General features: G+C 45.5%; 1 long non-coding RNA gene across 1 annotated transcript; it reads left to right on the plus strand.

Annotated features, from left to right (window-relative positions):
- Nucleotides 1-29,203: 29,203 nt before the first annotated feature.
- Nucleotides 29,204-29,600, plus strand: LOC137423741 (uncharacterized). Its single transcript, XR_010983781.2, has 2 exons — nucleotides 29,204-29,331; nucleotides 29,435-29,600. It is a non-coding gene; the product is annotated as an uncharacterized LOC137423741 (long non-coding RNA).
- Nucleotides 29,601-72,089: the final 42,489 nt, after the last annotated feature.

The following is a 72,089-nucleotide window of genomic DNA, read 5'->3' on the forward strand; positions in this document are numbered from 1 at the left end:
GTAACCTCTTCCCCCTTTGGTCTTTGCCCCAATTTGACCCATTGGAACACCGGCCCCAGAACAGGATCCTCCTGCTGGGCCGTGCTCCAAGCCAACTCTCCAAATTCCTCGTCCGCGGTTAGTGGCAAAATTGGCCCTCTCACCCGGGTTGCCCGGACGACGAGAATCGGGGTGGAATCGCCCAATTGCTCCCTCTCCTCGTGTCTCGCACAAAATTTACAGTTTTCCCCCAGACAAGGACGCCGAGAGAGTGCGTCCGCATTACCATGGGCCTTCCCGGCCCTATGGGCCACATCAAAATCGTACTGCTGCAACTTTTCCAACCACCTTGCAATTTGGCCCTCCGGTTCCTTGAACCGAAGGAGCCATTGCAAGGAGGAATGGTCAGTTCTAACCAAAAATTTCCGCCCGTACAAGTACGGGTGGAAATGGTTCATGGCAGCCAGCATAGCCAATAACTCTTTGCGAGTGACGCAATAATTTCTCTCGGGCCTACTTAAGGCCCGACTATAATAACCAATCACTCTCTCCACGCCCTCCTGTGTCTGAGACAAAACTGCGCCCAATCCTTCCTGGCTCGCATCCGTGTCCAGGGTAAATGTCCCGTCACTAGTGGGGTAAGCTAGAAGGGGTGCGGATGTTAGACACCCCTTCAATTTTTGGAAGGCCTCGTGGCACTCCCGTGTCCAATTAAATCGCGTCCCCTTCTCCGTAAGCCGGTGGAGGGGACGGGCCAACTCCGCAAATTTCGCCACAAAGCGCCGGTAGTAGGAGCAGAGTCCCAAAAATCCCCGCACCTCTTTGATGGTACGTGGTGCGGGCCACTCCTCTACCGCTTTAATTTTGTCTGGGTCTGTTTTTACCCCCTCGCGGCCAATCACGTGACCTAGATAGGCCACCTCTCTTGCAAACAAAGTGCACTTACTCGGGTTCAGCTTCAACCCTGCCTGTCTGAGGCACCCGAACACCTGGTCCAAATTAGCTAGTGCCTGGGGGAACGTTTGGGCATGTACCAGGACGTCATCCAGGTACACCAGGCATGATTGCCATGGCATGCCGCCTAGTACATGCTCCATCAATCTCTCAAAGGTGGCGGGGGCGTTACACAAACCAAACGGCATCACAGTAAACTGATACAGTCCCTTACCTGTGGAAAATGCCGTTTTCTCCTTCCCTGCCCTATCCATCTCCACCTGCCAATACCCACTCTTGAGGTCCAAAGTTGTGAACCAATTTGAGCCCGCAACGGCATCGAGGGTGTCATCAATCCTTGGCAGGGGATATGAGTCCTTGAGTGTCACGTTGTTTAGCTGGCGATAGTCCACGCAGAACCGCGTGGTCCCATCCTTCTTTTTGACCAGCACAACAGGTGACATCCAAGGACTTCCCGAGGGCTCGATCACACCTGCGTCGAGCATTTTTGCAACCTGCTCGTCAGCTTCCGCCCTCTTGCTCCAAGGGAGCCGTCGGGCGGCCTGACGAATAGGCCGGGCCTCACCGGTGTGGATCTGATGTTTCACCAGGCCCGTACGTCCAATATCCTCGGTGGACAGGGAGAAGAGGTCCAAATGGGACCCAACCAGTTTGTGTAAGGCCTCCCTCTGGGTACCTCCCAACTCTACGCTACTACGATTTACCATCTCGCAAATGGGATCGGGCCAATTCCTACTTGTTATTGAAGGCTCCCCCCGGGGTCGGCTCGGCTGGACGTTCTCGCCCCTCACTGTCGCGACTTCCTCAACTGGGGTGCAGCCAGCTACCCTCGTGCCCCTTACTATAGTGCGTGGTTCTGTACTCACATTTACTACTCGGACGGCCACTACCGGTCCGTCCGTTTTTACAAGGGTGCGGCCCACGATTAAACCCGGTATGGACTGCGCTGCCACCGGTTCGACCAGGCCGCAGGACTCCTGCCATGTTGGGCGAGCTGCCCACCGGGCCGGCACTATCGCCTCGGCCCTTGGGGGGATGGTCACGGCCTCGGAAGCCTCCAGCTCCGCTCTCTCGGCCGTGCTCACTCCCCCTAACGGCAGCTCTTCTACTCCCACCTGCAGGATCCCCCGGCACAAGTCGATTTTACAACCGCTGGCAGTCAACAGGTCCAACCCTATTAAACATGGGTCGCACACCTCCGCCACCCAAACATCTATCTCCCTCCTTACCGACCCTAACTTGAGGGTCACAGAACCACGCCCTATGATCGGGGCCGTTACCCCGGTAGCAAGCTGCAAACTATAATTTTGCAGGCGCTGGATCTTATCCCAGCCACCTGCGCTCGAATCAAGGACCACAGGGCTGATGATCGTGGCGCTAGCTCCTGTGTCCACTACGGCGTCTACCCCCACGCCGGCAATTTTGCATCTAATTGTCAGGCTACCGGTTCCAATTTGGCCACAATAAATGACCTGTCGCGTCAATGAGGGCTCTCCTCCATCCTCTGCTGCCGAACACCGCCCTACGTGCCCGACACCTTCTAGTTTCCCGGGGTCTGGCGGGGGGGTGTCTGGGGTCGGCTAACCCGCTCCCCCCTGGGCGGAGTTGAGGACCTCAACCGCCGGGGATCATCCCGGCGCGCGTTTCGACAGTGCCGCGCCAGGTGACCCAGGCGGTTGCAGGTATAGCACCTCACCTGATAAGGTGCTTGCCTCCGGAATTCCAAATTCCCCCCCCTGTAGGTCCGAATTGGATTACCCGCTCGTGGTCCACCGCGGGCCACCTCCGTGGCCGCCTGCCATGGTCCAGGTCCCGCCAGGCGCTGGTCCACCAGCCTCCGGACCATGCCCGCCAGGTCAGGACCCACGTCGGGGGCGGGTCCCCTAAGGGGTCCGCCCTCCATCGGGGGTCCCACCTGGCGGACCGCCATTGCGAGACGCTCGCCCCCTCGGGCCAGGGGCCTCGCTGCTTCCCAACGGGCCGCAGCGTCAGCCGCCTGGCTCAGAGTCTGCGGGCGCCACATGGCGAGCTGTTGCCGGAGCTCAATATCCGGGAGGGCCTGGATAAAATGGTCCAGCGCCAGGCTTTCCCGGGAATCCGCTGCCATGCTAGCATGTGCGATCCCCACTGCGCGGCGAATGTCGTGGGCAAGTTCCCCGATGGCTTCCTGGGGCTTGCGTTTTCGCAGCGCGAGCTGAGCTTTAACAAGCTCGCTCTGCTGTTCTATGCCGAATCGATTAATTAGGGCGTCGCGGAGGGCTGGCAGGGTGAGAGCACCCGCTGGTAATGCCGTCAGCACCTCCGCCGCCGCGCCGCGCAATGCGGCCACCAGGTGTACTCCACCTTCGTCCTCACCCCAACCGTTGCCCTTACACACACAGTCGAACTGCGCCAGGTACGCGCGTAGATCACTCTTGCCGTCATACGGCGCGAGTGGGACCTTGTGGGACCACCTCGTATGTGAGTCGTTGCCCGCCTGCCGGACCCCGTGCGTCGCCCCTTGCGGGGTCAGCGCGGGGCCGAACCGGCCGGGCCCCCACAGTACACTACCCCCAAGGGGCTCTCGTGCCTCCCCGGTCCCTCCAACAACTACCCCTGTTGGTGTCGATGCATGGGTCACACCTCCGCAACCCGCTACCCATTCCATACCACCACCACCACAACCTTGCTCACCCACACCTCGCACCTCTCGTTCCATACCCTCCGGACCAGCCATACACCTCACTCTTGGCCTCTCACGAACATCCGGGTCTATCTCGACCCCCAAGCTTATTAAATCACCTGGCGCATCATACGCACGACCATATTGGTCACCACTTACACCGGGTCCTCTTTCTCTTCGCTTCTCCTCCATCACCTGCGAATCCCTCATCCGGTTAATGAGCACATCATCACGATCCGAACACAGACTCTGGACCAATTCTTTTACCTCCTCTTTTATCTCTTTCTTATCCTCTCTCCGTCGCTTTTTAATTTCGCTCACCCCTTCTTCCACTTCTTCTAATTTTTGCTTCATCTCCTTCATCTCTTCGTGCGCCCCTTTAAGTTCTTCCTCTAACTCCACTTTATTTTTTTCTATGTGCTCCCGCACCTCCCGCTCTTTAACCTCCATTACCTCTACCACCTTGTCCATTTTCCTCGTCAGGTCCTCATGTACCGTCTGACACTCTTTTTTAATTACCCCTACGTCCTTTTTCATCTCCTTCTGTGTCGATTTTAAACCCTCTATTACCGCTGTGTTCTTCTTTACCTGGTCCCCCAACTCCTTTTGTCCCACTGTCAGTTGTTCTACTCCCAGCGTCAACTCCTCTATACCACCTTGCAATTTTACAGTCCCCTTTCTCACCTCTTTCTCCATGCGCTCCTTACAGTGCCTCACCTCCTCGCGCACTCCTCCGACTTCCTCACTCACTCCTCTTCTGATCTCCTCTCCCATCACTTGCATCTCCTGCCCAGATGCCACCCTCATCTGCTCCATTTCCTCCCTGTGAGCATCCAGTTTGGTTTCTACCCCCATTCTGACCCCCTCTATCTGCTGCTCCATTTGTTTAACTTCCCTTTCCGCTTGGTCCCTCATGTCCCTCAATTTGCCTTCCATACTGTTTTCTAACCCCTCTAACCCATTTTTCACTCCCTCTATTTGATTCTCTTGAGCGGCCATTCTGTTTTCTACCCCCGTTAACCCATTTTTCACTTCTTTTATCCCGTTGTCTAACCCCTCAAAATTATTGTCTAACTTCCCAATTTTCTTGTCTAACTCCTCAAAATTATTGTCTAACTTCTCACCGGTACCCCTCGCTTCGTCCCTCATTACCCCCATTTGGTTTCCCATTACCCCCATTTGGTTTCCCATTACCCCCATTTGGCCCTCCAATCGCTCACCCTGAGCATCCATCCGGTTCCCCAATTGGTTACTCTGCAGTTTGAGGGACGCCTGCATTTGCGCCATAAATTGCTCCATGAGGACCTGCATCTGGGCCATCCCTCCCACTTGTGCAGCGGGTGCGGCCGCCGTAGCTATGTGCGAGGCGCCGTTTCGCGCGTCTGCTACCCCCGCTGTTTCGCTCTCCTCACGTGTCTCAATTTGGTCCTGGACCGACCCTGCTTCACTCTCCCCTACCGGACCCCAGCCGTCTTGATCCGCCATAGCGCGACTTGCAAAATTCGAGTTTCGTAAAACAAAACAAATTTCGGCCGCTCCAAATTTTGACCAAATTTTTTTTTTCCTCTATTCGTTTTTTTTTTTCCAAAATTTGGTCGGGCCTCGAATCTCACTCCCGACACCAATTGTTACAGATACGACTTTGATGGTATGGTGGGCCGAGCGGGATGGCCGCCGTATCCGTACAAGTTACCCGATTATACTCGAACGTCGACGAAGCCGCGCTATGCTGGCTCAATAGGAAAGAAAAAGAAGACACACGGCTGGATTACAATCACACAATACGACACCAGGGGTTCAGTTCTCAAGACCTCCGGAGGAGGTTATATTAAGGCGGAAAAGGTTAGATTACAGGGACAAGAGGGAAACATAGGAAGGTGGGCACTTAAACACACTCTTATATTAACCCTAGACAGACCACAGATAAACGGGACAAGGCTCACTCACACGGGGTTTGATGGCCAGGAAAGCGGCAGTCGATGGCTCAGGTGCACCTGGCTCAGGGACAGAATCGCGTACGGTGGTGTCCAGCAGATGCGGGGAGGTCGCTCAGCGCTCGTGGGTCGCGACTTTGGTGGAGATGCCGGGGAGGTCGCTCAGCGCTCGGGAGGGTGGCGTCTTGTCGTCTCAAGCTCGGGGCGCATCTGACGTCACGTCCGGCGCGGGGCCGCGTATATCCGGCGGGGAGTCACGCCCTCGCTCGTTAGCTCCGCCCCATATGGCATCGGCCCATGGCTTCTCATTGGGTGCGGGGGTTACCGGCTCCGCCCTTGACGAGGGGCCGACAGGGAGCCCCCTTCTGGGTAACCCCGTCGAGCACATGTTCAATGGCGGCCAACCGAGCCGGAGTGAGGACGCAAAGCCGCTGTTGTTGTGGTTGTTGTTGGAGCTTGAGATGATGGGAAGAGATGCGGGGAGGTATGGGAAGGTCCTAAACTCCTACTGGTGCCATATCATCACATTCTGGTGCAACGAAGAGTCATAATTAATGGAAACAAGTCCTTAACTGACATAGATTAAGAATAACTAGCAAGATGTCCTATAATTGTCTACGTGTGGTGCGGGGGACCTGGGCACGACATTTAATGGGGGAATGAAGGGGAAGATCGGCTCTAATGGGTGTTGTTTACAGACAATGGGACTAGGGAATGGGGTAAGGGGAGAGTTGGGGAGTATCGGAGAAGATAGGGGAATATTTACAAGCGGATATGGAGGTCAAATTCCATATTCGCAACAATATATATAATAACATTGCAATGTAGTATGTGGTTTGCTTATTTGACCTGACAATACAAATACTGCATGTTTTTTAAATGTTGTTTTTCACTAATTCACACCATTGTCTCCCAGTTCCTCCTTGGTTTTATTGGTTTCCTTTTGTCAGAAGAAATCTTGTTTAGTTAGCTTCATGTGTGGGCAAATCAAAATTAGTTCAACTGGTGCAACTGATAAGGGAAGAATATTATGTCAGCTGCAAGTGTTTTTAGACCACAGTTATCCCTGAAATCTTTGGCATGATATCATGTTGTGTGCTGTCTTTGCTAGACACCAGCTGTATGAGCTCAGCTTTGTAATGGCAGGAGAAAATATTTTCGCAGGTCCACTACAGGAATCACACACAAAAAGAGCACTCCTTAATTCCTATGTAAAAAAAGTGATCTTGTTTTGCAAGTACATCAGTATTTGCACATGGGATGATGGTTGACTTATCGGTTTCGAGAGTGTTTGAGTCATCAGTCGCCACTAGGTTGGTTGTGTCGCAAAATCGCAAAATCTACCACCAAGGCTTATTCGAGTCAATGTATTCGTCTTCTATTTTTTTTCACTTGGCAATATTTAGCTAAAAGATGTAAAATGTCATGTAAAATGACCAAATTTTACAACAAATCTAAACACTGTGTGTCAGGAATTAACACAGAGCTAGAGGAGAAAAGTAACGTGGCTTGGATTAATTGCTGCGCAAAAGAAAAAAATGCGTATGATTGTCCATTGTCCAATGAGATCTCACACAACGATCATGTGACGGACTAGAATGGCACTCGGTAGGGAGCACACCTCCACCAGGTTGAAGAGTTTATGTTTTGTATCCCACTGATAAACCAGATCTGGATTCGGACCTGAACCAAAATCTAATCGGCTTCTCATTGTCACCTCACCAACTCATCCACCAGGTTTAGTTATAAAACGTCCACAACTTTTTGAGATATCTTGCTATATATCGTTTTTTTAGCCCTATCACTCAATGGTGAATAATCAGTTCTAAAATTAAATAACTATCGTATCTGGATCCTGATCCGGATCTTCACCAAAATCGAATCGATTTGTCCTTGTCACAAACCCAACCTGGCCACTAAGTTTCGGCCGAATCAGTCCACAACTCTAACAGACTCACACCCACAACTACCCGAGTATTTCCGGAATTTCAAACTAAACACATAGCCGGTGGGCAGCATTCTTATCTATCTATAATTCCACTAATCTCTGTCTGTGTGTGTGTGTGTGTATGCGACCGCTGTTTCTCGACAACTACCGGTCCGATATACTTGAAACTTGCCAGGTATATTGCTGGGGACCCGAGGATGTGCCTTTTCAAGGTTTCATATTAATCGGACAAGTAGTTACCGAGCTATGTCCAAAAAACGATTCAACCAATCAGAGAGCAGCGAGCTATCACGTGTGCCGAACGTGCCGAACAGACTCTGCCTCGGACGGCACATTTGAGAGCGTATTCATTTATTTCACGTTGGCAAACTATGTTGGCGTTAAACTATGTTTTAAAACTAATTAAAACTACTTTGCGATTCATCGTAACTGCGATTCGTAACTGCCGTTCGCTTTGGCTTTGCGAATGGACCAAACCATTTCATGTAAATAGAAGGGGGGGGGGGGATTGTCACCGTACTCGCAAGCCGTTCGCTTTGGACCAAACCATTTCATGTAAATAGAGGGGGGGGGATATAATTTTAGATATAGATATAGTACGGGCATGCCCTAGTATTTATAATGCACAGAACGTAACTTTATTTACAATTCTATGACCCAGGACCTGCACTTTGAAAAAGAGAATTGGAGGGGAAAGAAACAACACTCAATGTGGCACTTGCTGCTTGCATCTTGCATCTTGCATCTTCTGTGTGCGGCTAACAAAACCGGCTGGCCCTGACTGGCATACATGCCATATGAAGCATCAGGGCCATCTAAGCTTCTACATCTTCACTCCTAGCACACAATAGTAAACAATTGCACACACTTTCTCTTTATTGGCCAGCAGGGCCACTCTCCTGTGGTCCAACTGTGTGGCATCAGTGGCACTCAACAAGTGGTCCGAAGGTGCAAGATGATTTTGCAGCAAGATGCTGCACAGCAGAGGTGCGAGCCACAAGTCTTGTGGTCCATAAGTGTGACAAGGGTGCAGCAAGGTGGGTTCGGCAGCAGAGTGCTGCACAGTTCGGCTGCACAGGTGTAGCAAGGGTGCAGCAAGGTGGGTTCGGCAGCAAAGTGCCGCACAGTTCGGCTGCACCGGTGCGACACGGCGCAGAATGGATGCTGCACAGTTCAGCCTCCAAAATGGACCTGGGGCGGGGAGGGAAGACGAAGCACAACAAGCGAAACGGAAAGGACACAGTGGCACACAAAAAACAAGGTGACTAGGCACCACCATGCCTAGTGCGGTGCGAGGGATGCGGTAGAGCGAGCAGAGCAAGCTCGTCCCTAATCGTCCGTACCCCCCACCGTTGGCTACACTACCCTAGCCCCCCTTGTATTTACAATCCGTCTCTATGCCTTGTCTCCCATATCCCCCTCTATACCAAATTCATCCCCAAATCCCTCCCAGGAAGGAAGGGATGGAACACAACAATGTCTCACCTACGTCATGATGCGTCTCACTACTCAATCAGCTCACAGAGCCCTGGTGTGGAGCTCGTCCTCCTCGGTGACTGGCTGTGTATGGTGCGAAGGGATTTCTCATCCTAACTACACTAATAACATTACTCATTTAAACTACCCGGGTCATACCCTGCCAATCAGCCTCTTTAAACTATGTGGTTCTAAGAACCCGAATTCCCATTGACCACACTGTGGTGCCCTCCTGAATTTGGGTCTCACCCCGTAAATTTTCACACTGTGCCCTCGCACAATTTCGGGGCTGGGTCGTGCAGCTCCACCAGCAGGCCTACCTACCTGCGCACCTCCGCCACTGAAGCCGCCTCGCGAGCTTGCCTGCTCCTGCGACTACCTAACCGGGGAAGGACTTTCCTGGCACTTACCCCCTCTATGCCCACCTTGGCATCGGGCAACCCGGGTCCTCTCCTGGGATCCTCGGGCCCCACTCAACTCTAACCTAACCGGCTCCCAGAGCCTACCTGCGGCCTCACCTGGCCGACAAACGACCAGTGGCGGAGTGCCCCAATAACCATACGCACCAATTAAGCCACACGCCCAGCCATTTCACTGTCTCCTGCACCCTCCAAAACACTACTTGCTACTACCCACACCACAGGTGTCAATATCCATACAATTTACCTATCCCCTCTACCTGGCTTTACACTACCCCCCCCCCCCCGGGCTTTTGCAAATGGGTTCCACTTCCCCCCATTCACTCCTTTGCACCATGCATTCCACACCACTTACTTCCACACCAATACTTTCACACACCATTGCACAATTCCATCCACACTACTACACAACTCCGTTTATTCTCAACACAATTCCTCACTCACACAGCATCATCTATCTAACTAATTTCCCCGACACTCGTCCTTCCCCGTCGTCCCTTTAAACTAAGCACACCCTTTTCTTTATCATCCACCTAAACTTTCTACATCCCCTCTATAGTTCAGGTGTCACTACTTAAATCTCTATCTCTACTGTCTTCTAAATCCCTAACAATTATCCTAGCCCTCCCTCGGATAGCTTCGGTGCCCCATGGAGGCAACCATTGCTGGCCCCTCCATGTGCCTAACATTGCCATCCCCCTAAACTAATGCTCATGGGCCCCCCCTTGGTGAGGAATGGTCAGTACCATTCCCCCACGTGGGGTACACTACTCTCCAGTCCTCTAGACTATTAGCCCCCATTCATGGAGGTACATTGTCACGGCTCGGCCTCGAAGGGCCGAGCTATCCATGCGGGTGGTTGGTCGCCTGTATGGGGTGTCCATCTGGCATTTTCGATCCAAGGGGGGAGGAATTGATGGCCCCAGGTGCCGGGCTCCATCCCTGCGTGGGGCCTCGCGGTCCCACGCACGGTGACCCAACCGGCCACGGTCAGAGCACCGCACCCGATAGGGTGCATGGCTCTGAAAACTCCTACCTCCCCTTGAACCCGGCTGATCGGCCTTGCCGCCATACGGCACCAACCATACAGTGCGGGGGCCGGAGGCACGAATCGTGCATGCCGGTCCTTGCGAGACCGACGCAGCACCGATCCCCTCCGGTCCCTGCAGCACACAACTCACCGGGGGCTCGCGTGCGCTACTCGTCCCACTACGCACTACCCCGGTCTGTGTTGATGCATGAGCTGCGTCCTCCCCACGTGCGGCCCACTCCACACTCGCACACCCAGGCGCCCATGCGCCTCCCACACACTCCGTTATCGCACAACCAGGTGCACATGCGCCCCCCACACACTCCGTTGTGCATTCTTCTTTGCACTCCAGTGCACACCACCCAGGCGCACATGCACCTTTCACACTCAGTTCTCGCACACTCCGGTGCACACTCTTTTTCACACTCCGGTGTGCATTCTTCTTTTACACACTCCGGTGCACACTCCTCCACACACTCTGGTGCACACTCCTCCACACACTCCGGTGTGCACTCCTCCACACACTCCAGTGTGCACTCTCGCTCACACTCCGTAACACACTCTCGCTCCACGCACTCCCTCTCACACCGCACAATGGGCCCTTCGCAAATCGTACCACCCTCACTCGTGCACCGCACAATGGGCCCTACGCGAACGCCCGGTTCTCGCCTTTCTCTGAAGCGCGCCGAGCACACGTTCGCGCCAAACACATTCGCGCCATTTTTACTCCCCTCGGGGCTCTCCTTCCTGGCTTCTCCGCCAGCACCTGCAAACCTTTTATGGGGTTAGCAAGCACGGCATCACGGTGCAAACATGAACTTTGCGCGGATTCCATCACCTCCTCCCGTGATCTATTCACTTTCTCTTCCGTCTCTTCAACCCCAATTATCTCTTCTAACATGACGATCATCGGCACCCCTAAAATTTCTTTTTCCAATTCAGCCATCGCCGGCGCCCCCAAAATTTTCTTGTCCAATTCGACGATCATCGGCTCCTCTACACCCCGCATCACTACTCCCATTGCCCCAGTCAACTTGGCTGTCCTCCGCTCTAACCCGCTCTCCACGCGTTCTCCGCACCGTGTCACCTCGTCGCGTACCACCGTGACCTTCCCGCTCAACCTGCACCCAATGTCCTCCCCCATTTTTTTCTATCCCTCTTTGCCACTGCTTTCATTTTTTCCAGGTCACACCTGGATTCCTCCCTCTGGATATCCATTTTGTTTTTGCATTTCTTTCATTTCCCTGGTGGATTTGTCCCCCAATGTGTCCATTCGATTAGCCATTTGACCACCCATTTTGTTCATTTCCCTGGTGGATTTGTCACTCATTTCTTTCATGTACGCCATCATTTGCGCCACGAGTAGCGGCATGTCCAAACCCGCTGGCACCGCGGGCTCGGTTTCCACCGCCACGTGCGAGGCGCCGCCATTTTCTTCCCCTGCTGCCGCACCCTCATCTCCTTCCTCCACTACCAACTGTCCCTGCTGGTCCTGGGCCATTAATTCCACCTCATCTAATATTCCCACCGGCATTTGACCGTCTTGGCCAGCCATCGTATGAATATAAATTTGATTTCACAAAAACTAAATTTCGTCCACTCGTACTTTTTGAGTGCGTGAAGCGCACTCTAGGTCCAATTATCCCACTCCCGGACACCAATTTGTTGCAGATCTCTCGAAGCCCGTCAACGTACAGAGGGGGTTATTCCCTTTTCCTGCTCGGGCCTTCGAGTCCACGAGGCCGAGCCGCCACGAGAACGGGGACTGGACCTCGCACAAGCCACGCTAATCGAATACACCCGAGCGGTTTGCGTATCACGTGACTCGTGCCGTTACTTTTATTGAACCGGATTCGAGCGGTTTTATTCGTAAAGTGCTAGGCCAATAGATGTAAATGACGGGAACGATCACATGGAAGAAAGAACACAGGTTTATTTACAATTATACAGGGCGAAGAGACACAGAGCTGATACTTATTCAGTCTTACTTAATCCCCGGACAAGGGCCCACTCACTCACGCAGGGAAAAGAAGGAAGGACAAGTTCGCACTACAAACGCGCCTTGGCGCCGTTCACTCCAGACAGCTCGCCGGGCGTGGCCCTCGGATGTTCGCGGCACGTGTGCTGGGAGCGCAGGCAGGCAGATCGTGCGTCTGTGGCCCCGGAATGGATCGTCTTCACGAGCGCGTTATTCACAGCCACAGAGTGCAGGGCACAGGGATAGTTCGTGCAAAGAGAGGGCTTATAACAAGCAACTGAATTCACTCGTGGCTACAACGTCTCTTTCTCACTGGGACTTGGTCACTGCTGCACTCGTAGACTGAGGGGCTGGGCGACTGGCGACTGGCAACCACACCTCTCACTCACTCTCTCTCCCTCTCACACCGCTCTCTGGGGCACTCTGCACTGGTAGACTGTGGGGCTGGGCAACTGGCAACTGGCAACCACACCTCTCACTCACTCTCTCTCGCTCTCACTGGGGCGGGGGGCCCGGGGCAGGGTTTTATAGCCCGCCCCCGAGCCTTACCCGAATGTTCCAAGCCCCTCCTCCCACTGCCGTTGTGAGCCACTCCTCTTGAGCTCCGATTGGCTGCTCGCCGCCTACCGGCCACTCCCCTGCAGCTCCTCCCTTCGGCCTTGCCAGACTTGTTCTCGGCCTGGCACGTGGCATTCCAGCCCAAAGAACACCTAACTTACTGGCCTGCTCAACGCATACTAACACAGGAAAGGAGACTACGCTTACATTTAATAAGAAATAACTGAACTAAAGCGAGGCTACATGTTGTGGTGCAACTACCTACGAGGGGGGTCATTCTTTATTCTGAAAACCGCAACAATATAATTAGGGTGCATCAAAATACACATTTCCAGCACATTTTCTGTCTGGGTATTAAAAGTGTTCCATTTCATGTTGTTACAGCACATGCAACATATTTTTGCAATCCGTGGTGATCTAGAGGTGCAACGGCACATCAGCTTTTATGACTGAAGGGGGTTACCAGCAGTGTCGTGTAATCCGTGTATGCCAAGGTGGGTAGCCGACGAGCCACGGTTTACTTTCAATTAGTATGTCATACATACTAACATACTAATTGAAAGTAAACTGTGGCTCGTCGGCTATCCATCTTGGCATACACGGAGTGTAAGTCTCCGCATACACGGAGTCTAGATCACCACAGATTGCAAAAATATTTTGCATGTGTTGTAACAACATGAAATGGAAAACGTTTAGCACCCAGACAGAAAATGTGCTGGAAATGTGTATTTTGATGCACCCTAATATTATATATATATATATATATATATATATATATATATATATATATATATATATATATATATATATATATTGTTGCGGATTTGAGAATCCTGTGTTGTACATATCACCCTAGTAAATAGTTCTTGTAAATACCTCAATTTGTGGTAAAGGTCAAAGGTCGTCCTCTTAGTTAGTCCATCGCACACACGTAGAGAACCATAGAACCTTTCTATAGTTATTTCTTTATTATGTGTATTAGTTAAGGCTCTGTTTCCCATTAGTTGACTCTGCATTGCACCAAATGAAATAAGATAGGTCCCCTTCAAGGATTGCATTTCCCAGCCAAACTCTCCCTCTCTGTGCAAAACCGCTTGACAAGCGTGGGGTGCGCGTCCTCTCAACTGGCCCTGGTATGGAACGGCGTTCGCTGCTATGGTGAATATGTGCTCCGTGCTCTGTTTGGACAAGAAGGGTGGGGTCGCCGAGAAGAGACAAGCCCATGGCGCACCACGGGGGAGGGGCTGTCAGCTCCATACCCAAATAAGGTAATAAGACCGTGGCATTGCCATATAAGGCCACCAAAAGCCCATGGCGTGCCATGGGGGCGGGCTGTTCAGCTCCATGCCCAAGTAAGGCTACAAGCCCGTGGCTCGCCACGGGGGGCGGGGCTGTTCAGCTCCATACCCAAATAAGGCAACAAGACCGTGGCATGGCCATATAAGGCCACAAAACAGAGCACGGGGCCGGGACCCAAACGGCCGAGGGCGTGTCACGCCCCCGCTTGATATATGCGTGCGACAATCGCGCAAGGTAAGGAACATGCTACTGGGCTGGTACGAGAGGCTGGTACGAGAAGCTGTGCATGCTGCTGAGCTGGGTTCGAGGCTGGAGCTGGGTTCGAGGTACTGGAGAGGAGAATCCCAGGGTTACCGACAGAGAGAGAGAGAGAGTCGTGGGTCGGAACGGAACCTCGTCAGATGAACGAACCCCCTGCCATTCCTGTCATCATCCCCGTGTAAGTCTGACTGTCGTCTGTCTGTCTGTGTTGTCCGGGGTATAAGTTAAGCCTGTATAGATAAGCTAGAAATTGCTCTTTGTCCTTCTGCTCCTTCCATTTTCTGTGTATTACTTTGCTTTTCTTCCTTTAGTCTTGTGTAAATAATAATAAATCCTGTTATTTCCTACCTTCGTCTTCTTCTTCATGCTCGTCCGATCGTCTTTGTGATTTCCCCTATTGAATACCTGTGGCACGATTTGGCCGACGCATATGAATCGGGTTTAGTATTTGTTAATGGTTCGAACCGCGGGCTGCTAAAAACCGCTCGGCAAAGAACATCTTGCCCGTGGTCTCGAGCGAAGTTGCCCACCTGCCCCGTGGAGGGATTGTCGGAGGCGTACGGGAATCCCTTGACCAATCGCTTCGGGCAATCCCACCCCACAAGGGAGCGGGGTAGCTTCAGGAGCGGAGACGGCCAGTACAAATAGAAGGGGGATTACCCCCCCCCCCCCCCCCCGCTAATGGGAGCGCCATACTCCGTTTCCGTAACAATATATATATATATATATATATGTAAAAGTGGTCTTAAGGGTCTTCAGGATCTTGGGGTATTATGGGTCTTATAGGTCTTCAGGGTCTTTTGGGACTCTTGGGTCTTCTGGCTCTTTGAGGGTTTACAGCGTATTTTTGGTCTTTTGGGTCTTCGGGGTCTTTTTGGTCTTTGTGGTCTTTAAGGGTCTTTTACGTATTTTGAGTCTTCGTGGTCTTTTGGGTATTTTTGGGTCTTCGTGGTCTTTTGGGACTTGAAGGGGTTCTTCAGAGTATTTTAGGGTATTCAGGATGTTTTGGGTCTTCGAGGTTTTTTGGGCCTTTTGAGGTCTTCAGGGTGTTTTGATCATTTTGGATATTTTTGGTCTTTGGGGAGTTTTGGGTCCTCTGAGTCTTTGACGTCTTTTGGGTCTTTGGAGTCTTTTGGATATTTTGGATCTTCAGGATCTTTTGGGTATTTTCGATCTTCGAGGTCTTTAAGGGTCTTCTGGATATTCATAATATTTGGGTCCTTTAGGTCTTTTGGTTCATGGGGGACTTTTGGATCTTCTGGGTCTTTTGGGTCCCCAGGACTTTTGGGTCATATGGGTCTTTTGGGTCATCTGGGTCTTTTGTGTACTTGTTTGGTTTTTTGGGTCCTCGGGGACTTTTGGGGTCTTCTATTTTGGGTTCTCGGGGACTTTTGGATATTTTGGGTGCTCGGGGAATTTATGTCTTCTGCGTCTTTTAGGTCCTCTCGGTCTTTTGGGTTCTTGGGGACTTTTGGGTCCTCTGGGTCTTTAGTGGTCTTTGGGGTCTTAAGGGTCTTAAAGGGTCTTCAAAGGTCGAAGGGGCCTCAGCAGTCTGAAGAGTTAAAAGGTACATTTCAATATTACGTAATTAATTAATAGACTACATAATGAATAGACAAAGAAAGTATGCCTCACACACACACACACACACACACACACACACACACACACACACACACACACACACACACACACACACACACACACACACACACACACACACACACACACACGTAATGTGTGTAATGGGACAATGGGAATGGGACACACCCCAGTACTTGTGCTAGACTGAGGAATCTTTTCTGCTTCTGAAACGCCGCTTGTGTAACGAAAAAGTTAATTTCGGTAATCCTGTCACCTGTGCCCCTGTATCTGGAGAAAACAATTTTTTAATCGATTCACCACGTGACAATGCTTTGTTTCCTTGACATGGAGTATTCCCTTTGCGCTGTGTTTATCACCACTCACAAGTTGAATTAATTTGTTTCTCAATCATAAACTGATGTTTGTAGACAGACAGACAAACAGACAGACAGACAGAAGTGAACCAATTGCTCTACCCCACTTTTTGCTTCGCTCGCACAAATAATAATAATAATAATAATAATAATATCTTGAGTCATCTGCAGTGTATTATTATCGTTTATTTTGCTGACCCATCTTTCTTCCCTTCTCGCAGTGTTATCCCAGTCCTTACCTTATATGCTAAAATTAATAAAATTGGCAACAACGAAAAATGTACTTTGCATTCCTGCTTTTATTGCAGAAATGACATTTAATGTCTCCCTGCTGGAGTCTAACACCATTTCTATTGGTTGGGGCTTGACCTACTTTGTAGTGTACCCCTTGCTCTTACCTAACCCCTCCACATGCCCCTCTCCACCACCACATATGCCTTCAATCTTTGTGAGAATGCTCTTGCATTCTGCAGGAGTGCTAAGAGCTTGGTTGTGGTGCAGGTGGGATGTACTAATGGCTTTTACCTCCGATTGATATTCGTGATCCTTGAATAAAAGGAAAAACAAAAATACAACAAAATTAGGTGTATTAAACCCTACTAGCATTTTGTTTATGTCAAATAATATTAGGTACGCACATACACATAAGGTAGATGTCAATGAGGGTAGCTGATGGATTGTGTGAACATTGTTTCTAGGTAAATCAATAAAGTACAGGTAAGTTGATGAAACCTTACCTGTTTGTCAAAGCATTCCCTGTACACTTGCGCCATTGATGCTTTTTTTTTTTAAGTCTTTGTAATTTGGGAACATAATGCCACCAAAATGTTCTTAGAATAGTTCAAAGAGATGAAAATCACAAGGTGGCATGATGGGGATCTTTTAGAACCCCCAAACCTTGAACTGGTCTTGGATTGGAAAAACCTCAACCCGAATGAATCTTCAGAAACCAGTAACACTGCCCCCCTCCTTATCCGCTCCGACCCTCTTCCCTCTCTCAAGAAATATGCAATGGTCAGGTCGACAGAGATCATAGAATTCTCACAGGAAACAGCCTTGGGTCTAGTAAAATTGATAACACGTGCAGGTTGAACAAAATATATCCAGGACGAGTGTCAACCGGTTAATCAGAAATTGTTGAAAAAGAGCACACCGGGGAAATGGAGCTTGGCAGTTTCATTGCCATGATGGAAAATGATTTAAGGATATAGTGCAACATTGATGAATATGATTGGGGGAAACGAGGGGATTGGCAAAGACAGTACAACAGCTGGCTCAGATGAGAATCTTGCTGGAGGTGCTGCACGGTGTCTCTTCAGCTGGTTATGCTCTATTATTCCAGGCACAAAATTAACAAAAAAATAAGAGGTTTGACAACTGACCAAAACCCAGATGCAGAAATGAAGAATCTTTATTGCTTTTACTTAAACAGGAGCTAAAAGTACTTGGTAGATAGAGCGCATTCCTCCGCCAGGATCTGGATTCGGACCTGAACCAAAATCGAATCGGCTTGTTATTGTCGCTAAACCAACTCATCCACCAAGTTTTGTCATAACTCATCCAAAACTTCTTGAAATATCATGCTATATGTCGATTTTGGCCCAAGCTCTCAATGTTGAAGAATTAGTTTTAAAAAATTCGGATCCGGATCTTCATCAAAATCCAATCCGTGGCCTCGTCTTCAATCCTGTTTTGGTATCTCTACATCTGCTCTTGACTGGTGGAAATATATTCTTACAGATTGTGCATCTACTGTAAACATTGCTGCCTATTCATCGGGCCCATCCATCCATAATTATTAAAAAGATCTCACCTCACATCGTCAAACTTGGAGATCACCAGCTGACTTTACTTTAGTCGTGTAAATGTATAGGTATCACCTTGGAAACAACTCTTTCCTATATTCCACATATTGCTCAAATCTCTAAATCCATTTTATTAGCACCCTTGACTTAGTCCAAAATGGGGGTTTATGGATTGGGTCTCGTCTGTCCGTCCGTCCACAACCATATCGCGGAGACGTATGGACCAATTTTGTTCTTACTTGGCAAAAAGACAACACATTATGGTATACATATGCACATCATTTTGTTTTGTGATGCAATCAAAGATGGCCGACTGGTGCCCATTTTAGTTGTGAAAACCCCGATGTTGAACACATCCTCAAACATTTCTCCGACATGCATTGACTGATGTTGTTCAAATCTGGCACACAGATAATGAATTATTGTGTATATATGCACGTCATTTTTTTCGAGATCAGATCCAAGATGGCCGACTGGCGGCCATTTTATTACTTAAACGTGTCCACCCCAATTTATTGGACAGGCATGGTCCGATTGTATTCAACCTTGGCACAAGCACAGCACATGACGGCATATACAGGCACTTCAGTTTATTTTGCGATATAATCAAAGATGGCCAACTGGACAACTGGTACAATGTTGAACACGTCCTCAAACATTTCTCAGACATGCATTTACTGAACTTGTTCAAACTTGAGACACAGATAAGAAAAGATGTCTTACATATGCATGTTATTTTGTTTCGAGATTAGATCCAAGATGGCCGACTGGTGGCCATTTTGTTACTTAAACGTGTTCCCAACCGTTTCTCGGACATGCATGGTCCGATATTTTTTTCAAGCTTGGCACAAACACAGAACACAGAACACGATGGCATACACGTGCACCTCACTTTATTATGTGATATGATCAAAGATGGCCGCCTAGTAGACTGGAAGCCATTTTTGTTGTAAAAAAAAACCCCGATGAGGAACACATCCTCAACTATTTCTCGGACATGCATTTACTGATCTTGTCCACACTTGGCACAAAGACAACACATGAAAGTATACATATGCCAAAGATTTTGTTTTGTAATGTGGCCAAAGATGACCGACTTGCGGCCTTTAACTCCGTACAGCAAGATTACTAAAACCACGGGGGCTATGACATTTTATGTATTTTTCTCCTTGCTCCATCTGCAGAACATTGGCCAACTTGAATCACATCTAAATCAAAAGAAAACAAACTCTGGTTATTGCTTTCATAACAGCGTGCTATGACTGTAACTCACTCATACAGAACATGCCTGCAAGGTTTTAGTGGAGGCTCCTAAATTTGATCACATCACCCCAATTCTCATAACAATTTACTGGTCAATAGATGAATATTAAAATCTTGCTGATAACCTTGTGAGCCAAAGATAAATTGGTTCCTACCTATGTTTCTCACCTATTTACTTACATCTTATATCAAAGCAAGAAAGATATGAACAAACACCTGGAATCTCCTGGTAGTTTATTTCATGAGAATAATGAAGGCTTTTGTTGATTGAGCATTCTTCAAATATTCTCAACTGTGGAAGTCACTGCCTCTTAAAATCCACACAGCCTCATACATTTCAGTTCACAACTTTCTTTTGAAATCCATTCCTGTTACTATTGATTTTTCACTATTGTTACCTCTCATTAGTCCGTCCCCAGTGCACGGAGCGGGAGACGGGCTTTTGCAATCACTTCTGTGTGTCTGTCTGGGCCATAATTATTTTTACCGTTTGATCTTTTGTCATCAATTTTTCAATGAAGCTTTATTATGGGAATATGGAGAAAAAAAATTAATCGTTTTGAAGGTCAAGGGTCAACGTCACATAAAATCGTCAATTTCAATCCAATTGACCTGAAATTTGAATTTACAATTTGAGCTTTTGTCATCAAATTTTCACGAAAGCTTTATTATGAGAATATAAATAAGACAAAATTAATAATTTGGTCAAAAGGTCAAAGGTCAGCATCATATAAAACCATCAATATTCACCAAATTGGTTCAGCAATTAAAAGCTAGAAGCCGATTGTTTTTTTTACATCAAAAAGTTAAAGGTCAAGGTTGCATAAAATTATCTTAATTCATCCAATTGACCTGAAATTAAAAAAATTTGCATATTGGGTCACTGAATTGGTTCATCAATCAAAAGCTAAAAGCCGAATCTTTTTTTTTTAGATCAAAATCGTTCAAATTTCATATGGAGCATATTGATCAAATCTTTTCATACTCTCTTTTCACCTTCACTCTTTCATTCCTCTTTACTCCCGCCTCTGGAACAAACTCCCTCACTCTCTTCAATCCCACTCCTCCCTCCAGGTCTTAAAAACAGCTGTTCACCACCATCTCTTATCTTCCCCCATCCAAAACCTTGATCTTTTCTACCCCCGTTAATTCACCTCAAATCCACTTTTCTGAAATACCGACTTCTTTCCTGGAAGTCCTAGCAGTGTCCATTTGTTTTTTTTTACCTCTCCCACCCCCCACACCCCTTTCCACGCCTCCTCCCCCCAAGCCCTCTCCCTCCCACAGATCTCCCGATGCCCCTGCTCTCAAATGTTGTACTTGTGTGCTTCCCTCTCTCTCCCCATCTGGTCTCCCGCTGCCTTTATCTTATGTTTTATGTGTCAGTTTGTTTTATGTGATTAATGTTACCTCTTCCACGAGCCTCGATCTTGTATACAAAAAAATATATAAATAAAGTCAAAGGTTAAGGTTAAATATAATCGTCACTTTTCATCCGATTGACTCGAAGTCTGAGCAGTGTTTGCATATTGGGTCACTGAAGCTTATTGCTTTTGAGGTCAAAAGGTCAAGGTCGCCGAAAATCGTCAATTTTTTGTATATATATATATATATTTATCTGTTTTTGGCTTGTTTAGCAGACAGAATAAGCAGAAGTCTGAATGCAAAGTAGACGCGAACAGGCTTTGCATTTTCAGAATCTTTCTAGTTTCTTTATATAACGCTTTGCCATTTCAAAATGAAAAGCACTTTACACGAAGTTGATTAACACCATTTTGTGATTTGCAGAAGGAGAATATTTCCAGGTATTGTGCCAGCAGGTGCAAATTAGAGCACAAATCTTTGCCAAGGAAATCATCATTACTTCAGCATTGTGTTGTATTTTAAATTAATTAGGTCGAAATGAACTGCGGGAATTATCTTCTCAATAACTGCAGTTATTTCAAAATTTCAAAGGTGGATGTGTAAGTAATACGCAGAGTGAATCCAACATGACCCTCTGCTGTCAGTGGTGGTACTACCAGTGCAAGGCCCAAGCTTGCATTGTTGGATGTTTTGTTGTTGTGGCATCTTCCCCAGTATTCCTTGACTTTATCAGGCATCAAAACAAGTTTCATTCCAATACAAGACACTCTGTCCAATATATAATACTCAAGATTATGAATGGAACATCAGAAAGAGCATGCCAATAATTCATATGAATAATGCCTATGTGCATTCGTAATTTTTCTTCAATGTCGAGGCTCATGGGAAGCAGGTTGACAAAGGGTATAAAGGCAACATTGGTGGAGTGGGCCACAGTAGGACATAGAGAGAGAGAGAGAGAGAGAGAGAGAGAGAGAGAGAGTGTGTGTGAGAGAGAGAGTGTGTGAGAGTGTGTGTGTGAGAGTGTGTGTGTGTGTGACTGACTTTTATGTCCTTTTATTACAAAAGTATAAAATGAAGATTTTTTACAGTCAAAACAAAATAAACAAAACAGTTACATGCAATTTTACCATCGGGGAAGTCAAAACCAACAAACCGTTAAGCTACCAAAAAAACACAGAAGGATATTTAATAAAGACTAGAGAGAAACCACCAAATGACCCTCAGATATTTCACAAAAATCCTTTACACACCACATTCTTTCAAAAAGTTCAAGTTGGCTGGAAAGCGAATAACAGTAAAAATCAAGTTTTATCCGGCACTCGCAAAAAGCTCTGAGCATTGCTACAGTATCTGTACTGTACAAGTCATTCTTTATCTTTGATTTTCTGGTTTTGTAAATTGCCAATTTTGCTTGGGAGATAAAGAAGTTTGCAAGAATTGTTGCTTGGATGTTTAAGGGGCCACTTGGCCCTAAAATAAACATTGGAAAATTGAAATCAATGGAAAGACGTGCAAATAGCACTTTCAAGAAAACAAAGAGAGGAGTTAAACGACTGCATTGAATATACGCATGGGCCAAGGTTTCTCTCTGTCCACAAAAGGGACACTGATCACTTGTCGCTTGTGAAAAGCGGTGAATGAGAGAGTTTGTGGGTATTATCCAATGTGCGATTCTCCATTGGAGATCACCAGCACGTTTTGGCACAGGATTTTTATAATACCATCCCCAGTTTGGGGTGAAAGGAGGAGTGTGTGGCAGGACTGCAGACCACTTGCAAGGTGCTGGGGGAGACAAGGAGGGGAAAAGAGCTTTTAAACATTGGAAATATAAGGTTTTGCGGTTACCACTGGAAGAGGAAAAGGAACGGCCAAAATTTATTGGCTCCAAGTTTTCAGAGGCCGACAAAAGAAGGTTGGGGAAAGGAGAGAGGCTCAGCTCAGAGGGAGGTACAGGACGAACCAACCAAGGTTGGGAGGTACCGTAGGCACGAAGCACCACCCTTAGACATCTGTCTAGTTGGCGAGATGATCTGACGCCAGTCGCCAAGGCAATAGCAGCAACACTTAGCCACTTGTCATTTGCATTGTCTCTAAGGTGGCACACTTTGGTTATTGATGCAGCCACAAACTTTTGAATGAAGGCCCTGCTGCTTCCAAAACCTTCAAAAAGTGAGTTGCAAAACAGTGGCTCGTTGAAGAACATGGATCTCTCGTACGTAGTATGATCCCGATGGCTTTTGAGAGCTTGCCATGCATTTAACAAACTTCGGTAGAAAGAGGGGAGTGAAGAGAGATCAAACATTGTCAAGTCCATTAGGAAAAGCTCCTTAGCATGACCGAAATTCTCAAAACGACCCAAAATGCAGCATGCAAGTTGCCTCCAAAGCACAACAGGCTCGTGCAAAATGGACCATATCGTGCGTAGACGAAAAGCCATGATTCGGCATTTTACATTGACAAGTCCTTGACCACCCTCAGGTATCGGCAAATTCAATCTTTCCGGTCGTAGCCAATGCATTCCAGACCAGAAGAAATGAGTGACGCTCTTCTGTATTCCGTCGATTAACCCAGCAGGTGGTTGCAGAGCCAAGACCTTGTGCCACAGAGTGGAGGTAACCAGATTGTTTATGACCAATACTCTGCCACGGTAAGACAATTGGCGGAGTAGGCCTTTCCATTTTATTAAAAGCAGTTCAATGCGTTCAGGCAAACCTTCCCAGTTATGCCTGATGAAATTTCCAGGACCTAGAAAAACTCCCAAAAACTTGATCCCATCTCTTCTCCAAGCAATATTTGCGGGGAGAAGCAGGGGTGAGGGGGGGGTGGGGAGAATGGGGGTTGGGAAACGGATCCGAGCCACAGTGCCTCAGTCTTTTTCCAATTGATTTTTGCTGACGAGGCTCTGTTAAAAAGTGCTAAAGCATGCATCATCTTAGCAATATCATCAGAGTTTTTGATACACACACATATATCATCAGCGTAGGCAATAGTCTTTATCGTGTGGTTTAAACCTCTAACAGTGAAACCAGTCAAAGACTTTCGAAGCGTGTTTAAGAGGGGTTCAAGGGAAAGGGTGTACAAAGCACCTGACAGTGGGCAGCCCTGCCTAACACCTCTTTTAATACAAAAAGGGGGCACAAGCTCATTATTTATGTTTAGCAGGGCAGATACGTTTGAGTAACACATATGTATACATGATAAAATAAAGGGTCCAAAACCAAATCGATTTAAGACTTCGGACAAGTATTCATGCGAAACGTAATCAAAAGCCTTCTCCTGGTCTAGGAAAACAAGGCCAACACTTTCATGATGAATATCACAAACATCAATCAAATCGCGAATAACAGAAATACTGTCATGGATATTACGACCAGGAACACAATAAGTTTGGTCCATGTCTACAATGTTCTTTAGGAAGGGTGAAAAACGTAAGGCAATAGCTTTGGAAAAGATCTTGTAATCAGTACATAGTAATGATATTGGCCTCCACTGGGAGATGAGTAAAGGGTCACCTTTCTTTGGAAGCAAGGTAAGTACTGCTCTTCTGCAGCTCAGCGGGAGTTCCTTCTTTTCGAGGCTTTCCTGGAAGACTGATAGCAGTTCAGGGCCAATTAAGTCCCAGAAAGATTCGAAAAATTCTGACGGTAGACCGTCGATGCCAGGTGATTTTCCTTTGCCAAGGCTCTTTAATGCGATGGAGAGTTCCTCAAGTGTGAGTGGTTTCTCCAGGCTCTGCCTTTGCTCTGGGGTTAAGGTGGAAACACCATCAAATAAGTGAGAGACACCATTTAGGTCAACTTCTTTTGTTTTGTAAAGGTTGGAGAAAAAGAGTCTAGCTTCCCTCTTGATTCCTTCAGGGTGAGTGATGACAGAATTGTCAGGGCATTTTAGAGCAGTAATTTGGGGGTGAGGAGCCTTAGATTCAAAATCAAAGAAGTATCGGGTTGGCGTGTCCAAAAGATTGAGCTGCTGAAACCGTAATCTTTTTAATGCCCCTTGGGTTTGGTTCTCAATTATTGTATTAAGGAAAGCTTTCTTTTCTTTCAGTCTCAGTTCTTGTTGGGGAGAAGAGTGAGTTTTTAAATTTATTTGAATTTGTAGAATTACCTTTTCTAAAGTAGCCTTTGTTCTACGTTCCTCTTGTGTTCTTAGGAAACAAAATTGTTGACAAAATCCTCCACATTGGGCCTTTATGTTGTCCCACCACAAACGCTGATCTGTAAACTGGTGTTTTTGATTTAATAGAACAGACCATACGTCTTCGAAAGCAGCCCTAAAGGAGGGGTTTTCTAAGATGGTGACATTAAGCTTCCAGAAAGAATGGCGATTCAAGGACAGATGTGAATGGTAATTCACAGTAATTAAATGGTGATCTGAAAAACCAGAAGGCAAAATTCCAGTGGTAGGGGAGAGATTAAAAAATGGTGAATTTATATAGATCCGGTCGAGCCTAGCTAGGGATACTTGGTTGTTTGTGATCTTGCTCCAGGTAAATTGATGCGTCGTGGGATTTTGTTGCCGCCAAAGATCCTGAAGCTTAAAATCCCTTATTATCTCTGCTAATAATTTAGCTGGTCCGGGATGGGTTCCGCGCCATTCCTATCTAGGTTTGGTTGTAGAGTGCAGTTAAAGTCACCTGCCATTACAATACACCTGTGCAGGTCTATTTGCCTCATATAAGGCCCTAATCTAGCGTAGAAGCGTTGCCGCTCGGTGCTATTTGAAGGGGCATAAACGTTCAACAAAGTAAAATTTGTGTTATTAATAACAAATTCTAGGGAGGCTAGGTGCCCTGGGATTATGTTTTTAAAGGAAAGTTTTGATGGATGGAAATGGGGATTCAAAAGAAAAGCCACTCCCGCAGTTCGGGAATTGGAATCACTAAAAAAATTGGTCGTTTTCATCATCCGGTTCCATTCTGCATGGGATGCTGGCGTAGTGTGGGTTTCCTGTAAGAAAAGTACGTCTAATGTTTTCTGTAGTGCAAGGTTCACCACTTGGAGTTTGCGCAGCTGACTCGCGCCACCATTTATATTTAAGCTTCCAAATCTCATTTTTTTTGTTCATCTTTTCCTCTCACAATGTACTTTTTCAGCCTGCTACATTGGGCTTCTGTGAAATGGTGGTCGTAGTTCCTTGCCGTGTCGATAAACCCGTGCAGGTCAGAAAAGTGATCTTTAATGTCTACGTGTCTCTTTCTAAAAGTGTGGTTGAGGAATTTCAATATTTGGGCTGGTAAGACATTGGATTCGCTTGTTGTAGGGAACTCCTCAATTTCGTAAGATTCCTCATCTGACATGTCGGAACCACTGTCTGGGAAACTTTCAATTCCTGGTTCTTGGGGATCTGAGGTAACTTGTGCTGTGCAGGTGTCATCTTGCTCCATATTAATAGGAGCAGGAGGGGGTAGTGGAATTGAAGGAGCTTCGGGTAGTGGGAGGGGGGCAGGGGAAACCGTCACCGGTTTGACAGTTTGAGGTTCTCCATCAGTTTTACCAATGTGCTCAGGCATGTTATGTAAGACCGCCAGCACAGGTACTGCTGGGGTTAGAATATTTTCATTGTGCTCAGAAATTTGGGTCGCTGGAAGTACGATCAGGCTTTCTGCTATCACGTTTCCTCCTATTTTTACGATCGGGTCTTGATGCACTTCGGCATCATTCACAGAAGGACACGGAACAGCTTTAATTTTCCCTTGAGGAGGGATGTAATTTCCCTCCGTTGCATTGTGGGGGAAAGTCTCAGGTAAGGGCTGGGGATCTACATTCTCATGCATGAGCAGTTCGTACCGGTTGCTGGTAGTAGTTTGGTCGGACAGAGGCATTCCCGCAATGTTTGACTGAAAAATTACCACCTTTTCATTACGAGGTGTAACTGAATCCTGGGGTGTTTTTCTCTTCCTTAATGAGGAAACAAGTGTAAACCCATCCCAGATGTTCATGTTCGCATTATCAGCGGTCGTTAAATTTGGTATGATGTCATCTGAGACAGTAGTTGGGGGAGTTTGACCGTCAGTGGTGGGGGGTCGGAGACAGTAGTTGGGGGAGTTTGACCGTCCGTGTTGGGAGGTGGTGGGGGGGTCTGAGACAGTAGTTGGGGTAGTTTGTCCGTCAGTGTTGGGAGGTAGAGGGGGCACAGTATTGTCCAGAGAGCCTGTCTGCTCGATCACAGAGGGTGCAGTTCGGGGACAGAAGGGAGGGGTGCGGGGGGGGGGGGTGGCGGCCAGGAGGGGAGGGCAGAACGGGCGGGGAGCTGGGGGGGGGGGGGGGGGTTGGTGAGCTGGGGGGGGGGGGTGAGGAGTTGTAGCAGTGGGTTGTTGAACTGGAGTGGTGGGGGCAGACAGAGAGTAGACAACGTGAGGATCAGGAGAAAAGTGGAAGAACAGAAATTAAGAAAGACAACGAGCAAGGGGGGGGGGGGGGGTAGAAAGATCGAAGGTTGGAGCAGCTCACACCTCACCACACATGCACGGCTGCCATCTTGCCATGCCCAACAGCTAACGGCCAGCAAGGGGCAAGAGAGAGAGAGAGAGAGAGAGGAGAGAGAGAGAGAGAGAGAGAGAGACTTTGACTTTTGTGTCCTTTTATTATAAACAATGTAAAGCCATTCACAAACAGTTGTAAAAAAAAACACATTTCACAAAGCAGTTGTAAAAAAAAACAAAGCAACCAGTTTAAAGAAATTGCATAAGGATCATGAAGACACCACAAAAAGAGCAAAGGGTATTTAAAAGAAACCAGCGAATATACAAAAAATATATATTTTACAAACCAAAGGGGAAGACACAAACAAAACCACAACCAATTTTAAAGGAAATGCTCATGCAAGAGCTATAAATACATCAAGAGCAAATTAAGCGAAAAACTAAGAGAGAGAGAGAGAAATGTATTCAAGGACACAGGAAGAAACATATATGCAAGCAATCAGTTCCAAAGAAAAAAAAGTCAAATCAATCAGGAATTATAAAGTAATTACCACTTTTGAATCATCGACTGAGCACAGAACATTGCCAATACACCACTTTCTCTCAAAAAGTTGGACGTTTCCATTACTGACAAAGAAATCAAATTCTAGCTTGAGTCGTGTTGAGACAAACCCTTTAAAAATAGAAATAGCATCAGAGCCATAGCCGTTATCTATTTTAATTTTCCGAGATTTATATATCGCATATTTTGCAACAGCAACCAAAAAATAGAGGGAGAGAGAGAGAGAGAGAGAGAGAGAGAGAGAGAGAGAGAGAGAGAGAGAGAGAGAGAGAGAGAGAGAGAGAGAGAGAGAGAGAGAGAGAGAGAGAGAGAGAGAGAGAGAGAGAGGAGAGAGAGAGAGAGAGAGAGAGAGAGAGAGAGAGAGAGAGAGAGAGAGAGAGAAAGAGAAAGAGAAAGAGAGAGAGAGAAAGAGAGAGAAAGAAAGAAAGAAAAAGAGAGAAAAAGAGAAAGAGTGAGTTTTGCAAACATACTTTTAATGGGTACCAGGCTGCTAAAAGCATGCCAGGTGGTACATGAACAACACCATAGACTCTGTACAGGTCCTGGAAATACTGAACATTATACAGCCGACCTTGGAATCAACGACCTGAACCAAATGAAGGGGTGGCGGGAGAGTGAGGAGGGTGAAGGTGCAATCTAAAGCACCAACACACGTCACGTTTTGTTTGTTCTGCAAAAACTCATGTGAGCGTTGAGGTAATGTGGCACATGTCGATTTCATCCCAATTTAGAAACTGCATAGCCATGGATTATTGCTATACACATGTCTAAATCTCACCCATGAAAATCTGTCCCACAGTTCTCAGTTGTACCACTGCGAATGCCGGAACACCATCAACACTGTGGAAACGCACTGGCAGGATCGCTGGAACTAATGAAACCCTCGCATCTGCCACCTGGTCTTAGAAGTTAGAGCAGCAACGAAGGCTGGAAAGGGTGGAAATGCGAATGGTTCGGTGGATGTGTGGAGTATCATTGAGAGAGAGGAAGACAAATGATGATTTGCGAAAGATGATGGGAATAGAGCCTGTGATGGATGCTGTGAAGAGAAACAGGTTGAGATGGTTTGGTCATGTGTTGAGGAAGGATGAAAGTGACTGGTTGAGAAGAGTGATAGAAATGAATGTATAAGGAAGTAGAGGACGGGGAAGACCGAGAAAGACTTGGCTAAATGTGGTGGAAGAAGAAATGCGGGCAAGGGGGTTAACAAGGGGAGATGCAGAAAATAGGGCAAAATGGAGAAGATTGTCATGGGGACCGCAAAGCTAACCCCTGCTCTAGCAGGGAAAATGGCCTTAAAATGCCTGTTGTTGTTGTTGTATACAGCCGAGCTTGGAATCACGACCTGAACCAAATGGAGGGGTGTGGGAGAGGGAGGAGGGTGAAGGTGCAATCTAAAGCACCAACACACTTCACGTTTTGTTGTTCTGCAAGAACTCACGTGAGCGTTGAGGTAATGTGGCACATGTCGATTTCATCCCAATTTATAAACTGCATAGCCATGGATTATTGCTATACACATGTCTAAATCTCACCCATGAAAATCTGTCCCACAGTTCTCAGTTGTACCACTGCGAATGCCGGAACACCATCAACACTGCGGAAATGCACTGGCAGGATCGCTGGAACTAATGAAACCTTGCATTTGCCACGTGGTCTCAAACCAATAAAATAAAAAGATGACAATGCAATTAAAAAAAAATAAAAAGAGTAAGTGATGAATATCACTTTTTTGGCAAGTTCAATCGTATAACAGCTGCTGCATTAGGCAGAGAATATGAAGAGAAATGCACACAGAATGCAAACATTTGATACGGGGCCTCACGAGTGGCCTGGAGGTGCAACACGCTGTTCATCCATGCGACGACCCTGCACTCGTTGTATCAGGGAGATGAAGTCCTCGTCTGGGACGGTGGGGCCACGTCCTGAAAGCGCCCACATTGTGCGGACAAACCAAGTCAAGGGCCACGTGGTCAGGAGAACCTCGTGCCTATCGGCCGGCCTCAAAGACCGAAATTGTGACGGTGTCACCCGTAATCATGCAGCGAAAATGAATGAACTCATTCATTTCGTCATCTAAACAGTGACGTGCATGAAGGGATGAACGAGATCCTCACTGCCCCTATCTACTATCCAGCGATCCCACAGCCAAGGGAACGGGCTTGGCGGAATCAGCGGGGAAAGAAAACCCTTTTGAGCTTGACTCTAGCCCGACTCTGTGAAGGGACTTGAGAGGCCGCAGGCACTCAATAGGGCTGGACCCGTGAAATTTCGGGGATTTTTGGTAAAATTACCTCAGGGTAAAGTTACATAGGAAAACACCGTGTTAAATTTCCGTCGCCGAAGGACTCTATTTCTTATTGCGAAATTCTCTAAGACTTCGCCTCTAGGAGTTATTGAAAATATTAACTTATATAAAAATTAGTTTTCTAAGACTGAAGCGCAGTGACGTCATCACGCCCTTAGTTTTCTAAGACTGAAGCGCAGTGACGTCATCACGCCCCCGCCATGAGGGTCAAAGGTCTTTCGAAGAAGAGGAACTCGGAGTTGGACTGGACACGAGGCGGAACGGACGCCATTTGGAAGAGCTGAGAGGACTCAGGCGTGCGTGATAGAGTGAGCCTGAGTGAGTATATCAAGACAAGATCAAGATCTAGAAGGAGGTATGTACGGTGCGATTCATATAATATATTGTTTAGTTATCGTCGATGAGGAATTTGGGGTCGGAATGGGTGGTAGGCCGGGATGACTTGGTCTCGACTAGATGCTAGGCCGCACCTCATTTTGTTAAATAAAGTGGTCACAAAATATTTTTTGATGGTTCTTATGCTCACCGTTAGATGCATAACATAAATAGCTATGGGGAACATGATGGATTGTCAATGGATGTTAAGGGATGGAGATTTAAGAGCTCCGTACATTCTTGCAGAGGAAAAATAATCCTAGTTCTTTTTGAATCCTTCCAGGGCCAACTATAGGTCGGATTTTAATTCTGTTTCCAGATTTCGCAGTCGCTAGATTAGCTTAACACTCGATAGAACTGGCCCCGCGAAATGTCGATGATCTTTGGTAAAATTACTTCAGGGTAAATTTACATAGGAAAACCCCATGCTAAATTTTCGTTGCCGAAGGACTTTATTTTTTTGCGAAATTCATCCTGACTTCGCCTCTAGGAGGATACAGGGGTATCTGTGGATAATGGGAACCTTTATTTGGCGAAATTCGGACTGATATTGACCGAGTTATTCAAAATATTAACTTATATCAAATAAATCTTTTGTGATTTTGTATTTTGCGCACCTGTATCGTTGGAGGTATTGACTTATATAGGGTTGGTTTTCTAAAGCTAATATCAGAATATTAACTTATATCAAATGGGTCTTTTGAGGGGAAAGTGTGATGACGTCACCACGTCACGCGGCACGAATGCGCGCCTGTGTCGTTGGAGATACTGACTTCTATAGGGAGGCCCCATCACCCTCCCCCATCACCCTGCCATCACCCTCCCCCATCACCCTGCCATCACCCTCCCCCGTCACCCTCCCCCGTCACCCTCCCCCGTCACCCTCCCCCGTCACCCTCCCCCGTCACCCTCCCCCGTCACCCTCCCCCGTCACCCTCCGCCATCACCCTCCGCCATCACCCTCTGCCATCACCCTCTGCCATCACCCTCTGCCATCACCCTCTGCCATCACCCTCTGCCATCACCCTCCCATCACCCTGCCATCACCCTCCCATCACCCTGCCCCATCACCCTGCCCCATCACCCTCCCCCATCTCCCTCCCATCACCCTGCCATCACCCTCCCATCACCCTCCCATCACCCTGCCATCACCCTCCCACCACCCTCTCGTTGGAGGTATTGACTGATATAGGATTAGTTTTCTAAGGCTGTAGGCCGCACCTCATTTTGTCAAATAAAGTGGTATTCGGGTGGTTCCGGTATTTGGGACCGCAGGGACGGAAAGTGCAGGTACGGGGTGCTTGGCACTCCCCAGCCGGCCCGCTCTGAAGGTTCGGATCGGGACACCGGGATTCATTCCGGTCGCCCGGTCGGCCCTGAGGTGGGGGTGCGGGGCCTGTCACGGAACGTCAAAACAAACGGCCTGCCGGGGCCGCCCAAAAGTCGGGCGTGAGGGGCGCGTCCACTAATGGAACGCCTCTCGCTTCCCAGATCGAGGGCCACGTGGTCAGGAGAACCTCGTCCCTTCTGGTTGACCTGCCGTCCCACCGGGAGCGCTGGCAGGGTGTACTTCAAACTAAGCTTAAGTGTCAAGTGTTAAGTTCCTCCTTGCCCTCGCAAGGGAAAGGCTAGGGTCAAGCTCTTCCAAATTTCCAAACACTAGAAATCGGACGTCTCAAATTAATTAATTATTTGTTAAAACATCTCAGTCGCCCGCGACCTCTCTAGCGCGGGCGTCGAACCAGTTCATTTCCGGTGCGACCGGGCCGAATATCGGCCCGGCCGTGGCCGAAGCCGTTGATTCCACCGTAGCACGCTAACGCATAGGCTCGCGCGCCCCTGGTCCGCCGGGGCTCCGTGGGTGTCCTACCGTGCCTGGCTTGCCGGTGCCCGGGGACGGATCTCGCTGTCTAAACATGGTAGCGCTAGGCCAGTGGGACCGCCGGGACCCACGTGCACTCACATGGTGTTCTGCGCGTGGGCGGCAGTATCAGACCGGGGCGCCCAAAGGCGCCACGCACCCAAACGCTCCCCGGCTAAAGTTCATCCTGAAAGCGCCCACATTGTGCGGACAAACCAAGTCAAGGGCCACGTGGTCAGGAGAACCTCGTTCAGGAGAGAGAGAGGTGCGGTCGGCCGATAGGCACGAGGTTCTCCTGACCACGTGGCCCTTGACTTGGTTTGTCCGCACAATGTGGGTGCTTTCAGGATGAACTTTAGCCGGGGAGCGTTTGGGTGCATGGCGCCTTTGGGCGCCCCGGTCTGATACTGCCGCCCACGCGCAGAACACCATGTGAGTGCACGTGGGTCCCGGCGGTCCCACTGGCCTAGCGCTACCATGTTTAGACAGCGAGATCCGTCCCCGGGCACCGGCAAGCCAGGCACGGTAGGACACCTGCGGAGCCCCGGCGGGCCAGGGGCGCGCGAGCCTACGCATTAGCGTGCTACGGCGGAATCAACGGCTTCGGCCACGGCCGGGCCGATACTCGGCCCGGTCGCACCGGAAATGAACTGGTTCGACGCCCGCGCTAGAGAGGTCGCGGGCGACTGAGATGTTTTAACAAATAATTAATTAATTTGAGACGTCCGATTTCTAGTGTTTGGAAATTTGGAGGAGATTGACCCTAGCCTTTCCCTTGCGAGGGCAAGGAGGAACTTAACACTTGACACTTAAGCTTAGTTTGAAGTACACCCTGCCGGCGCTCCCGGTGGGATGGCAGGGCAACCAGAAGGGACGAGGTTCTCCTGACCACGTGGCCCTCGATCTGGGAAGCGAGAGGCGTTCCATTAGTGGACGCGCCCCTCACGCCCGACTTTTGGGCGGCCCCGGCAGGCCGTTTGTTTTGACGTTCCGTGACAGGCCCCGCACCCCCACCTCAGGGCCGACCGGGCGACCGGAATGAATCCCGGTGTCCCGGTCCGAACCTTCAGAGCGGGCCGGCTGCACTTTCCGTCCCTGCGGTCCCAAATACCGGAACCACCCGCATACCACTTTATTCGACAAAATGAGGTGCGGCCTACAGCCTTAGAGAACCAACCCTATATAAGTCAATACCTCCAACGAGAGGGTGGTGGGAGTGGGTGATGGCAGAGGGTGATGGGGGAGGGTGATGGCAGGGTGATGGCAGGGTGATGGGAGGGTGATGGCAGGGTGATGGGGGAGGGTGATACCTCCCAAATACCGGAACCACCCGAAGACCACTTTATTTGACAAAATGAGGTGCGGCCTACAGCCTTAGAAAACCAACCCTAAATAAGTCAATACCTCCAACGACACAGGTGCGCATTCGTGCCGCGTGACGTGGTGACGTCATCGCGCTTTCACCTTAAAAGATTTATTTGATATTTTGATATAAACCTTAGAAAACCAACCCTACAGAAGTCAAATGGTCCAATAAAGGGTGATGGCAGGGTGATGGGAGGGTGGTGGGAGGGTGATGGCAGGGTGGTGGGAGGGTGATGGCAGGGTGATGGGAGGGTGATGGCAGGGTGATGGGAGGGTGATGGCAGGGTGATGGCAGGGTGATGGGAGGGTGATGGCAGAGGGTGATGGGGGAGGGTGATGGCAGGGTGATGGGAGAGGGCGATGGCAGGGTGATGGGGGAGGGTGATGGGGGAGGGTGATGGGGCCTCCCTATAGAAGTCAGTATCTCCAACGACACAGGCGCGCATTCGTGCCGCGTGACGTGGTGACGTCATCACACTTTCCCCTCAAAAGACCCATTTGATATAAGTTAATATTCTGATATAAGCTTTAGAAAACCAACCCTATATAAGTCAATACCTCCAACGATACAGGTGCGCAAAATACAAAATCACAAAAGATTTATTTGATATAAGTTAATATTTTGAATAACTCGGTCAATATCAGTCCGAATTTCGCCAAATAAAGGTTCCCGCCATCCACAGATACCCCTGTATCCTCCTAGAGGCGAAGTCAGGATGAATTTCGCAAAAATTAAAGTCCTTCGGCAACGAAAATTTAGCATGGTGTTTTCCTATGTAAATTTACCCTGAAGTAATTTTACCGAAAATCCTGGAGATTTCGCGGGGCCAGTTTCTGTCGAGTGCCAAGACGCACTAGCGACTGCGAAATCCGGAATCAGAATTAAAATCCGAGCCTCCGCTAGCTCTAAGGGCCCCCCAAAACAAATCGCATATATTCCCAATGAAAAAACTTCGAAGTTCCTAACTCCCGAATCCCATGCCATCCGATGTCAATCCACATATCTATACCTCCCTACGAACGTTGTGCATGTAATGATAGGAACAAGAACCATCAAAAAATATTTTAAAACCACTTTATTGGACAAAATGAGGTGCGGCCTTGCATCTAGTCAAGACCACTTGAAGGCCACGGCCCCCGCCCGATTCCTTCGAATGCCACGATCACGTTTTATTTTCACGTACTTGAAATCGACGGCTTTTTACCAAATAAAATATCCCATTCGATGCACGAATGTCACTTTTGTGGCAAAAGTGGACACAGATTCCAATTTGGAAATAAAACAAAGGCGTGCACGATGAAACCTACAACCCCTTCACCATCCAAACTCGTGCCGCGGAACGTGGTGACGTCATCGCGCTTTCACCTCAAAAGATTTATTTTATATAAGTTAATATTTTGAATAACTCGGTCAAACTTTGCCCAATCTTCTCCAAATAAAGGTTGCCGTTATCCATAGATAACCCTCTATCGTCCTAGAGGCGAAGTCAGGATGAATTTCGCAAAACATAAAGTCCTTCGGCAACGAAAATTTAACATGGGCCTTTCCCATGTAAATTTACTCTGAAGTAATTTTACCGAAAATCCTGGAAATTTCGCAGGGACAGTTTGTGTCGAGTGTTAAGACGTACTAGCGACTGCGAAATCCGGAATCAGATTTAAAATCCGAGCCTCCGTTCACTCTCGAGGGCCTTCAAGAGCAAATCGCATATATTCCCAATGAAAAAAGTTCCTAAAACCCCGGAGTTCCTAACTTCCGAATCCCATGCCATCCGATGTCAATCCACACATCTATACCTCCCTATGAACGTTGTGCATGTAATGATAGGAACAAGAACCATCAAAAAATATTTTAAAACCACTTTATTGGACAAAATGAGGTGCGGCCTTGCATCTAGTCAAGACCACTTGAAGGCCACGGCCCCCGCCCGATTCCTTCGAATGCCACTATCACGTTTTATTTTCACGTACTTGAAATCGACGGCTTTTTACCAAATAAAATATCCCATTCGATGCACGAATGTCACTTTTGTGGCAAAAGTGGACACAGAATCACAGATTCCAATTTGGAAATAAAACAAAGGCGTGCACGATGAAACCTACAACCCCTTCACCATCCAAACTCGTGCCGCGGAACGTGGTGACGTCATCGCGCTTTCACCTCAAAAGATTTATTTTATATAAGTTAATATTTTGAATAACTCGGTCAAACTTTGCCCAATCTTCTCCAAATAAAGGTTGCCGTTATCCATAGATAACCCTCTATCGTCCTAGAGGCGAAGTCAGGATGAATTTCGCAAAACATAAAGTCCTTCGGCGACGAAAATTTAGCATGGTGTTTTCCTATGTAAATTTACCCTGAAGTAATTTTACCGAAAATCCTGGAGATTTCGCGGGGCCAGTTCTGTCGAGTGCCAAGACGCACTAGCGACTGCGAAATCCGGAATCAGAATTAAAATCCGAGCCTCCGCTAGCTCTAAGGGCCCCCCAAAACAAATCGCATATATTCCCAATGAACAAACTTCGAAGCTCTTAAATCCCGAATCCCATGCCATCCGATGTCAATCCACATATCTATACCTCCCTACGAACGTTATGCATCTAATGATAAGCATAGGAACCATCAAAAAATATTTTAAAACCACTTTATTGGACAAAATGAGGTGCGGCCTAGCATCTAGTCGAGACCCAGTCACCCAGGCCGATCACCCATTCCGACCCCAAATTCCTCATCGATGATAACTAAACAATACATTATATGAATCGCACCGTACATACCTCCTTCTAGATCTTGTTCTTGTCTTGATATACTCACTCAGGTTCACTCCATCACGACTGAGTCCCCTCAGCTCTTCCAAATGGCGCCCGCCACGCCTCGTGTCCAGTCCACCTCCGAGCTCTTCCTCTTCGAACGACAGAGAGAGAGAGAGAGAGAGAGAGAGAGAGAGAGAGAGAGAGAGAGAGAGAGAGAGAGAGAGAGAGAGAGAGAAAGAGAAAAAAAGAGAGAGAAAAAAGAAAAGAGAAGAGAAGAAAAGAAAAGAAAAAAAGAGAGCAAGAAACACAGTAACCCATAAATAAGAGCATTGAGTTAGTTCAGGCGGAGCTTAAAGGGGTATAAAAGATCACAGGTAGCGATGCAAGATCACATGTGATGAATGTTTACCGCATTGGAAGGAAGAGTACAATTGAACCATTTATAGAAAGCAGTTCCACAAATGAGCGAAAAGAGGAAGATATACGAGTAATCCCTGTGTTTGGACCAATAGCACGTGACGAACACACACTGCGAGACTAGATCGTCAAACAACCACCCACGTGACGTGCTGACCAACGTAGCCTCAAGCCAGATATCTGCAAAGTATTAATTACCAGCATGTGCCGTTTCGATCCAGGATCGCTTGCAGGTTATTGGTGGGGGCGCAACGTGACGTTTCCAATGGTTATTTCCACCTTCCAAGTAATCTTAGGCTCATTTTCCTGTTTTATTGGCACCCGTTACATTCTGTTATTTCATTGAAGGACAATTTATTTTCTACTGTTTATTTAATAATATGAAATTAGCATAATCTAGATTCGAGAAGATGCATTGATTTATTTCATGTATTGGTTATTGGTGGGAGGAGGGGTAAGTGTGCCAGAAGTGAACTTAACGGTGCCATTTCTTCTTTGTCACTCTTGTTTATACAAATTATATTCGAGCAAGAGGAAGCATAATAACCCAATACAAATGCCAACAAAGAAATTTAGCAGCATATGGCCCAATCTGAGCCATCTATTGAGCCATCTGTTACGAAAACCCATGCAGCAGCGCTTTTGAACGAGTCCAATTTCCTTCTTTTTTTTGTATTTCTACATCAACAGCAAAACACTGCTTAATAAATAGAAAAACATAAATGTATGTTTCAGTTTTAATAATTTAATGTTTATACCATATAACGCACAATGTCAGTTTGTGTGTTTGTACATATGTCTGTCCCCCTTCATAAGAGTAGGTTATAAAGGCCAATCTTTTATCAAGAATGTGTGTTCACTAAGGTCTATTTTGTTCACTATGTGTGTTCACTAAGGTCTATTTTGTTCACTATGTGTGTTCACTAAGGTCTATTTTGTTCACTACGTGTGTTCACGAAGGTCTATCACTAAGGTCTATTTTTGAGGATAAAAGAAACTCGAAAAACATTTTACATAAAAGAATACTTATGTCTCTTTTATTGGAATTGTAGATGGTGGCTTGCAAACCGAGCCTCAAGGGCGGTGTACAGAAGCGTTTTTTTTAATACAACAATACATACAGAGCGCAGAGAGGTGAAATTTACTGCACTTGATGTGCAACGCACGCAGAGTAAAACGAGTGTTAATTTACATCCGTAGGTTGTCTAATAAATAAAGAAGATATAAGCACACCTGACACTAGGCCGAGGCTTCAGACTTTGGCATGCTCACGAGGCTGCACCATCAAATAAATTGTTAAAATCCGTCATTTTGACGGGCTTTTTACTAGTAATGATATAACTGGCATTTTCATCATGCCTGGATGCATGATGATTATGGCTCCAATGTTAATGCTGCACCAGTAATAGGCATCCACCACCATGTTGTCGAATGTCGACCGAGGCCCTCAATTTTTATCTTCCGCCTTCCCTTTTTCACCTTTCTTCGCTTTTAAATTTGTTTTCTCCACAAATGCTTGAGCGATCGACACAAAACTTTCAACATATGTGTGACTACATATGGAGAACTTTTAAACAAATGTCCATGACGATTGGAAGGAAAATGTGGCCGACGTTCCGAAAAGTCTGTTTTCTGTAGGCGTGGGTTGCAGGGTGTTTCACATATGACTAATAAACGGCCTCGACCTTGCTTAACAAGGCTGAATAATTGCCTCCACCACCTATGATGTACATAGGTTATGTATTTACTCCTGTTTGTCTGTCTGTTTGTGAGCAGGATATCCAAAAAGGTTATGGATGGATTCGGACGAAACTTGGTGGACAGGTTGGTTGGGTGTGTGTGACAATAATTGCTTAAATTTTGTTGAAGATGTGTTTCTAAACTATTTTTTGAATGATTCTTCATCATTGATATTTCACGACATATAATATGATATTTCAAAAAGTTGTGGAAGACTTATGACAAAACTTGGTGGATACTTTGGTTCGGTGATGAGAACAAGCCGCTTAGATTTTGGTTCAGATCCGAATCCACATCTGACCTATCAGTGGGATACAAAACGTAAACTGTTGAGCCTGGTGGAGGTATGTGCTCTACCGAGTGCTGGTCTAGTTATTCAAGTGATACATTAATTAATCAATGAAGTTGAATTTTAAAAAATAGATTTTACACAAATCAAATCAATCACATTTTATATGAAATCTTATCAATTTGAGAAACCTCAGCATCAGATATTCTTTTAATTTTCCTTGCCAAAATATTTTGACCGTACAAACTTGGTTCATTTAAGTTAAGTTAAAGGATCTTCGCCACTTGTTTTGTATGCATAGTCGAGGCTCATAGAAGAGATAGTACACCGAAAGGACCAGGACGTAACAGACAACGCAAAGCACGCAAAATGGACAAAATGGATACAGAAGGAAACTCCAACGAGGGAAAATTGGAAGGCTTGGTGGGGTTAACTTAAATTTTGGTGGGGTTAACCGGTGTAGAAGAGATCATGGTTTTGGATTGGGGTGGTGGTGATCAGCTGTGTTGAAGACCTGGAGGGAAGAATGAGATTGACGATAGTCTGAAAGTTAGTCCCTCAGGTGGGGAAAAAAGAAGAATAAATGAGTGGAAGTGAGCAGTGATCCTGGATTTTGGTAGTTCCACTTGGAGGGGGTTGCTGGTGGAGCACATGCATCCGGCAGATACCTGGGGTGGACAAAGTACAGAGAGGGCAGAGGTTTCAACATCAAAATATCTCCTTCTGCTACAAAATATCTGCTTATTTGAAAGGAGGCATTTTCCTTTAATCTCCTTGTACCTTCTCAAATTCATCTCCTTGAATTCTGGTTACATGGACAAAGAATCTCATGATTCTCTCACCAATGGTGTCATTCAGAGTTTCTTGATGTTCAACTTATCGTTCATACTTTCCTTTATTACCCTGCGCTCGCGAAGCGAAAAGCAGGGTTAAGCATTCAAATCAATACGTGTCTGCATTTCAGTGTTTGCGTGTCTGCGTGTCAGCACGTGTCTGCATTTCAGTAAAGTAAAGTGTGTCCCGTGTCGGCATTTTAAAAATTCATGTTCTCGGCAACCGTTGGTCCGATTGACATGAAATTTTCACCAGAGGAGCGCCTCCTCCTTTCGAATATTTTAATGATAATCATGATGTCATAGGTCACGTGTTACAGGCGCCATCTTGGAAAAACCGAAAAACATTACACCTCTATATCTCCAAAACCGCTCGATGGAAAAAATGGAAGCATGGTTCATTGTCAAGTACTCACCATGGGGAATAGGTGTTGTTAACGATGACGTCATTGGTGCCATAATTATGACGTCATAATTCGACAGGGACAAGGCATAGTCTGATCAGTTTGAAATGTATTGAGCGTTATCTATGCAACAATTATATTAGAGAATATAAATTTATGATGTCATCGCTCACGATTTATTTTACCACCCATCGTCTGACGTCATCAATCCTCCCTTCCAATCAGTCTGTCGCCTCTCAACCTCTAGAATGTTCTTCTGGCATCAGTCCCTCACCATTGGCCGAGCGCTTCACGCTCTCCTCCCCATCCCATCGGTCGGTGGCCAATCAGTATGTCACTTCCCTTGCTCTTACTTCACCATTCAGTGTGCTGCTCTTGCTTTGCTCCGGCCAATCGCTGTTCCCCAGGGCGTGGCTTTTGACCTGCTTGCTCCGATGTGTGTTTCCGCACAGTGTGGTTCGCGGCAGTGCCCAAACTGGCTTCCGGGTGGGTTTCATTGTGGGGGTGGGGGGGTGAATTAATTAGTGTGTGTGCTGCTATTGGGCCAACCTCGTGTCTATGGTGTAGTGCCTGTTACGGATTCGTCACTTCTGTCGTTGTGGTTTTCATCCACTGTAAGCATTTTTTGTTCCATGTACTATTATTGTTATCGTTTAAGTGAAATGGAGATAACTGTTTTCAAAAGGTAAAAAATTAGTGTTTTAAAAGAAACCGGAAACTGGATCGGGTGACACCGGAAGAAGAAGAAGAAGAGGGGGAAAAAAAGGCGGAGCAAGTGAGGTCGGGAAGAAAAGCCGAGCTGCTTTGAGGTCTCGAGGAGACGCTGGTGAACGGGGGTCACGAGCGAACTTTGGGTTTCCTGGGAAAGGGATTCCTGTGACAGAGTGGTGATCGCAGGGACAGATAAACCTGCGTGTCGAGTTTTGTGGTTGATTCCTAAGAGAATCGTTGGAGAGCAGGTACGGGCCCGCCTGCCATTTCGCCTCGCTCCCGCCATTTTGCATCGCTCCAGCCTTTTCACCTCACTCCAGCCATTTCACCGCACTCATCCGTTAGCCTGGTTTGCGAGTGTAACGTGGATTTTGATTGGGAATTTGTGGTTCTCCGTTTGGGAGCCGCTAAACGTTCATACCCGAAGGTGTGATTTCTCAGTCGCCTTTTGGGTGCACCTTTGCGCCTCTTTGGCAGCGTTGACTGTCAGCCGACTTGGATTCTGGTCTCGATTCGACATTTTTCTTGCGATCACTGGAGCGTGGATCGACTTTGGCTTGGTGCCGGGACAGTGACTTTGGGAATGTTCTTTTCGCTCACTTGGAGCACAGTGAGTTATTGAATAAGAAACTGATCGTACCATCATAGGAATTATATGATATTTTTGTGGTGCAATTGAAACATTGTACTTGTGCTGTTATACTTGTGTGACCTTAATACAATACTTGTTTTTGGCAACAATTGGTTGGTGTGGTTTCACCATTGGTCATTGACACACATCATAACACATCTTTCTGCCGTGACTCCTTTCAGGGCTCGGAGGTACACCGTGACTGGGGTTTGGGGAGGAGCACGCAACAGAAATTGGGGGCTCGTCCGGGATAGAATTCCCTAACATTCCCAAAATTCCCAAATTTGGAATTTTCTAACATTCCCAAATTTTTCCCAAAAAATTTGAAATTTTTGTGTGAAGGTTAACAGGTGCTAACTAATAGTCACCATGGTGTTTGATGCATAAAAGTTTGCGACGTCCCCTAATGAGGCACAGTTCCAGGCGTTAAAAAGATCGGAACTCATGATATTGGCCAAATATTGTAACTTGGAGGTCCGAGTTAGTATGAAGAAAGTAGAGATTCAGACATTGGTGGTAGAATCTCTGGTGGGACAAGGAACATGGGAAGAGGTAGCCTTGGATTGGTTACCAGAGGAAAAAGGAAATGTGGAGCGCCGGAAAATGGAGATGCAACTGCAGAGCCAGGAAAGGTTAAAAGAGTTGGAATGGAAAGCCGAGGAAAGAGCAGAGGAAAGGAGAGCCGAAAAGGAAAGAGCAGAACGGGAACGAGAACTCGAGGAGAGAAGAGCAGCGGAAAGAGCAGAGGAAAGGAAAGCAGAAAAGGAAAGAGCAGAACAGGAATGAGAACTCAAGGAGAGAAGAGCAGAGGAAAAGAGAGCTGAAGAGGAAAGAAGAGCAGAGGAAAGAGCAGAGGAAAGGAGAGCCGAAAGGGAGTTAAAGGAACGGGACATGGATTATCAGAGGGAACTTAAACTCAAGGAGCTGGAATTACTGGGAGAACGGAGAGAAGTAGTATCCATGCCGGCTGGTTCGACAACTAGTCAGAACTCTTGGGATGTTGGTCGGCATGTGAGGCTGGTTCCACCCTTCAATGAAAAGGAGGTAGCCCAGTTGTTTTTACACTTTGAGAAGGTGGCTCAAATGTTAAAATGGCCTGTGGGGTCCTGGACTATGTTAGTGCAAAGTGTTCTGGTGGGTAAAGCTCAAGATATCTATTCGGCTTTACCGATTGACCAATGTGCAGATTATGAGATAGTGAAGAAAGCCATTCTCAAAGCCTATGAATTAGTCCCTGAAGCTTACCGACAAAAATTCAGGAATGCCAGGAAGAGGGAGAGTGAGACCCATGTGGAGTTTGCCAGAATGAAGGAAACTATGTTTGATTGGTGGTGTGACTCGAAGGAGATTGGGAAAGACTTCAACCTTTTACGACAATTGAGCTTGGTGGAGGAATTCAAACAGCGTGTCCACGTGGACATTAAAGTACATCTGGATGGAAAAAAAGGTACCGGAGTTGTATGAGGCAGCAACAGTGGCAGATGACTATACCTTGACACACTGGATGGGGTTCCACAAACCTAACTTCCCGCCTAGAGTTAGCCAGGGGAGTTATGGTAAATCAGGATCGGAGAACAAATTTTCATGGAAGCGGCTGAGAGAGGACTATGGGGACAAATCTGATACCGTGACTTTTAGGGATCAGAAGACTGCAGTTCCAAGGCATATCTATCTTTCGGGGGGCCCGAGGCAGAACACGAGTTTTTCCTCCGGGCCGACTTGCGCTTTTTGCAAGAAACCTGGGCATTTGATGTCCCAATGTTATGCCCTGAAAAGGAAAAATCAGGAGCGGAGTCAGACTAGTGCAACTCCGAATGCGTTGGCCAATGCGAGAAATCGTCCTTGGAGGACAGTGCCTTGTGAAGGTTCCCGTGCCAAAGTTACGGCATCACAGAACGACCTTGTTCAAGAGGGTTACAAACCTTTTATTTCAGAGGGGTTTGTGTCACTGGATGGGGACTTAACTAACGAGAGACCTGTTAGGGTATTGAGGGACACAGGAGCACATCAATCATTGATGCTTGAGGGCATTTTGCCATTGTCGGAGAAGACGGCAACGGGGGTTAGTGTTCTTTTACAGGGGGTTGATTATGTTGAAGCTCCTCTTCATGTCATCCATTTAACGTCTGATTTGGTGTCAGGACCGGTCACTGTGGGGTTACAAGCCACTCTTCCTGCAGAGGGAATCTCTTTTATTATCGGGAATGATTTGGCCGGGGGTCGATTTTCTGGTAATCCGATGTTGGTTGAAAAGCCCAGTATGGAAAATAACACAGCACAGTTAGAGCAGGACATTCCTGGTATTTTCCATCCTGTGCAGTGACTCGTGCTATGGGTAGGAAGTGCTCTGAAGAGAAGGAGAAGGAAGGCGATGTGGATTTGGGTTCCAGAGAGATAGTGGAGGAAAAGTCTTGAAGAGATAATAGGAAAGGGAGTGACATCAAGGAACCTAAGGAAAAGGTGGCATCTGGACCAAAAGAGGAAATGGAGTGTCCGTCGGAGACATCGGGGAACGAGGCTGAACAAACAGTGTTGGTCCGAAAGAGACTTGTTGAAGAACAACACAGAGATTCGGAGCTCCGGAGTTTGATTGATAAAGCCATTACAGAGGAAGAGGCTATGAAGATACCTGTTGGTTACTTCATGAAAGGGGAAATACTCATGAGGAAATGGAGACCACCGGAGGTGCCAGCAAATGATGAGTGGAAAGTTCATCACCAAATTGTGGTGCCACCGCCGTACCGGAAGGAGATATTGAGTTTGGCACACGAGACACCTTTGGCTGGGCACCTTGGCGTGAACAAGACATGTGACAGAATATTGGTACATTATTTCTGGCCAGGATTGCGACGTGATGTGGCGGAGTTCTGTAAATCTTGCCATTCTTGCCAGCTGGTGGGAAAACCTAATCAGAAAGTCCCATCCGCACCTTTAAAACCAATTCCAGCTTTTGAAGAGCCATTCAGCCGAGTCATTATTGACTGTGTCGGCCCTTTACCTAAAACTAAGGCTGGACATCAGTATTTGTTGACCATCATGTGCACTTCCACGAGGTTCCCAGAAGCAGTGCCTCTAAGGAAAATTACTGCGGCAGTTATTGCGAAGGCCTTGATTAAATTTTTCACTTTGGTTGGCCTACCTAAGGTCATCCAGTCTGATCAGGGTTCCAATTTCATGTCAACACTTTTTTAGCAAGTGGTACACCTGTTGGGAGTGGAGCAAGTAAGATCAAGTACTTACCATCCCTAGAGCCAAGCGGCCTTGGAAAGGTTTCACCAGACATTGAAGAATATGATCAGAACATATTGTTTTGAATGTGACAAGGATTGGGATGAGGGAAAACCCTTATTTTTGTTTGCTACGAGGGAATCTGTTCAGGAGTCATTGGGGTTCAGTCCTTTTGAACTTGTGTTTGGACACGCAGTGCAAGGACCATTGAAATTGGTGAAAGAACAGTGGCTACAGGAGGAGTCACAGTCAACAGTGGTGGAGTATGTGGCAACGGTTAGGCACAGATTGGCACAGGCTTGTGAAGTTGCGAGAGAAAACTTGAAAGTGACACAAGATAAAATGAAAATGAGGCATGACAAGAAATCTCAGATACTAAATTTCAGTCCTGAGGACCGAGTGTTAGTGTTGCTTCCTGATCCAGGTCAGCCACTACAGGCTAGGTATTTTGGTCCCTAAGCAATCGAAAGGAGGGTTAATGAAACAGATTACGTGGTGACAACTCCCAACCGACGGAAAAAGCTGCAGCGGTGTCATGTCAACCGACTGAAGAAATATTATGAGAGGAAGCCTGTGAAAAAAATGGTTCCTGTCTCACCTGTTGTGCCTGTAGTCGGGGTGCAAGAGAATCCAGAGGTTGAGGCCGGTGTGAAGTTTGATAACATTGATGACCAGGCTTGTCCCAGATTGACGAACACAGAGGTGTTGAGTAATTTAGATGAGAAATTAGGCCATTTGACGAGGGAACAACAAGGACAACTATCCAGCCTAATTTTTGAGTTTGCACATTTGTTCACAAAGGTACCTGGTCGTACTGACTTGGTGTATCATGATATTGAGGTGGGGGAAGCCACTCCTGTGAAGCAACACCCCTATCGGATGAACCCTGTGAAGATGGAGTATCTTCGGAAGGAGGTTCAGTATATGTTGGAGAATGACATCATCGAACCAAGCAGCAGTGAATGGAGCTCACCATGTGTGTTGGTTCCAAAATCCGATGGCAGTTTTCGCTGTTGTACGGATTTAAAACGGGTTAATGCAGTGACAAAGACCGACTCATATCCCATCCCGAGGATTGATGGCTGTATTGATAGAATAGGCCCAGCTAAATTTGTAACTAAATTTGACTTGCTGAAAGGATATTGGCAAATTCCTCTTCCTGATAGAGCCAAGGAAATCTAGGCTTTAGTCACACCAAATGGGTTGTATCAGTACAAGGTTCTTCCCTTTGGATTGGAAAACGGGCCTGCTACATTTCAACGGCTGATTAATAAGCTTATTGCGGACCTTGTGGGGGTGGAGGCTTATCTGGATGTATATCATCATCCACACCATGACCTTGGAAGATCATATTAAACAAATTCATGCATTTTTCAAGAAACTGACCGAGGCAGGGTTGACCATCAACTTATCTAATGCCTAAGTCACACATAGGCGGATTTGTCGGCGACTACTGGCGCCTGGAAAAATCGCCACCACCCGCCGACAATCGTAATGAAACCGTAATGGACGGTCACCTGTACTGTAGTCGTGGTTATCCTCCCCAGGTCGGCTGCAGTCGGCAAGAGCCGCAAAGGGGCCAAATATTTTTTTAAATGTTTAAAAACGGCGCGCTCAGTCGCACTCGAAAAAAATCCGCCATGCTGTCGTGATGGAACCGCCATGCTGTCGTCGGTATCCGTAATAAGAGCGTAAAGCGGCCGCAACCCAGTCGCTCATAGTCCCTCCGCAATCGCCCCACCAGCTAGCACGGCAGAGATGCGAATGCCATACGGCCTTCCTGCGGCATCTTCCCGACTACGGGCCGACACTGTTGCGGCTGCATATCGACTACAGAAGAACTGCCACGTCTCCCCTGCGGCTATGGGAGACTGACGACGACAGCAGTAGGACTAGTGGCAGTCGAGTTACGGCCATTGGCGACAGAGATACGACTGCCTGGCGACTGCATTACGACATACCACGATTCCATGGCAAGACAGGATGGTGTGAGGGTCTCCGTGGAGTGAGGTCCTGTGGTGCCGACAAGGATATGGCTTTATTTTTGGGACTTTGGTCCTTTGGAAACTTTATTTTTGGGACTTGGGACCAGTGGAAATAATTTGTTGGACTTTATTTCCATTCTCTCTCCCTGCAGAAAAGTTTGATTATTACATTACAATGATACATCTTTATTAACTTTCTTATTGTACATCAAACATCTTTATGCTTCATGTCATACATCATTGAAATGAATAAAGTGAAATGTAAAATAGAGAAATAAAGATTTAAAAAGTTGTGTGAATCGTCTCCAATCGCCGGCGGTCTTATTGCAGTCTTGCGGACGTCGGAGTAAACCGCCACCCGGCCCCAATGCAGTCGCCGCGATCCGCCATCGGTCGTAATCTAGCCGCCAGACTGTCGCCACGCTGCCGCCATGCATCCGCAATGCAGTCGTCGTCGATCTTCAACAGTCGCCATCCCACTCGGGGCGTCGTCGCAATGCAGTCGCAATGTGGCCGCCTGCAGTCGCCATACTGCCGCCTGATCATATTTGACCGCCCGAAATCGCCAGTAGTCGCCGAAAAATCTTGATCGCCGGCAGTCGCCAGTAGTCGCCAAAATATCCGCCTATGTGTGACTTAGGCATTAGGTTTTACGGCCCACGTACCGAGCTTCTCCTAGCCGGAGAGCTCCTCACATCGGCACTTAAACTCATTGATGACATTGCTTATTTGCGAGGTGGGCAGAACATCCTTGTTGACTGGCGTGAGCAGACGGCGAGAGGTGAAGATTACTCGAGGTTGCACAGCCAGGTACGTGTTTGATACCGTATGTTTGATTTGTTCTTCAAACCTTCGTGATGATTGTCCTTTCTATGTAAGATCAGTACACCACAGAAAGAACGATCATCACAAAGGCTTCATCAAAACAATTCGCAAAAGGATGGATAAACAATGTCAGCCAAATTCCAAAATGGGGCCTCTGCGATCCAGCCTTAAAAAGTTCACAAACACTCCAAAGGGTCAGCAGTTTCCTTGGTGATAGCAAGGAAAGCTGGAGGAAGTGCGAGGAAAACAACAGGGGTTTGGTTATGGTCTCAGCTGGAGAAGATTGCTCATCCAAAACTTTGTTTATCACTTTGAAATGAATGTATCTGTAAATGTGAATTTGACTGTGAAGGAGCATAAGTTTTCACTTTATTATTTTCAGTGTCATGTATTCTTTTGTGCTCATCCAATATAATTGCCTATTGATGTTTAATGATGATATTCATGTTAAAAATGTTTATTTTCTCATTTTTACTTGTAGGAAATGCTATATTTTAATATAAATGTAATGCTTTCAATTAGTGATGGCCATTTATTGCCATTGCTGCTACTTCGTGTAAAAGAGGGCGGTCAAAAAGTTTTTCTCTGATCATGAAAGAACACTTTTGTGTCGCAGAATACCAAAATCACTGTATTTGTGTAATGCCATGTTTTCTTTTGTGCTCACCCAATTCTTCTTCTTCTTAATTTGTATACAGCGCAAGGCTGTGCGGGGTGGCATCATTGGCTGATGGCGTGGCTGTGCTGCTGATGCAATGCCCTCTGCTGCTTAGGGCAGGAATTTTAAATTTGGTCCTGGTGCCGGTGATGGCTCACCTACTCTTTACAAAGGACATCAAGAATCTTTAACATTCACCAACGAATGCTGCCAGACTGACACCTGTTTAGGTTTCAGCCTGCTCATCCAATATGATTGCCTATTAATGTAGAATGACAATATTCACATGAGAAAAAAGTATATATTCCAATTTTTACTTGCAGGACGTTATATTTTTGCAAAAATTTAACGTTTCAAGTCGTGATGGTCAGTTATTGCCATTGTTGACTACTGCATGTAAAGGGAAAGTTTTTCTCTGATCATAAAAGAACAGTTCCGTGTAGCAGAAAACGCACTATTGTTGCACCGCTCCTTTCTATTCCATCTCCAGGCACTGCATGACATCATAGCCGGGCACCGAAGGGGGCCTGGCGATGGCGTTTGCTGAAAGGGAGAACTCAGTTTTCACTCCGGTTTCTTTCTCTCTTGTTGTACACTGCACCTTTCCTATGCCATCTCCAGGCACTGCATGCCATCATTGCCGGGCACCAAAGGGGGCCCGGCAATAATGCACGTTGAAAGGGAGTACTCAGTTTTCACTCCGGTTTCTTTCTTGTTCGTTTTCTTGTTTGTTTTGTCCGGGCAATATCTCACCCATCCTTTGAGCTAGGAAGCTAAAATTTCGACACAATAGTGAGCAAGTACTTTGGCAAAAACACTATATTTTGATTTTTGATTAATCAATTAATTGATTGGTTACTTAATTATTATCGAATAATTAAGTACTTATTTATTTCCTTTCTCTTCTGGGCATTATCTCAGGCACCTTTTGAGTTAGGAAGCTGACATTTGGTGGTTTAGGTATTCTGTTAGCCAATTTATTAATTATTTAATTATTTTATGATTTATTTATTTATTTTCATTATTAATCATTTATTTATTTTGTTTCTCATCTGGGCAATATCTCAGGCACCTTTTGAGCTAGAAAGCTGATATTTGGACATGACAGTGACCAAGTGATGTGGCTGTAAAGGATAATTTTGATTTCTTGATTAATCAATGAATCGATTAATTATTTATTTATTAATCAATTAATTATTTAATTTTATCGATTAATGACTTGTTTAATTAATTTTCAAAAAGTTACAGCTTCGGATGAAGCACTAGTGGTTTAGGTATGCTATTAGTATTAGCCAATTGATTAAGAAAATATTTTATGATAATCTTTTATTGATTGTAATTATGCAATTAATCAATCAATTATTGTACACCTCTCCCACCCAATACAATCTCTCTGAGCTGCACAGCAGTATTGGCGGCGCCACAAGTGCCCTGGCAATGCTGCGCTGGAGGATATTTATTTATTTGGCAAGGAGTTGTGTACTTTGAATGTATCTGCACTTGTTTTCTTATTTGTCCAGGCGATATCTCAGCCAACCTTTGAGATAGGAAGCTGAAATTTGGTCACAATAGTGAGCAAGTACTTTGGCAAAAACAGTATTTTTTGTTTTTTTATTAATCAATTAATTGATCAATTACTTAATTATTATCGAAAATACATATTTTCTATCGAAAATAGAAAAAAACTATACATGAGCTTTAACTTCCAATGTTGTTGTTTTGTATGCAGCCTGTGGCTGCTGGTTGCATCATTTTCTGGAAGGGCGGCTGTGCAGTTGATGCCCTGTTACCACACTGGTAGAAAATCCCAAAGGAACGAATAGAGGTAGGACATTTCTATGGATCTTTACTAATTTCTACAGGAACCAATAAAGTTTCCAGTATAAACGAAACCAGATTCGGTTGACACCAATATAAACCATTAGATGTAACAGGTCTGAAAACCTATATAAACCAATCAAAATACTTGGTAATTATATCTACTAGCATGACTCAGCACGCTCCACACGCCTCACCACACATCGTTTCAGAGGGAAAGGCATCTTTGACCATTTTGGTGTGTTTTGGGTCTTTTGGATCTTCATTGTGTTTTGGGTCTTCAAGGTCTTTTGGATCCTCTGGGCCTTTAAGGGTATTTTGGGTCTTTGGGATGTTTTGGGTCTTCAGAGTCTTTTGGGTCTTCGGGGTGTTTTGGGTCTTCAGGGTCTTTTGGGTCTTCGGTGTCTTCAGGGGCTTTTGGGTCTTAAGAGTCTTTTGTTTCCTCTGGGTCTTTAAGGGTTTTTGGGGTATTTTGGCTTTTCAGGGTATTTAAGGGTATTTTGGGTCTAAAGGGTCTTTAAGGGTATTTGGGGTATCCAGGGTGTTTTGGGTCTTCAGGGTGTTTTGGGTCTTCGGGGTCTTTTGGGTCTTCCAGGTCTTTTGGGTCTTCGGGGTCTTTTGGGTGTTCAAGGTCTTTGGGGTCTTTGGGGTATTTGGGGTCATCAGGGTGTTTTGGGTCTTCAGGGTACTTTAGGGTGTTTTGGTTTGGGGTCTTTTAGGTCTCTTTGGGGTATTTTGGATCCTCTGGGCCTTTAAGGGTATTTTGGGTCTTTGGGGTCTTCAGGGTCATTTGGATCTTCAGTGTCTTAAGGGCTTTTGGGTCTTAAGGGGTTTTTGGTTCCTCTGAGTCTTTAAGGGTCTTTGGGTGTTTTGGATCTTCATGGTGTATTGGGTCTTCAGGGTGTTTTGGGTCTTTGGGGTGTTTTGAGTGTTTGGGGTATTTTGGGTCTTCAGAGCCATTTGGGTCTTAAGGGTCTTTTGTTTCCTCTGGGTCTTTGAGGGTATTTGGGTCTTTTTTGGTCTTCAGGGTGTTTTAGGTCTTTGGGGTGTTTTGGGTCTTTGGGGTGTTTTGAGTCTTTGGGGTGTTTTGGGTCTTCGGGGTGTTTTGGGTCTTCAGGGTCCTTTGAGTATTTGGGGTATTTTGGGTCTTCGGAGCCATTTGGATCTTCAGGGTGTTTTGGATGCTCTGGACCTTTAAGGGTATTTTGGGTCTTTGGTGTGTTTTGGGTCTTTGGGGTCTTTGAGGTCTTTTTGGTCTTCAGTGTCTTTAATGGTCTTTGTGGTCTTCAGGGCGTTTGGGTCTTCAGGGTATTTTAGGTTTTCGGGGTCTTTTGGGTCTTCGGGTGTTTTGGGTCTTCAGGGTGTTTTGGGTCTTCAGGGTGTTTTGGGCCTTCAGGGTGTTTTGGGTCTTCAGGGTGTTTTGGGTCTTTGGGGTGTTTTGGTTATTTGGGGTGTTTTGGTTATTTGGGGTATTTTGGGTCTTCGGGGTCTTTTGGGTCTTCAGGGTGTTTTGGGTCTTCAGGGGTGTTGGTGGTCTTAAGGGTATTGGGGGACTTCAATGGTCGTCAAAGGTCTGAGGGGTCTCGGCAGTCTAAACGTAATTAAGAGGATTAATTAAGAGGGTGTTTATGTTAATTTTATTTGAAGAAGAAGAAGACGGTTTGGTCGCATATGAACATACCGTACATACAAACCGACATAACCATATACGTTTGCTCTATTATCATAAGATACTATAAGAGAGCTGTATGTCGCCATTTTTCTTAGAGATGGCTGAACGGGTCTTCGTCAAACTTTCAGGGGTTTGTCAGTGAGTGCCTGGGGGGGAATTTTTTTTTCTTCAAAACTTTGAGAAAAAAAAAAGGTCGATTTTTGGGGGGTTAAAAAAATAGCTCTATAGTGCCTAAACATTTTTGATTAATGACGTCAAACAAATCAAACAAATCAGATTCAATCAAACAATTCCAGAAGCGGTCAAAGTTGGTGGTAAGTCTTCTTCTTCCTCTTCCTGGAAGTCATCAAATATGTTAATGTTTCTTTTTCGCCTGAGCAACGCCGGGTACTCCAGCTATAAACGCTTATATACTTTATTCAAGGTACAAATACAACTCCAACTTTGTGTGGATGGTAACATAGTCTTTGTGGCCGAGGCCTCATGCTGGGGTGTGGGTGCGCCCCTCCCCCAAAATGATGTACTGTATATGTAGTATATCTTTCTCTTCCCTCTCCCCTCACTTCCCCCCCCCCCCCCCCTTCCACTCCTCCACTCCCTTCCTTTCCCCACCCCCTCCTGCCTCCTCTCCGCCCCCTGTCCCCCATCTCCCAGCTAAGCCGGGTACTTCAGCTAATTTTGTTACAAACAAACACAAAACACACATTTCCATATTGAATTGAGTTATCGCCATGTTCTTTATAATCGGGTTTCCCTGTAGAGTCTTTGTGGTATTATGAGAATACAAGTTGTAGTGCTGATGTTGTCCAAGTTATTTGCAAAACGGCAGGACATTTATGGCAGTCGATTAACTGGTTCCATATCTGGAACTGGCCACCTACTGGTCCCATTGACCTACTGGTTTTTTTATTCGTATTTTCTACAGGTCCAGTATTTCACTTTCCTTATTGAAACCAATATATACTACTGGTCCAATTTGCTATGGGATTTGGCCAATAGGTTTTGTATGGGATTTTCGACCTGGACAGTGAGCTAACTACTCATTTAGCTAACTTGTGAAGGATGACAGGCTGAGTCAACCCGCCTGGTGTTAATTCAACGGCACGACAGGGGCTCAAGACCCTAAGACACTAAGCCAGCCACCTTAACCATTAAGCCAAAACCAGGCTTTAACTTCCAATAAAAAATATTTAGATTTTTTTTTTTGGAGATGACGTCACGATTGGGCGAGCCAATCACAGCCTCGTGTAACAGCATAGCTTCCATGTGAAACAGAATATCGCCATTTAATCAATCAGCCAATCAAGTACATTAAATAAATATCACTCATTATTTTAAACAAAATTTTAAAGTGCTTTAAAAAAAAAGGAAAGGGTGAGAAAAATGAAAAGGTTATAATAATACAATAATAAATCATATGACTTCCTTTACAAATAATATTAACGCAGGAGAAGGCCATTCGATTGTAATTTGTTGAAAAGAAAGAAAAAATGGAAAAGAAGGAAAAATAGAAACATTTTGTTTGTCTGGTTTGTTTTGTTTGTTTGTTTGTGAAATAAATGTTAGCTCTTTCACGAGCCTCGATTCAGTATACAAATTTTTTTTCGGTCCCCTTGTGTTTTATACTACCTCTCCCCCCCCCCCCCCCCCCCCCCCCTCCCCCCCCCCCTCCCCACGCCTCCTGCCCCCCAAGCCCTCTCCCTCCCACACTTCTCCCTGCTCTCAAATGTTGTGGTTGTGTGCTTCCCCCCCCTCTCTCCCCATCTTGTCTTCCGCTCCCCTCTTTTTGTATATTTTGTTTGTCTGGTTTGTTTTGTTTGTTTGTTTGTGAAATAAATGTTAGCTCTTTCACGAGCCTCGATTCAGTATACAAAAAACAAAAAAAAACAAACAAAAAAAAAAAAAAAAACAATAAATGTCCAATTATGTAGCAGGATGAGAGGAGACGTTAAAAGATGGAACTTCAAGAGAGCTTATAAAAACAGTAATCAATAAGGTGCAAATTTTATAAAGATAGCGAATTGCATAAAAGGCACCAGGTGATTCCAGGTGTTTGATCTTGCAGGAAGATATGGACAATTATGTTAGTAATGCAGGGAGGAGTCATTTGCCACTTCAAAAGTTATTGATATTTTAAAAATCTATATTTGTAACTAAAGGACAGCCAGTGAAGTGTCTTGGGGATCACATTGATGTGATCAAATTTTCAAGCTTTTAAAACGAGCCTGGCTGTTATATTCTGGATGGGTTGTCGGGTCTGAAGAAGAAGAAAAAGTTTGTTCCCATGGTGACTCAAGGTAATCTAACTGTGACGTTAATAGAAAATGTGTGTACATCCATGTTTGACTAGCAGAGAGTTAGCAATTCAGAGTCACTTAAAAGAGCACATTAGGTGCAATGAACAATTAAAGTAGTTCTGGGTGTTAGCATAATAATGAAAGCTGATATTAAAATTCGTAAAATTGTACCCATTGTATGCGGATAAAAACAAAAACAAGAGGGGCAACAATAACCGACACCGAGAGAAAACTGACAAACAGGTTAAATGGGTCTCAAAATGAATCTGCATGAAGTGCATCAAAGTGTAATCTCCACGTAGACCCCTTCCAGAAGCAATATTTGTTCAAAAGTCATTCTGCTCTGGACATGCTGCTACTGCTGTCTCAACAATGGATGGAGGTCCTCAATGCCAAACAGGAAATCAGAGCCCGTCCTTCCCTTGACATATCACGTGCCTTCGATACGGTCTGGCACCAGCCTCTGCTCACCAAACTCTCCCTCCTATGGTATCCATGGAAATCTCCATGCATAGCTTGCGGACTTCCTCTCTGGTCGTAGTCAACGTGTGGCCCTGAATGGATTTCTCTCATTCTCCCCTTCCTGTTCAGGCTGGAGTTCCCCAAGGCAGTGTTCTGGGCCCTGTGCTTTTTCTGGTCTTTATCAATGATCTCTCCGACTCTCTGGAAAATCCTCTCTATCTCTTTGCTGATGACTCCACTCTCTGCCGCTCCATTCCTCTTCCCTCAGATCAGCAGTCTGCAGCCCTCCTCACTCTCTGAAGACCTGGACAAAATCACAGACTGATCAAACAAGTGGAACATGTCTTTCAATCCTGACAAATCTCCCACACTCTTACTATGTCTCCTCCGAAAAGATCGACTGGGCAACCCTCCCATCTACTTTCTCAACAATCCTCTCCAAGAAGTTCTGTCGCTCAAAGCTTTTTGGGTCTCACTATCTGCCATGATCTTTCTTTGGGAAAACCACATTTCCAAGCTGGCCTCCAAAGCCAGTCGCCGACTGGGCATCCTCCGTCGTGCGAAGTCCTTCCCTCAGCACACCCTGAGCTCCCTCACCACATACAAGGCTTTCATTCCGCAGCTCAATGGAATACTGTTCTCCCCCTATGGGCCGGTGCTCCTGCCCTCACACCTAGCTCGGCTTCACGCTGTTGAAACCAAAGCTTTCAGAATCATTGGAATCTCCCCGCGATGAAGCTGTCTCCGAGGGCCTTTCACTCACTCACCGCAGACAGGTAGGTGGCTTCTTCTTTCTTCCTTCTACCGACTCCCTCTCCGGCCTTGCTCCCCCAGCTCTCTCTGTGCTTTGTCCCCCAAATATTCCTACAGGTCGCACAACATCTGCCAGCAAACCCTCTGATGGTTAAAACTGCCGAAATCTCGGCTCTCTGCTCACCTTCACTCTTTCATTCCTCTTTTCCTCCCCCGCCTCTGGAACAAACTCCCCACACTCCCCTTCAATCCCACTCCTCCCTCCAGGTCTTTAAAAACAGCTGTTCACCACCATCTCTTATCTTTCCCCCCATCCAAAACCTTGATCTTTTCTACCCCCACTAATTCACCCCAGATCCACCTTGTTTGAAATTCCAACTTCTTTCCTGGAAGTCCCCGGCAGTGTCCATATGCTTTATACCCTCCCCCCTCCCCCTCCCCCCCCCCCCCCCCCCCCCCCTTCCCCATGCCTCCCCACCCAAAGCCCTCTCCCTCCCACAGATCTCTCGATGTCCCTGCTCTCAGATGTTGTGTTTGTGTTCCTCCCCCCCTCTCGCGCCCATCCTGTCTACCGCTCCCCATGTTATATGTTTTATGTGTCGGTTTGTCTTTCTGTGTGATTAATGTTAGCTCTTTCACGAGCCTCGATCTTGTATACAAAAAAAACAAAAAAAAAGTCTCATTAATCCCGAATATATTTTTCTAACTTGATACTGTTTCAGAAACCAATTTGCAAAAAGGAAATTTCCATCTGCTGCCTGCTTTTGATGGAATCCATTCTTTTCTGAAGGAAAAAGACAGCATTTCTGAAGTTTTCCGAATCAAATCTCCAAACAAATACAGATACATTCAAAGTATACCAACCCATGCCAAAGAAATAATTAACATATCCTCCAGCGCATGACACATTCGACGCCCAGTGATGCCACCGTTATTGGAGATGGAATTGCACTTGGAGATGGAATTGGGAGCAGTGTACAATAAACAATTGATTAATTGTGTCATTAAAATTAAAAAATGATAATCGTAAATTTATTTTCTTAATCAATTGGCTAATAGCATACTTAAACCACCATTGTTTCATCCAAATCTGTACCGTTTTGAAAATTAATTAATCAAGTAATTAATCGAAAATTAAATAATTAATAGTTTTATTGATTAATCAATAAATCAAAAATACCCTTTTTCATAGCCAACTCATTTGGTCACTGTCGTGTCCGAATATTAGCTTCCAATCTCAAAAGGTGCCTGAGATATTGCCCAGATGAGAAAGAAAATAAATAAGTGATTAATGATTGAAATAAATAAATATCAATCATAAAATAATTAATTTCTTAATTAATTGGCTAATAGCATTCCTAAACCACCACCGTTTCATCCGAATGTGTAACTTTTTGAAAATGTATTTATTTATTAATCAAAAATTATTTAATTAATAGTTTTAGTCATTAACCAATAAATCAAAAATATCCTTTATAGCCAAACCACTTGGTCATTGTCGTGTCCAAATATCAGCTGCCTCACTCAAAAGGCGCCTGAGATATTGCCCAGATATTGGGCTTTCATCCGCAGCTCTATGGAATACTGCTCTCCCCTCTGGTCTGGTGCTCCTGCCTCACACCTAGCTCGTCTTCACGCTGTTGAAACCAAAGCGTTCAGAATCATTGGAATCTCCCGCGATGAAGCTAACTCCAAGGGCCTTTCACTCACTCACCGCAGGCAGGTTGGTGGTCTTTCCGTCTTCTACCGACTCCTCTCTGGCCTTGCCTCCCCAGCTCTCTCTGGGCTCTGTCCCCCAAATATTCCTACAGGTCGCACAAGATCTGCCTGCAACCCTCTTATGGTTAAACTGCCAAAATCACGACTTTCTGCTCACCTTCACTCCTTCATTCCTCTTTTCTCCCGCCTCTGGAACAAACTCCCTCACTCTCTTCAATCCCACTCCACCCTCCAGGTCTTTAAAACAGCTGTTCACCACCATCTCTTATCCTCCCCCGTCCAAAACCTTGATATTTTCTACCCCCGCTAATTTCGGTCCCCTTGTGTTTTATACCTCTCCCCACCCCCCCCCCCCCACCTTCCCACGCCTCCTCCCCCCCACACTTCTCCCTACTCTCAAATGTTGTGTTTGTGTGCTTCCCCTTCTCTCCCCATCTTGTCTTCCGCTCCCTCTTTTTGTATATTTTGTTTGTCTGGTTGATTTGTTTGTGAAATAAATGTTAGCTCTTCCACGAGCCTCGATTCAGTATACAAAAAAAAAAAAAAAAAAAGATGAGAAAGAAAATAAAGAAGTACTTAATAAATCGATAATAATTAAGTAATTAATCAATTCATTGATTAATCCCAAAAATAAAAATAATTTTTATGCCAAAGCTCGTGCTAACTATTGTGTCGAAATTTCAGCTTCCTAGCTCAAAAGATGGCTGAGATATCACCCGGACAAACATACAAACAAGAAAACAAGAAAGGAAGAAAACAAGGAAGAAATAAAGAAAGAAATAAAGAAAACAAGAAAAAAAGAAAGCAAGAAAGAAAGAAAACAAGAAAGAAAACAAGAAAGAAAGAAAGAAAACAAGAAAGAAAGAAAACAAGAAAGAAAGAAAGAAAACAAGAAAGAAAGAAAGAAAACAGGAAAGAAAGAAAACAAGAAAGAAAGAAAGAAAACAAGAAAGAAAGAAAACAAGAAAGAAAGAAAGCAATAAAGAAAGAAATAAAGAAAGAAAACAAGAAAGAAAACAGAGAAAGAAAGAAAACAAGAAAGAAAGAAAAGAAGAAAGAAAGAAAGTAAACAAGAAAGAAAACAAGAAAGAAAACGAGAAAGAAAGAAAGAAAACAAGAAAGAAAGAAAACAAGAAAGAAGGAAAATAAGAAAGAAAACAATAAAGAAGGAAAACAAGAAAGAAAACACGAAAGAAAGAAAACAGGAAAGAAAACAAGAAAGAAGAAAACAAGAAAGAAAGAAAACAAGAAAGAAAGAAAACAAGAAAACAAATGGAGTGAAAACTGAGTATTCCCATTCGGCACGCATCATCGCCTGGATACGGAATAGTGAGGGTCGGTGTACACTATGGAATTTGCGAATACCACATTGTGATGTTGCAAATAGAATGGATTTTTGGTTTGAAATGAGTATGATTTAGTCAAGCAATTTTGATGTCAATAACTGCAGCACCATTACCTCGGTGCAAATTGAGGATGATGATTTAGAAAGTGAATCTGTCAGCACAAGCGATATTTGTGATGAATAATTTGGTGATGGGTAATCCATTTGGTGATGGGTAAGTACATGATGTTCATACATGGCACAAAGACAATACATGATGTTCATACATGGCACAAATACAATACATGATGTTCATACATGGCACAAAGACAATACATGATGTTCATACATGGCACAAATACAATACATGATATTCATACTTGGCACAAAGACAATACATGATGTTCAAACATGGCACAAACACAATACATGATGTTCATACATGGCACAAACACAATACATGATGTTCATACATGGCACAAAGACAATACATGATGTTCATACATGGCACAAAGACAATACATGATGTTCATACATGGCACAAAGACAATACATGATGTTCATACATGGCACAAAGACAATACATGATGTTCAAACCCGGCACAAACACAATACATGATGTTCATACATGGCACACACACAATACATGATGTTCATACTTGGCACAAAGACAACACATGATGTTCATACTTGGCACAAAGACAATACATGATGTTCATACATGGTACAAAGACAATACATGATGTTCATACGTGGCACAAAGACAGTACATGATGTTCATCCTTGGCACAAAGACAATACATGGTGTATACAAAGACAAAAGCACAAAGACTCCGCAGTTCATTTTCTTTCGAGATCAGATCCAAGATGGCCGACTGGCGGCCATTTTGTTATTTAAACGCGTCACCAACCATTTCTTGAACATGCATGGTCCGATTTTTTGTTCAAACTTGGCACAAGCACAGAGCATGATGGCATACACGTTAGGGTGGAGTGAAAATAGCCAAAAAAAAAAGTCTTTGAATTTTAACTAGCTAGATATGCCAAAAGGTGCCATTACATCTATAGAGCACTGTGCTAAAATTGTATTAAAATTGAACAATATTTTGATCTCCCTCAGTAACTTTTTATTTTACTATGCTATGCAACATAGTAAAACAGCTCATAGATGCATTCAAATCATAGGTCTATCATAGTTTGTCTCAGAATGTTACAGTCACACAGTTACAATGTGAAGTGTGTGAAGTCGTGCTTCGATTCAAACGATGGCATCATCTGTCGCGAGGCGACACGGGCATGAATGAAGCCGTCTCGCCTTTTCTTGCCACACACAGCTTGAGCGGCCTCGGTCACGAGTTTCACAGTCCTTTCCACAGCCTGTGTGTGGCAAGGGAATTTAGGGAAGAGGACAGTTGGGGTGACATCCATCGTGATAAGTTCCTTCAGCTCAGGGTCTGACATGCCTCGGATCACGGGAGGCTCCGAGATGGCGCACGCTCCCCAGTCAATTAGGTCGAAGTACTCCACTGTGTCAAAGTTGAGTTTAGCGGGGACCTTGAACCGTTGTATCTGTCCAGTAGGCTGTCTGTCTGTTGCTCTGACTTTCATCACGCGCCGCAAGCCCCATTCTCGTATTTGAGGTCGATGGTCAGTTATCATGGCCAGGAGTATATTTTCCGGATGTGCAAAGTACGCGTTGCGGTGCATAACAGGGTCAACGATCTTCTTGTGTTTAGCGCTAAGGTATCGTGACTTGACGATCATCTGGTGGATGTGCCTGGCTCCATCTTTGCATGACGAGTGGACTTTGATGGAAAACCACATTGGAGCATACACTCGAATGATATATGTCACCATGGTTTTCAACTTCTCGGGTGGTGTCTTGATGCTGACGTACAGTCGGAGTATTCTATTAGCTGTTGTAAGCCACCGAGAGTGATTCAGGCATCCAGGGTTTCATAGGGCCAGATCGACGCTGCATTCACCTTCGCTAATGCCATTGCACATTTCCAAGAGATATCGCTGGTCTATACTCCAGTCTCTCGGGTCCACATTCGGCAATGCCTGACTCAGTTTCACTGGCGTAAACGATGTTACAGGCTGTTCGTTACACGTTGATAGACGTTTTCCGATGGGTCCTGAGAATCCACGCGGGCCTGTAGTTGTGCCGTCGAGTTCCTCGAACAGATGCCGCAGCAGAAGTTAATTGGCATGAAGAAGACATACCAGCCACTGCAGTGGACGATTGAAGGTTTCTTCCAGTTGTCGTATAACACCTCCTGTATGTCCCGTATTCACGTTAGTGCCGTCACACCTGACTACATTGATGTCCTCTGTCTTCACATTCCGTTCCTTCAGACTAGCGACTAAAGACTCTGCAATGCTTTTGCTGGATCCTGATGATGGAGTTGTGTGGCTGAAGTACGATGAACCGGGTTCTGCGATGATGCTGACGTGTTCTTCTTTGACTGTTGTTCGGTGATTCTTGTTGTCAGTGCCGTGAACCTGAGTCATGGTGTTATCCTTCCTGCCATCAAAGTATAGTCCCTCTATGACGGTGCAGACATCACTTTGAAGTTCTTCTCGAGTTTTGCTACGTTCTCTGTGGATCTTGCTGCGATCAATTATTTTAGAACGATCTTTTGGTGAAACTACGCCGAGATCGTGTAGAACTGATGTAGCTAATATAGCAGCTGATCTGTCAGAGACGGTCGCAGGCTTTAGTGAGTGAAGGTAGTGAGATCGTCATTTGTTGCTGTTGTCGAACCGGTTTTGGTGTGCTCTGGAGATTAACTGATTCAGAAATATACTCATCGTCAGTCGCGCTATCCGCGTAGTCTTCTTCGCTTTCGTCATACGTAGAAGCAATCTGACTTTTGGCATCTTCGTAGTGAGTTTTCATTCGTTTGAGATTGGTCTCTTCTCTTTCCGCTTTCCTCTTCAATCTTGATGTCTCTTCTTGATCTATTCCGCCAATTACCATGTTCCTCGGTCCTCTCTGGTCTTGAAGGAACTCTCGCTCTTTTTGCCGCACTTTATGTTCTTTCAAGCAGTTACAGTTCCATGTCAGAACATTTACATTTGCTAAGATCAAACAGATTGTTAGATTTGTCGAGAAAGTCTGTGAGTCGTTGTTTGTAGGTGGCTTGATCCTTTCTTCCCTTGTAGACTTTTAGGATTGAATTGTACTTGTCATGGAAAGATCTGAGTTTTTCAATCGCTTGCGCGTGCGATACCGTTGGAAGAGAGGCCGTTTCCCATACCTCTTGAATTTCATAGCACAGTTTGTGAGATATGTCACCAAATGAAGGGTATTTGCCATTCTCCGTCCTAAGCTGTTGCCGAGATTGAAGGTATCCTTTCATGACATCAGCGTACGTTGGGAGAACGTTAGTTTGGATGTTTCGTGGAGCTCCAAATATCACGCATGTAACTTGATCTCTTGTGACCGCCATCGTTCTGAAAACAAAAACAACTTATTACAGGCTTAACTTAGGGTTCCCCAGACAGACAGACAGACAGACAGACAGCACAAACAACACGAACTCACTCACACGAATTGAAGGGGGGTGGCAGGAGTGCAGCAATCGCCCAAGTGCAGCAAATCGTCTCATCTGGCATAAATAGTCCCAGCCAGTGCTAATATAAACGGGGTGCATATCACTACGCAGCTCACCAAACCACCCCGGTCGGTGACGCTCCTCAGCCCTGGTTGGCTGGCTGAGGGCTTTGTGGCCACGCCTTTGATGACGCGGGGGTGGGCCACACCCTGTTCTGGCGCCCCGCCCCCCTTCTTCTCCAAGTCACCTCGTGGTCAATGGCGGATCAAAGCATGTATCACGAAATGCGATACATGTCGAAATGCGATAATATGCCAAAATTTCAATCAGATTGAGGGCGATGAAGGAGTGGTCAGAAATAATTATAATTTTGCAGGATTGTTTCTGTAGTCATGTGGCACATTTCCCGTATACTAGCTTATAAAAATTTTAAAATGATATTTTTACTCCACCCTAATACACGTGCACCTCACTTTATTTTGCGATCTGATCAAAGATGGCCGACTAGTAGACGAGCAGCCATTTCCGTTGTAAAAAAAAAAACCCTGATATGGAGCACACCCTCAACCATTACTCGGACATGCATTTACTGATCTTGTTCACACTTGGCACACAGAAAATGCACGTCATTGTTTTACGATATCAGATCCAATCTAACCACAATCTAACCTGGGGGGGACCACATAGCAACGTTTGTCCTCCAAATCTAGCAACAATCTGAGCATCCTCTGTTGATCCAATCTTTCCTCGGAAAAATAATAGCTGCTCACCGTCTGCAAGGCCTTCACTCGTAGCACAATAGAGTACTATGGGCTGGTGCTATGGGTGAGTGCTCCAGCATCACATCTGTCTCTCCTGCATGTTGTAGAATCTAAAGCTTTCAATATTAATGGAATCTTCCATGATGAGGCTGAAGCACGGGGTTTATTGCTCTGAAATCGTAGCTAGGTTGGAAGTCTCTCTGTTTTCCGCTGTTTATTTTCTGATATTGCTCCCTCCGCTCTTCGTCGTCCGATCCTCCATATGTACCAACAGGATGGTTGCATTCTTCCAGTAACCCCCTCCTGTTTAAAACCTCCCAAATCCGGGCTGTCTGCACACTTCAACTATTTTATTCTTCATGTCTCCCATATATGGAACCACCTTTCCAAAAGTTGTTCTGCATCACCCTTCCCTTCAGGGATTTAAAGCAAGCAGTGCACTGCCATCTCTTGTCATCCCCAAATCCGACTCATGCTCTTTATTACCCACATTTACCTTTTTGTAACCCAACCATACCAGCTTACTTGCTATTTTCAGTGATTCCGTCCCTCCTCCCTCTCATATTTTCCTGTTTGTCCCACACTCATTTCGACACCTTGCTCTTCCATGTGCCTTGCTCCTGTACAGAAATGCAATATATGCATGAGTTACATCTACATCCTCATTTTTGCCGAACTCCGAGTCGCAAACCTGATGCGATGTTTTGCAAAGGTAAGAGATCTTGAGAAGCTTTTCCCCACCAGCTCAAAAGGTGTGGAGAACAATGATCTCCACAATCCATTGTTGCTGCCCTCTTAACCAAACTTACGAATTCACATAATCAAAATAAATGATAAGAGATGGAACAGTCTGTTTCTATCAAACATTTGTGAAATTATGTCAATATTACCACGTAGATGGAAACCTCCAGACAGGACGAAACCAAACCAGCCGGTTAACATTACACCCTGAACCCGAGACTTATAAGATGGCGAAACTAAACTCCTAACACCACACATGATATATACATGGAATCTAGGGCCTTACAAAAAAGAAAAACTACTGCCCCTTGCCCATAAATGCAACTTTGTATTATCGATGTTGATTAAATTATTGATAAAAAGATTATATCCAAGTTATATTGCACATATTCCACCATGAATATGCAACTGCTTTGATTAAATATGAGGTATTCCCTCATACTCCACCACATAGGCCTTGGCCTCAGTCAATTGTAGGCCGAGAGGCTCATTGGTTTGACTTATAGTCGAGTGAAGTTGAGCGACAAAATTTGTTATCGTGTGACCTTGCAGCCTCTGAAACATTTTAATACCCATTGCCTTTACCAAATGATTAACTACCATAAGTCTTTTCCTGGAGGCAAGGTGGAAGAGCACAAGCACCATCATCAACATCCATGCCACTCATAGACATTGCAGGTTTGCTTTTGCTCAGAGGCATCTATAAAAACAGTCCAAAGGACTATTCAAAAAAGTCCCAAAAAGTTCGTGTTGCAGATTACAAAGTCAGCAGACCAATAAGATGCCCTCTTCTCACTCCATTCTCACTCTCACTTCTCACTAGGCCAACCCCTGCTCTGCGGGGAGAAATGGCCTCCAAAGGTGGTTCTTTCTTCTTCTTCTTCTTCCTCTTCTTCTTCTTCTTCTTCTTCTTCTTCTTCTTCTCACACCCGAACAAAAAGCGGGATGCTTGGCATGGCGTCAGGCACGTCAACGCATGAATCTGGCATCCTGGAGGAAGATCCATTGGTCTGATGAGGACGATTTATCCTTCACGTGACTGATGACAGAACTCAGGTTTGTTAGTAACCTAACACAGCCTATGCACCCAAGAAGATTGAAGAACCCATCACGTCTGGTTGCGAATCCATTATGATATGGGATCCCAAGGACCATCTCCCAAGGACTGCCCCTTCTGATTGTACACCTGACCCTGTCACTGTACAGGGTAATCTGGCAAAAAGTACCGTAGGGATATTTTGGATCGTGTTGTTGTTTCACATTTGACAAACACCTACTTCTCACAAGACCTGTATCCATCGATGACTACCAGACGCCACCAATCTCATGCAGTACCATACTTCTTGAGTAACGATACCATCGCACCATTGCCTCAGCCAGCAAGGAGTCCTGCTATAATTCCAACAGGCCACAATTGGGACATTCGTGGGTATGTAATTAATAAAAGTAACCCTCCTGTGCGTAGTCTGTTCCAGTTGAAGGCTGCTTTGCAACAGGAATGGAGACTGCTGACCCACTCCCTTTGGTTTCTCTCTGGTGGCTTAATTAGGGGATCAGAAGGACAGTTGCAGCAGTCATTCATTCTAATGGTGTTTACACATATTATTGACCTTTTGAGACATTCAATCTGCTGTGACATTAGATGTCATTATTGACTGGAGTTGAGCCCTACCTAACAGGTTATGTTGCCAGCAGCCTCATTCTAAAAGTCAGCACATTTTATGAAAGCTAAAACTGCCATTTCAGACATCCACATTTTGGGAGGAAAAAAAGAAACCTCAACAGAACTTCTGAATTTGTCTCAAGTCATTTGTTGAAAATGTATACTATGATTTTTTAAAATGCAGTCTAGGGACTCTAGGTGGTTAATTTTTTTTCCACATTAATATTTAGAAAACAATAAAGTTTATATTGTCTCGTCAGAGGCCCAGCTAACACAGCCGCTTAGCGCCGGACGTCTAAAGACCTCCGCAAATGACCGAAAGGATGTTTGAATGTACCCTATACTGCATTCAATATTAAAATACAATTTACGGCTTACATTCTCCCATGGATCGTTAAAATAAAGCCGTGACTGGCGATTGCTCACGTGTGGGAAGTCAAAAGGAAGGAGGATGTTTCTTGCAGTAAAGGGTTTATATATACTAGGGCATGCCCGTACAAAATTATATCCCCCCCCTCTATTTACATGAAATGGTTTGGTCCATTCGCAAAGCCAAAGCGGACGGCTTGCGAGTACGGTGACAATCCCCCCCCTCTATTTACATGAAATGGTTTGGTCCAAAGCGAACGGCTTGCGAGTACGGTGACAATCCCCCCCCTCTATTTACATGAAATGGTTTGGTCCAAAGCGAACGGCTTGCGGAGTTTGGTAAAGAAATCGCCATAGCTCGGTAACTACTTCTCCGATTAATATGAAACCTTGAAAAGGCACATCCTCGGGTCCCCAGCAATATACCTGGCAAGTTTCAAGTATATCGGACCCGTGGTTGTCGAGAAACAGCAGTCGCATACACACACACAGACACACACACAGAGATTACTGGAATTATAGATAGATATTGCATTCAGAAAGTAGTTTCCAGTATATTACTTCCTGCAGTGCAATATTGTCCAAATAATGCTTCAGAGGGTGTAATAACAGTCTGTTCCAATACTGCTTTTATACAGACAGGGGGTTTGTAATCAAGTAATCAGCAGAGGTTGGGACACCTGTAGGCATTATTTGCATCAACGTTCAAGGCTTCATTTACTTACATTGCTGCAGAACAGCTGTAAATTGTTAACGCATTACTTGTTCCCTGAAGAAGGCATTTTTTTACAATATAACTGTGCAATTTACATTATTTTCTTGTGTTTGCTAACCTAAACGTTTTTTTTTTTTACCTCGAGCAGTTTACTGCTTACCTTTGTACCATTTCAGGTTATTTACTGGACATTAAACTGCATACATTTCAATAAAAACTGGAAAAATTGAGGTGTTCTAAAACTTTTGACCGGTAGTGTGTGTATATATATATATATATATATATATATATATATATATATATATATATATATATATATATATATATATATATATGCATTCTATGTACACTCTATATATAATATATATATATATATATATATATATATGTATATATATATCTATATATATATATATATATATATATATACATATATATATATATATATATATATATATATATATATATTGTTGCGGTTCTGAAAGTGTACATATTTGATTAATAAAGGTTAAAGGGTTTGCCCCCATAGTTAGTCCACATGCAACACGTAGGTCACCTTAGAACGTGTTATTTCTTAGTATATGTGAGATAAGGACATTTGCAATAGTGATACCTGTGTTGTGTAAAGAAATAAATAAGAGTAGGCCCCGTTCATTTCACGGCCCACCCTCCAAATCTACCTCATTGGGCAGCATCCATCCTGTGCCCCGATTCGGCTAATGCACCTTGCTTGCCAGCAGCATTCGCTGCTCTTGGGTTTTCGCTCAAACCAGCCCAGATGTCACGAGGTATGTCCTGGAAAAGGGGCGGAGCGCGAGGTTGGGGGTGTTGCCACGTCAAGCAGGCGTCAAGAGTGGAGCCGGTGAGACCACAACAACCAACCAGGGCTCAGTGGGCATGGCTTAAGGGGCATGGTGAGCACGTGTCTGGCACATTCGAGAGGGTTCGCTGGGCGGCGATATATAACCGCGCACGCAAAGCCCTTCGAGAGGATTTATGCGGTTTATCAGGACTGATGCGCTGGATCGAAAGGACTCGCGTGATAAGGACGGTGAAGGACTCTTGTTGGACTGCGTCAAAGGTCTGGTACCAGGAGGCTGATGAGCATTGAGAGAACTGTGAGGACTCGTTGGGAGAGCGCCCTGTGTTAAAGGATTCGTCGTTGTGAAAGCATTGCTGGAGCGGCGCATTGCAGAGGACTTGTGAAAGCGGCGCATTTTATTGAACTATACTGGGAACGCGTATAAAGCGCCGGTATATCTATTACGTATGCGGCCACGCCAGTGTAATCGTCCAGCTTACCGATCCCCCCACATAATTGTCCGATCCGCACCAACGACACGCGGAGAGCTTGCCTGCTGTCTACCATCTTCTTCGTGGTACGAGTCGGGGACCGGAGCGAGCTGTGGACGCCATCTTTGGACCCTCAACCCGACCATCTACAACCCCCGTGTGAGTCTGAGTCTGAGTGCGAACGGGCCCGTGTCCAGGGATAATCTAAGACTGTTATTAATGCCGCACTGTGTATTCTGTACTTCTTCTTCCTGTGTAAATAATTAATAAACCAATCTGTTCTTCCTTTTCCTCTTGATTTGACCGTTTTAGTGATTTCCCCATTGGGTAAACGTGGCACAATTAGGAACCGCTCCAATTGGGTTAGTTCCTGTTAACGGCCCGAACCGTGGCTCGCTACCGCTCGGCATTCCCCACCTAAAACCGTGGTTCGGTCGGGAGTTATTTCCTTGCTTCACGGCCGACGTTGGTAATTAGGTAATAAGAATTCGGCTTATGACCCTACCTAACGTCGTCCGGAAGGAACGTCATCGCTCCGGATCCCGTCGGCTAGTAAAAGACAAGGGGATTAATCCCCCCTTGGTAAGGGGAAAGGCCAACGTTTGAGATCCGCAACAATATATTAATCTCCGTAGGTAATCCTGTCTGTCTGTCTGTCTGTCCGGGGGAGTGGCTACACCCGGTCTGGGAGGGGCTTCAAAAACAAATATCCACCATTTTGTTGACTCGCATAGCTTTGAGGCCTCTTTTGTTAGGCCAGCAGTGTTTTGCTCTCTCTCACAGTTTTATTTCAACTCTAATTCGATATATCATTTCATTTTTCACAGTCGCTAACATGGTTTTAGACTCGGTTGAAAAAAAACCGGAAGTTCAATTCGATTAAAGTTACCGTTTATTGGAACAAAATGCATTTTCAAAGGCCTGTAACATAAAGGCCATTCATTGAGTCACCCTCACGACTTTATGTCGACTCAAATTCACCATCTGATTTCATTTTTATTGATGGTTTTAGACTCGGTTTCAGCAATACTTAAGAAAATAAATGCACACACGGGAATCAGGAAATTGCAGAGATATATTAAATAATCGCCGCTTTCACGACTTGATATATCTTACACCGCCCAAGATGACACAGACGGGAAAATGCCGACATATTAAATAATCGCGGCTTTTTACGACTCGATATATCTTACACCGCCCAAGATGACACAGACAGGAAAATGCCAAGATATCTATATATATCCAATGACATGGCTTTATCTGGACTCTAATTCACCATCACAGTCACTGGGATGGTTCATGTCTCAGGCTTAGCTAAAGTTGAGAAAATCGGCGTCATGTATTCCAACAGCCGTTTTGAATGTGGTGACTGTTATGTGGGCACGGGGAAGGAGAGAAGGGAATGAGAGAAGGGAATGAGAGGTGAGAATGAGTGAGGGGAAGGTGAGAGAGGAAGGAGAGAGGAGAATGAGTGGCGAGAACGTTCCCAGGACTTTGTTATTTATATTATTACTTAGTAAAAGTACAGCGAGTGAATACTGAAGTACGGCATCGAACCGGTCAAATTATATATTTTCATATTCCTGGGGTGTATATACAGAGTTTGTTTAAAGCGAGTCGACTCTGTTCCAACCATGCAATTAAACGATACAGTACTTCCAAAATGTACATAATAATGTAAACTAACTATGGAATACAATATTTATTGATAACGTTTGGTTTGAATCTATTTTTACTTTGTAAAGCGAAAAGTTTTCGATACTTTCAAGTTTTAAAATGAAGAAGAGCATGGGGTCCATAGGCCTCTGACAGGCATTTTATGTTCATTTTAAGACTGAATCAACACGTTTTCGAACAAAAATTACTTTTTGAAGAAACAAAGGTACATTTTGATTACAGCTCAAGCAAAGGAAACCAGGCAATGACCAGTCGTGTGTGTGTGTCTGTGTGTGTGTTTGTTTGTGTGTGTCAGAGTAAGTGTGTCAGAGTCCTCAAAAAAAAAACCCCAAAAAAACGAGATGTGTGTATGTGTGTGTGTGTGTGTGTGTGTGTGTGTGTGTGTGTGTGTGTGTGTGACCCAGCCCCAAGTGTGTATGACCCAGTTCACCCCCCCCCCCGCCATGTGTGTGTGTGTGGAGCCCAGTCCTCCCCCCCCCCCCCACATGTGTGTGTGTGTGTGTGTGTGTGTGTGTGTGTGAGACACCCACTCCCCCGTGTGTGTGCGTGTGTGTGACCCACTCCCCCGTGTGTGTGTCTGTGTGTCTGTGTGTGACGCACCTCCGTGTGTGTGTGTGTGTGTTTGTGTGTGTGTGACGCACCCCCCCCCCCCCCCCCGTGTGTGTGTGTGTGTGTGTGTGACCGTGACCCACTCCCCTGTGTGTCTGTGACCCACTCCTCCCCCTGTGTGTGTGTGTGTGTGTGTGTGTGTGTGTGTGTGACCCACTCCCCAGTGGGTGATACACTCCCCGGTGCAGTGTGCGTGATGTGGGAGGGATTGGGGTGGGGAGGGAGAGGATTTGAGCTGTTGAAGCTGTTGCAACTAAGCTGTTGAAGTCACATTTTACATGAGATGTAAATACACATTTCCAATTGTATTTCCCATGTGCACGCACATGCATTCACATGTTATCAGAAGTAAATAAATTGTGCAGATGACATCATTTGTGGATCTGATAAATTGCCAGTAACCATTTTGTAAAACTGAATGTGCAGCAACTAAATGAAGATGTCCAAATGGCACACACGTCCACGTCGTGGGATTCCCACGGGTGACCCCACTAGTATATATATATATATATAGAGCCTGGTGTTGGCTTAGCGGTTCGGGTGCTGGGTTGGGATCCTAGGATCCTGGGTTCGAATCCCTGTCGATCACTGAATTAACACCAGGGGGTTTGACTCAGCCCATTATCCTTCCGAGGTCGACAAATTGAGTACCAGTTCACTGGTAATTCCCTGTGTGCCGCAATAGGTGACTAACAGGGTTGGCGGCAGGAAGGGCATCCGGCTATAAAACATCGCTTCAAAAAGGGGACCACGGTGCCCAAAAGAAGCCAACCCCTGCTCTGCGGGGAAAAATGGCCTCTAAAGGTGGGAGTCTATATATATGCATTCTATATGTTCTCTCTCTCTCTCTCTCTCTAAATATATACATATATATATATATATATATATATATATATATATATATATATATATATATATATATATATATATATATATATATATATATATATATATCTCTCTCTATATATCTCTATATCTCTATATATACAGTCACGTGAAAAAGTAAGTACACCCCATGTAAAGTTTTGACTTTTTCAACATATTTCAACAGACAGCTCTTTGATCTTCATTTCAACAATATTGATAGATAAAGGTGATATAACATAACAAATATCATGAAACATTTACAGTTCGTAGTCCATTGTATAATTTAAATAAACATAAATGCAAATTTCGCATGTGGAAAAAGTAAGTACACCCTTGGCTCTAATAGGTGGTATTGCCCCCTTTGGCAGAAACAACCTCAAGTAGGCGTTTCTTATAACTGTCTACCAGTCTCTGACATCGACTGGGAGAAATTTTTGCCGACTCCTCCATGCAGAATTATTTCAGCTGTGCGATGTTTGAGGGGTTTCTTGCATGCACAGCTCGTTTCAAATCCCCCCACAACATCTCGATGGGATTTAGATCCGGGCTTTGACTTGGCCATTCCAGAACCCTCCATTTCTTTCTTTTCAGCCATTCCTTGGTGGATTTACTGGTATGTTTAGGGTCATTGTCATGTTGCAAGGTCCACTTTCGGTTGAGCTTCAACTCTCTGACAGATGGCCTCACATTATCCTCAAGCACCGTCTGCTACAATGAAGAATTCATAGTGGATTCTATGAGGGTGAGCTGCCCAGGCCCTGATGCAGCAAAGCTGCCCCAAACCATAATATTTCCACCACCATGCTTTACAGTTGGTATCAGGTTCTTGTGGTCAAATGCTGTCTTTGGTTGTCGCCAAACATGTCTTCTGGTACTGTGGCCAAATAGCTCTCCCTTTGACTCATCTGTCCAGAGCACATTGTTCCAGAAGTCGATGTCTCCATGTCTCTCGGTCCCTGCTCTCAAATGTTGTGTTTGTGTCCTTCCCCCTCTCTCCCCATCTTGTCTACCGCTCCCTATGTTATATGTTTTATGTGTCGGTTTGTCTTTCTGTGTGATTAATGTTCGCTCTTTCACGAGCCTCGATATTGTATACAAAAAAAAAAAAAAAAAAAAAAAAAAAAAAAAAAAAAAAAAAAAAAAAAAAAAAAAAAAAAAAAAAAAAGTGCTGGTCTCTGCCGAGGTGTTCATTGGCAAACTTTAGTCTTGCCCTGATGTTCTTTCTGGACAGCAAAGGTTTCCTCCAGGCACACCTCCCATGTAGATCAAATTTGTGCAGCCTCTTTCTAATGGTAGACTCGTGCACTTTGACATCAACAGTGGGAAGAACTACCAAGAGAGAGAGACAAGAGTGCAAGAGAGACAAGAGAGCTACGAGAGAGCGACGTGTTGGTCCCGTGATGACATTGTGGGGTTCTTAGAGACTTCTTTCAGCATCTTGCGGTCTGCTCTCGGGCTGAACTTGCTGGGGCTGCCTGGCCTGAACAAGTTGGCAGTTGATTGGAATCTTCTCCACTTGTGGATGAT

Source organism: Myxine glutinosa, chromosome 3, assembly GCF_964187855.1.
Source record: "Myxine glutinosa chromosome 3, kmMyxGlut1.1, whole genome shotgun sequence".
NCBI lineage: Eukaryota > Metazoa > Chordata > Myxini > Myxiniformes > Myxinidae > Myxine > Myxine glutinosa.